Below are 64,697 nucleotides of genomic sequence, written 5' to 3'. Positions count from 1 at the left end.
GCAAAATGTAATAATCGAGGTTTATTACATTTCGCGTTGTTATTACATTTTGCGTTGTAACAGTGCTTTTCTGGGTTGATTTTTTTAATCGAATAAATATTTCTCCTCATAAAACTGCGCTTAACTATGGCAACCAAAATTAAAAAAAGAGAGCTATACATAGTTTCACAGTTGATAAACTAGGCTTGTCGACTGTAAACTATAGTTAACAATTTGTTTTCAATGTAAACTATAGTTAACGCTTGTAAAACAATTATATAATCGCGTAAACTATAGTTTACAGATGTGAAATATATAGATTATCATCGTTTACTGTAGTTCACGGAAAGTTAACTATAGTTTACAGTCGATAAACCTAAGTTATCAACTGTGAAACTATGATTAGCTCCATGTTAGGAATTTGGCTTGCCATAGTAAAGTTATAAACTGAGACGGTAAAAAAATAATTGATTGATTTTAACGAACCCTTATGTATTTTCTCTTTATAACTTTCCTTCCATCCAGTCTCGACTCTTTCCGATCTTGTGCTCTCTATATTTGTCTTGATATCAATTTTTACTGATCCAAGTCTTGATTTTTAATCTGAGGGGGAATTTGTTTCTCAAAAAATGGTTTTAGTTTGGAACCAGTTTTGTTAACTGTTCATTTGTTCCACAAAGTGGTTTTGAACTAGTTTAAACCCAGAACCGGTTTTTCATTTGTTTTTGCTATAACTGAAACCAGTTCGTTAAACCAACCAAACCACCTCCGATGATGGTTTATTCGGTTTACGAAAGAGCGGGAAGTATTCCAGTATGGCGGTGATGAAAGATGGTAACTATTCTAATAAAGAAAAAAGTTGTAAATATTTTTTTTTCGAGGACAAACAGCTATTTTGACTAAAATGTTGCATTCTGATATTTGATGTTTTATATATAAGGCTTCAGAGAATAGATAAATGCTGCATATTGAAACTAACGGTATTTGTTCAATAATAATGAAAAAAATGTGTTAATTTTACTTTTCAAAAATAAGTTGTTTTCGAGGACAAACAACTATTTTGACTAAAATGTTACATTCTGATATTTGATGTTTTATTTATAAGGCTTCAGAGAATAGATAAATGTTGCATATTAAAACTAACGTTATTTGTTCAATAATAATGAAAAAAATGTGATAAATTTTAAATAAGTTGTTTTCGAGGACAAACTTCAACATGTATGGTAAAATGTAGAAATACTGTAAAGACAGCTTAAATATTGAAATTTAAAAAGTAATTATAAATACCCGAGTGTTTATCTTTCCATGTGTTAAAAATGTGGAAATTGTTCATTTGATTAATCTTTGAGGCAATAAAAATAAATATAAATACTGCACTTTAACTATATGTAAGATAATTAAAGAATATGTTCTAATTTCTTGGATTCTTTAATGAAGAAATAGATTTTAACAAATTTATTTGATTGTGTAATTTGGTTAATACATGTATGTTGTTCTGCATCTTTTTGACGCCATATTGTATAAACTGTTCATTTGTTTTACCGAGGTAATCCGGAGTGAAATTTAAACCAGTTTGAAAAACTAGTTTTAAACCTTAAACCGAAACTTGAACCAGTTTATGTGCAACAAATTTGTCCACAGTATGACAAAATAAAAGCACTTAATTTTTAGGTCACCTGAGTGACCTACTACTATCCGTTTTCAGCTGTCGCCGTTCGTCGTGCGTTAACAGCTAGTTGAACATTTTCAGCTTCTTCTCTGAAACCGTTTAACCAATTTCAACCAAGTTTGGCATATAGTATCTATGGGTAAAGGGAAACAAAAATTGTGAATTTTATGGTCCCTGCCCCCCCCCCCCCCCCTCGGGGGGGGCCTTTGGGGGTGGGGCCAAAACCACTACAATTAGTGCAATCTTTAAAAATGTTCTTTACTCCTGGACAGTCAAACTGTTGGTATGATTGTATTCAGCATCGAGTCCTTACCAAAATTGTGAAATTCTTGGCACCAGGATCAGGGTTTCTAGTATTAGGGTGGGCCGGCTAAATAGATTATATTGTGAAAATGCATTATTTCGTTGAAATTCTTCCTCTATGCTCATGGACATTAGATAAACTAACCAAGTACATAGTTATGTTGTATAAGGCTTACACTTCCGAAATTTTGAATTTAATTGTCCCAGGATCAGGGGGTTCTAGTGCCTGGGCGGGACTAGAGTGAAAATGTATTATTTCTCTGAAAATCTTTTTTTTTCTGCGCCTGGGTATTAAACCAATGAACTAGGTACATAGTTATGAGGAGGAATGCCTCATTGAGATTTGTGAATTTCAGGGCCCCTGGGTCAGGGCTTCTTGTGTTAGGGCGGGGCCTCTAATATTTATGAATATGAATTCTTTGAAAATAGTTTTCTTTGCTCCTGGGTATTATGCCAATGATCTAAGTACATATGTATGATGAACAAAGCTGCTTCTTCCAAAATAGTTTATTTTCGAGCCCCTGGTTTAGAAGTACTTCGAAGGAGGGAGAGGGTATATTGTCTGAAAATAAATAAATGTTTTAAAATTTGCACTTTGGTAATAATCAACAATTTATGATGAAATAAATTATTTTTAAATTTCCAAAATTTTGAAATATGTGGCCCCAGGTTCAGTGGTTCCTGTGCACAACTGATTACGAAGTGGAAATGCAATTTCCTTTTGTTACTCTGATCTGTCTCTGGGTATTAAGTAACCAAAGTAAGCATGCTAAGTGTATAATTATGATGAGCAATGGTGTTTCTATCAAAATTGTGAATTTCATGGATTCTGGTTTAATCAAATTCAATTGTTGAAAAGTTGAAAAGTTGTTACGGGATACTCGGGTGACCTATAAGGCCTCTTGTTAATATTTGCAAGTTTCTAATCATTTTCAGAAGTTAACTTACATATTATCCATATTCCAAAATTATGAAAAGTGTTCTAAAATCGACGTCATTTCGCTTTTTATACGTCATAATGTAATCGTTAATTTTGTTACACCTTAACACACCTGCACTGGAGAGTTTCCACTACAAGATGAATCGGAGGAGGGAGAAGAGCTAGACAGCTCAATTAAGCCAACCACAACACAGGAAATAAGGACTGCATTGAAGACGCTTTGGAATGCCCTTGGAGCAGATCAAATAACATCAGAAATATTATCAGGTAGGCCTGAATCAGACCAGCCAGGATCTGAAACAGATTTTGATTAGATAAGGAAGGAGGAGAATGTGCCCAAAGAATGGACCAAAGGAATGATCTGGAAAATTCCCCCAAAAGGCAACTTACAGGACTGAAACAAGTGAAGGGGTGACAGTGTTGGCCCTAGCCAGCAAAGCACTAAGCAGAAATCCTAAGCAATGACCCATCTTCAGCCCAAGACAACAAAACTATTTTGTAGAAGAAAACTCAGTATATGTTTGAATAAAGCTGAATGTAAGAAGTGCAAAATGATGATTGATTGATGAACTGTATTTTTTAAAGTCGCTCTCGAGAATTTTTTTTTAAATCATACGGAGAGCTGCAAATTGATTTTTTTTTTGGTCCTATACTCGGCACTCAGAGCCATTGAGCATTGAGGAGTCTTTTGCGTGTCAGCATCTACTGCAACACGGGACCTCGGTTTATACGATATCATCCAAAGGACTGGTCTCCACGTCCCACAGGCGGATTCGAACCCTCGACGTAAGGATAGACTCTTTACTTCGCCACTCTAGAGCAGACGATCTTACCACTGCGCCATGCAGGCGACGTAAAGTGATGAAAATGAAAAGCGGAAATGAAGTCACCCTGACAGTCGGAGACTGCGAACATTGGTCCGCCGTGAACAATGATGATTTCACAGAATACGTTTAAATGAACTTTACCTCAAAGCTTGTAAATTAATATATTTTGAGTTCTTACTGTGAAAATAGCAGAATTCATTTTCTCAAATTAAAATCTCTAAAAAATGATTAAAGTAATCTTTTTCCATGATCCGTATTACTGTTAAAAAGTGCCCGAAATATACACAACACATGTTTCACAGATTTTTACAGATTAATTCTTAAGCTTTAAAAACGAAATCAACGGATTGTTGTAACATTAGCTCACAAATCAAACATAAAAGGATAACTTAAAGTAAAGATATAGGTAAAAACGCATGAAGAAAATTAATCGTCAGTGCATCATTTTTGGAAGAAAATTTTACATCTAAGTAGTTTTAAAAGGTAGATCAAAGTTACAGTTTTTGGTGACTTGTTTTGTTTTATAATACATGTATATCTAAGTATAAAAAGTTTTCTAATTAACAGTCTTAACAGTCATTTTAATTCAGTTACGAGGGCTGTTCAATAAATAATATCCTCGAGGTGCTCGGAAAGAAATAAAAAACGCTTTTCAATGATCTAGTCCTCATGATTTCAGCCTCGAGTGATAAAACAAAAGTCATGCATATACAGGCACGTAGCCAGGCGTACGTTTGTACGCACAAACGTCCACATCATTTTTCAAAAAAAAAAAAAAAAAAAAAAAAAAAAAAAGAGAGAGAGAGAGAGAGAAGAGAGCGAGATGGGCGCAATATTGTAAAGTGTACTCATCATTTTTGCAAAATATTAGTAAATAATTTTTTTAAAAAATAGAAGCAATTTAGAATTAAACAAAGGATAATCTTTTTTAATGCCAAAAATGTCAATTTCTATTACTTGAAATATTATTTCCAACCGTAATGTTTAACTTCTGTAACGATAACACCCCCCCCCCCCCCCAATAACTTAATATCGGATACATGCAAGACTTCAAAAAATCACAATTCAGGTTTATACATATGAACATCAAGAATCGAAAAATTATTAAAATTCAGTTTAACCTTTAAAAAGCAGAATGATAAAGCCTGTTCAAGTATTGACATCCATAACACTACCTTAAAACCAATAGTATATTTAACATGTTATTATAATTGTTGAAAAAGGTTAAAGATACTAGATTTGTAAATATTCACATATTAACATTCATTATAAAATGTATATAATGTACATAGGTAATGTGCAAGAAAATGAGTGAAAAGAATTTTTCTGTCTTTGTTATTTTCAATCTTTATACACCGTGTATATCCCAACATGTGGGGTGTATACTATGTTGTGCGCGGGGTGTATACTTCCGAAGCGAGAAAAATGGGGTCAATGTACGTTCTTTGTCCATTTTCTCAACTTACGGATATTTTTCGCCAGTAAGCATATGCCTACGGAAGGAAGCATTGTTTAAGGAGTATATGAATACCTGTGAATCCACTGGACACCTTTTCGTTTTATCAAACACTTCAACACAATTCCGAGGATCGGAGCAAGATTGACGCTACTCTGTGTTTATGATCAAATATCAGAACAAAGCTTTGCTTTATCGTCACTTTAATATTATTGTTAAATATATGTTTACAAAATAAACGTTTGTACAAATTGTCTGTAAATAAACAGTTCGTATATAAAGATATTGACGAAAAATCAATGTTGTGTCCGGGGTGTATGCAACATGTTGTACGCGGGGTGTATACCCCATATTTTTTTAGGATTGTGTAGTGCAAAGTATAAATGGAAATATTATATTCACACAAGCGACAGATAGTATTGATAAAAGACCTTAATACTAATGCCGAACCAAAGAGTTATTTCCATAAATGAAATAAAAAACAAATCTACTAAATTCAAAAATGAATAAAATACAAATTAACTATGATATTCAAACATAAAACGCGCTAGATGTGCAAGGAGCGATTGTCATCTGACTAAATGCTACAATGAGATGGTGCAATGATCTAAATCTGCGTAATCACCAATCCGTGCATTGAGGACACTTTGCCCTTTCTTTGGCTCGTTTTAATCTAAATATTTCGCCTGTTAAAAATAATAGAAACTCGACATAAATGGTGTATTATGAATAAATGTTTTTTTGTTTCTGCAACATTTATGTTATCAATACATGTATTTTTAAGCATTTAAGACAGTAAATGTAGAATCTTTTTTGAAGGGGGGATACCTGAAAAAAAAAAAACCCTTCACATATGTTGACTAGCTAAAAAAAAAGGGGGGGGGGCTTATCGAAACTCCTATTTCAGATGGGGTTGTAGGTCCCATCTTTTTTTCAGTACCAGTTCTTCTTTTTTTTTACTTAAACATACTATATAACCATTTTTTGACTATGCTGCAACAAAAAAAAAAGGGGGGGGGCAACCTGACTTTCGATAAACATTTTCTGTAGTGAAAAGTTGTGACGGGAATAAAAAAAGGGGGGTGTATACTACGTGATACATGTATATTAATTTTCCTTTCAATTTTTAGCGATATGTGGACAGTGGACTCATTTTTCCTTATCTGAAAAGATTTCGTATTTTACAATTCACAATTAACATGTAAAGCCGGCTATAAAAATGCATATTTGTAATAAGGGACGACAATTTTCCGAGGGCATTCACGAGTGACAAAAAAACTGCTTTTGGTAATTACAATTTTACGTTGACGTGTTATTAATATCAATTATGTTCACCATCCTCTAATTTATTATTGTATATACCCGTAGTAAAGTTACCCCCCCCCCTCCCAAATGAACTAAGATACAGACACACCCTTCTCGCGCCCATTCCTAGCTAGAAAGTATGTACTAAGTAAAATACAATGCCTCAATATAAACAAATAGTTTACTGCCAAATATGGGCTCCTGGCACAAAGTACACAACATATATATAATACATGAATGAGAATATTTTTTCTGGTGTTTATCACATTACAAAAAGTTAAATATTTTTAAAGGTATTGAAAAAAATTAAACAAATTATGAGGAAATGTTAAATGTTCAAAATGAAGCATGTTTGACGCATTTATTAAGAAAGGTGCCTTTAAATCGAAAGAAGGGATGAATTGTTGGTCATCACATTAAACAGTTAAACAAAGTACCCTGTACATTTACTTCCATGTGCATGCAAAGCCAAAAGTACGACGAACGTGTATCAATTTTATTCCAGTAAATCGAATTTATGAACCTGAAGTTGTGCTATTACAAAACTGTTGAATAATTTAAAAAATAAATAGAAATTTTACAAAAGTCAACTGTTAACAATTTTTCAATAACATTTCAGACAATGATACTATAGAGTAAAAAGAGGGGTATACACCCCGCGTACAACATGTTGCATACACCCCGGACACAACATTGATTTTTCGTCAATATCTTTTTATGAATTGTTTTATTTACAGACAATTTGTACAAACGTTTATTTTGTAAACGTGTTTAACAATAACATTTAAGTGACGATAAAGCAAAGTTTTGTTCTGATATTTGATCATAAACACAGTGTAGAGTCAATCTTGCTCCGATCCTCGGAATTGTGTTGAGGTGTTTTATAAAACTAGAAGGTATCCAGTGGATTCACAGGTATCCATATACTCCTTAAACAATGCTTCCTTCCGTAGGCATATGCTTACTGGCGAAAAATATCCGTAAGTTTAGAAAATGGACAAAGAACGTACATTGACCCCATTTTTCTCGCTTCGGAAGTATACACCCCGCGCACAACATAGTATACACCCCGCATGTTGGGATATACACGGTGTTATAGGTGTATATTTTTATCAGTCAATTACGAGGTCCGTCTAAACCAGTCAACCACTCTAACCAACTACCGTATGTAATCATACGTATTTTGTCGAGATTCAAAAGTCTAAAATTGTTTTAGTTGGTTTCGTCAAACAACGCTTTTGTACAGATCTTTCCTCATTTTTGAGTGACTGTCAGCATTTTGTACAAGGAAAAAACAAACATCAAATGTGACTGCGTATAACAAACTGAAAAGTGTAAGAAAAATGCGATTAGAAGGGTCAAATATGCACATCGAAATCGTCGAAAATTCACCAGCTTCCTATTCAGGCGTCCACATCAAAAGTACCCTGGCTACGCCCCTGATATACTTTGAACACTTCCGATATGTGAACGTGTAATTATTTGGATTTTATTTTTTAGTATTAACAATAATTTTTTCACAGAATTTTTATACGAAATATAGTAACTTCCTTACTAAAATTTAAGAAAAGACGTCAATTTTATATATTATTAAAGAAAGAATAACTGAATATTTATCATCATGCAAGCATATAAATTGAGAAACTAGCATGATTCATGAGAAAAATTAGAAAAATTGTGAACTTAAGTTTGACTTAGTTAAGATTTCCTTAAGTACGTTTTATGTTAAGGTTTAAGGCATACTTTAGTACTTGGACAGGTCCTACGATTATGTTTAACGTACTTATGACCCTACTGAAGTCAAAAACTTTATGTATACGACAGGGTATAAGATTTTTTTATTATCATTTCGTGGTCACGAAATTGAATTCGTGGGAACAAAGTAAAAATTTTCGGGATTGAAATTAAATTCGTGGCCATGAAATATAAATTCGTGGGAACAAAATAAAATTCGTGGCCAAAATGCTATGAACTAGTGAGATCTAGTAGAGATCAGTATTGATAGTCATACTACTTATAGGTGTAATTAATGGTCACCACAATTATTCTTTGCGTTCATCAGCTCTTCATCCAATTAACCGGCAAAAATTAAATTTCAATAACTAATGTTGATTCAGGCACAGTATTCAACACCCATAACGACATTAAACAATTTTGAATCATTTTAAATAAATATCCTGTTAGCTCATTCCAATTGAATGTTAATAATATATAAGTTCGTTCATCATGAATGACATAAAATTAAAGAGGCTAAAAATGACATAATATAGCACTTTATTTTTTTTTTATTTCGTGGCCACGATTTTTTATTTTGTTCCCACGAAATTTATTTCATGGCAATGAATTTTTATTTCGTGGCCATGAATTTTATTTCGTTCCCACGATTTTTTTTCGTGGCCATAAATTTATTTCGTTCCCATGAATTTAATTCCGTGGCTGTGAATTTTATTTTCTTCCCACAAATTAATTTTTTATTTCGTGGCCACGTATTTAATTTGTTCCCAAGAATTTTATTTCGTGGCCACGAATTCATTTCGTTCCCACAAATTTTTTTCGTAACCACGAATTCTATTTCGTTCCTATGAATTTTTATTTCGTACCCACGAATTTTATTTCGTACCCACGAATTTATAAAAAAAAAAAAACATATATCTTACCATGTCCTATAGCAGCCACTGTGAACGACCCCTTGTTATGCATCGCTGAAATTCAGTCTGCGATCGTTAAAGTATCAGTCACATTATCCAGGGACGGGGTATACGATGAGAAACCTATTTTTATAATCAAAGTACTGAAAGTACTGATAGACGAAGGCTTCATGTATGACAGAACACAAAAGAAATATATTAATTTTTTGTTATGCATTGCTGTAAAGTATATTAAGAGGAATAATGTGTATTTTTGTAATTCAACATTTGTTAAAAGGATACTGCAATATTCATGGAGTTTTTGGGATATTATAATTTCATCTTTGAAATTTGAACTTTACCTTTATTAAAGGTCACTGTTATTTAGATCAAATACTTTCAAAAAGAGACACCTTCAACGTAAGAAACAGTACCGGGTAATTGACGAAGCCTGAGTGCCATAAATTAAACTAAGACGGGCTCACTTTAGATCTCAGTCTCACTTCTTTTTAAGGAATATATAGTGAAAAGGGAGACTGAGATCAAAAGTGAGCTTGTCTGAGTTTTATACCCCCAGGCGAGGTTTTATGAATGTAGGTCTAGTCTGTCCTAGACATGAGCCCAATGGCGGATTTCGAAGGGGTCCCGGGTCTTTCGAGTCCAAAAATTATACAAGATTTGATAAATGAATGTTTTTTTATTGTGGCTATGGGCCCCTACCTGACCTCAAACTGGTCCCCCCTTTCAGATTCTCGGCCTTATTGTATAAATGTTATGATATGAGCCAACAGGAAAAAAAGAAGCAGACAGGTAATTGGACTTGAATAACATATAGTACAGACCGATCCTCAGGTTTATAAAATTAGCAGTAAAGGAATCAAAAATACTCATAAAAAGATTTCTGAATCCACAAAGTTAAGTAAATTTATCCACAGTATTTTGTTAAAGATTAAAAGTTAATCATATTATACAGGGAAAATTGTCAAATCTCCAATATTTTTGCAGAAAAAGCGAATTGGAATATCAGCAATGCATTTTCTCATTGCAAACTGATCAACAAATAAATTTTTAGGTTCAAGAACGATAGGTATCCAAGCATTCAGAGAAAATGTCATGATTTTATACGTATTTGGTATTTTTTGTCTTCTATTTTCGTCATGTATTCTATAATAATGTAAAAGGCTTTTACTATCATTGCAAGACACCACAAATCACATCTTATTTCATATCATTCTAATAAGCATTGGTATCTAAGGCTGGTTTCAAGAAAATCTTATTTATCTTAAACTGTATTTTTCCCTTTTAAAGGGTGCAAATATCAACTTTTATAAGACCTTTTCTAATACTGCCTAAAAACTTGGCTCGTATAAAAATGAATAAGATAAAAATTGATGCATGAAAAAAAGGTCGTTTTCAAGCTTCATTTTGATGCATTTCAAATTAAATATTAATTTTTGGAGTTGTCCTTCATGCTTTTTTTTGATAAAAATGGCGTGGTTGTCGGTGTAACGTTGAATATTGACCCGAATTGAAAATTGACCCGGGGTTCATTTTTCAACGTTGAATATTGAACCGGGGGTGTTTTTTTCTCCGTTGAAAATTGAAACAAAAAATTCTCAAGTACATTAAAGTATTTTTTAAATTTCGACATATTCCTCATATTCTACATTATATCTTTACTAATCTGACAAGCAATTCAATGTTGCCTAAATTTCATATTTGTAATAGTTTATTATTTCATAAGCTGAGAAAATTCGGTTCATTGCATTCGAGATTACAAAAATGCATTTTCATGAATATTAAACTGTAACTATTAATCAACAAAGTTGCTATTACTATTTGTTGTTTCAAACAAGGGATTTAAAGCATTTTTTCTACATAGAACATATATTATTCTGGGTATTGCATGCTCTGTCTTTCGCTTTTTTTTTTATATATAACAGCGAAACTATACATTCCAGAGACTTTGTTTCCTGTTTCGCTTTCGTTTTAAAGTAGAGAATTGATTATTTTATTTTAAGGATGACTGCAAAAGAGATATCTCTTTCATATAAAAAGAGACATTTATTTAGCTTGGAACATGTAGAAAGTATTCCTCTTTGAAAATCTAAAGAGATATTTCTCTAACTAATAAAAATATCTCTTTTAACCTTGTTAAAGAGATATCTCTCTTACTTTAACATATATCTTTATCTTTTAAAGAGATATATCTCTCTAGCTTATTTAGATATATCTCTAAGTGAAAGAGATATCTCTCTTACAAAAAGAGCTAGATATCTCTTTTGTTTAAATATATTTAGATATCCATCTAAAGTATAAAGATATCTGTATAGGCCAAAGAGACATCTCTATATTAAGCTAAAGAGATTTCTAAAAGATTTTTTTTTATTTCACGAATAAATAGTAGTTTAAGGTCTTGCCATAGTTTCTGAGGATTACAAGACATGTTTATTTTTTAGATCAGAGGATGTTCCCATATTATTCTTCTTCTCTCAAAGTACTCAAATATACTTGAACTAAGTATGTACTTTATTTTAAGTGTTAGTCACTAAAATGGTACATCTATAGGGCCGTTTTCCGCATAAAGTGAACCGAACTCTTCATACATTTTTTTAAATACAAGAAACATGAGAAGAATTTCTCCCTGATTCCCCAGACAGAATGTCTAGCAGGTTTAGTTTTAAAAACAATTAATATTCACGATTTATCTTTGGATAAGCAGATCTATCCGGTAAAGAATTATATTCAAAGCTCCTAAGTGTACATTTTTGCAGCTCCCATTACAATTTCAAATTAATCTATACCATTTCAGAGAAGCAAAGATTTTTTAACAAAGAAAATTAGAATTCTACGTGTGAAAAGGATCAACCACTATACTAATAGCCTAATCACTGAGTACATGTTTTTGTAAAAGAAAAGAATCTAGACATGGACAGCACAAAAAGACCTCAGATCCCCTACCTAAAAAACAAAAATAAAAGTCGTCTCTTAAGGAGACTAGGGGGTCAACTAATTATTTTGTTTTAATTAACCACCAGATATATCTTAAATTTTCGGATGTGATATTTTAAGCTGTCAACTATCATTTGGCAAAGAAAAATTTTTAATAAATTTTAGCTTTAAAAATTTGATCATTTTAATTATTATATCTTTAAATGGAGCTCTTCTTCTAATGGAGCTCAAAATAGTCCAAAAATGGCCACGACCACCTCTTTAAATAAGAAAAAGAGATAGGTACGGACTTTTCATGTGGTAGTTAGGACAATGTCGATAGTGTTGATGATCATTCTGGTACACTTTGTAGAACGTGAATATGATTTGACTTTTTAAAAACACGAAAGCGAGGTTATAGACACCATTCTTACAATAAATCTATTAAACATGATTTCTCTATTAATTCGCTAATATTGTATACATGCAAATAATCAATTAGATCTTCATCGTGTCGAACTTTAATTTAATCCGTTCCTTCGACATTTTTCAACTGTAATTTGAAAAGGTATTGCTAAGTACATGCACATACTAGTATTACGATTCTTCAACACCAAAATACAGGTCTGATCTGTTATATTTTTGCTTGAATGCTTTTAAAATTTACCTTTTTCACTATATACAATCGCGTGGGTTTTTTTTTCAGAGTAAATTTTTGTTAAAATTGAAATTATTTTTTAAAAGTTTAAAATGTGGTTCAATAATATTCTGTTAAAGTGATATATGGCGTATTTTTTATAAGTTCAGATTAACTAAAATTAAAAAGATCTTTCTATAAGTTTTGTTACTTTATATAAAGATAGGACTTTCCTGTAAATTACACAATTTAATATAAATCAATCGCGTTTCATAGGTATTCGAGATTTAAAACAATAGCTGATTTATTTCCGACTCCGATAAAAATATCAGGCACAGTTTAAAGTTAATTTAACTACAGAAACATGGGAATATTTAAGTTTAAAATCGGTGAAAATTTTAATTTGAATGTAGATATCTACACATAATCTCGTTTTTTTTTTTATTTTTTAGCTCAGATATATAGCCATATATAGCTTTAAAAGGTAATTAAAGCTAATATGAAAGGTTTTATCACTGGGGATACTGTATAGAAATAAGAATTTCTATATTACCCTGGTATTATGATTATTGCACCTGAACAAACATCAGATGAAGAAAAAAAAAAGGTTTCTATGAGGAAGTATATTAACTGAAAAGCCTACTTGAAGGTTTCTTTTAGAAATCCGCTACAAACAGCCAAAGCCTATTCAAAATTATGAAAAGGGTTCTCCCCTTTTAGTATGTTTATTGAAATTAAATTAAAGATATGGAGCCATTTATTTCATCTTTTTATTTCACAAAAATAACCTGAGGTACAATTTAGTGAATACATATTTAGTGCTGTTTTTATTAAAATATAGATTTTTCACATGAAAATTTTACATGAATTAAGAACCATAATCATGGTATAATATATATTATACATTTAATATATTGAAAAAAAAAGATCAATCGTTACATGACCAGTCTAGAGGTGGAATAAAAAATGTCAGGCGCGGATCCAGCAGATAAATAAGAACCCGTTGGTGCCTTTGAAATATATGCACCGATCGCATAGAATGAAGAGTGGTTCCAATTTAAATAATAAAATATTATACTAGCGACAAAGTCCTGCCTGCACAAAATAAATGAAAAAGAAAAAAATATGATAACATTATTAATATATATTAATATAACAATAAAATGCTTTCTTTGGTTGTTAGTAGGGGAATGAATGAAACAGCTGTTGTAGAAAAAATGCATTCCGCGGATTATGTAAATTTTTTCCGCAATGGCTGCGACATTCCTTTCCGTACTAACAACCAAAGAAAGACATTTTATTGTTTATATTTATATCTGTTTAAATAATCACTTAAGATGGGATTAAAAAAATTAATTATTGTATTAATACTGCAGACGTCTTTGTGTGTTTCATTTATGGAACAGCCACTAATCATGGAATCTGTCCAGGTGACGTGTCTAGTGTAGTTCATGCACTGATTAACGCAATGAGTTTTCTTAAACAATAAAATGCTTTCTTTGTTTAATTGTTATAACTGGAATTAACGGAAGCAGCTGTTGCAGATAAAAAACATCACCTGCGTAAGTGGGTTAAGTAATTTTTTTCTTTGTTTGTTATTACTGGAATTAACGGTCGCAGCTATTGCTGCTGCAGCAGAAAAAATTTACATAACCCGCTTACGCTTATGCAGTTCTTTACCAGATTTCCCCTCTTCTTATATCTAGTGTGGCCCCTACCTCCCCCCCCCCCCCTCCCCACCTTTAGTTTTACACTACTTCAGGATGCTTCTGTCAAAGTTTCAGCTTTCCTGGCCCACCGGTTCTTTTGAGAAGAAGATTTTCCTATATATAACTATGTAAAACTTGGATTCCCTATTGTGGTCTGCCCTACCCCCGGGTGTCATGATTTAAATAATTTAGATTCTACACTACCCAAGGATGCTTTCACATAAGTTTCAGCTTTTCTGGCCCAATGATTCTTGAGGAGAAGATTTTTTAAGATTTTTACGTCATTGATTAAAAATATACAATTCACTTACAATTCAAATTATGACAAAATTATAAAAATATAATATTAAATCAATAATTACAAATTACATTTATTTTAGGTTCCTCAGGTTCCATGGCACAGATTTCAGTGGAAAATGTGTGACCATGTACATAGTGTAATTTAATATTTATATACATATATACATGTACCAAGCGGAAAAATGTATTTCTACAGTATATATATATATATATACAGTCATATACAAATAACCAAGAATAACCAATCTCTGGAAAGAAAATTTTTATCAATAACAAGAAATGTTTGTAAAACACTTATGCCCCCCTCCCCCAAAATTGGATATTTTCTAAGTCCAAAAAGGCATAACTCTAACAAAAAGGGTACGATCGTACCCAAAACATAACTTGATCTAGATATTCAGCTGAAAAATCTGTATACTAAATTTCATTTCAAAATGTGCAACCTCTACAAGGAAAATGAACGGAAACTGCAAATATGTGGAATTTTTCTAAGTTGAAGGAACATACAATGTAACTCTAAGAAAAATGGTGCGATCTTAACCAAAACATGCCTTGATCTAGATATTCAGCTCATAATTCTGCATACCAAATTTCATTTCAATATGTGCAACCTCTGCGAAGAAAATGAATGGAAACTGCAAATAAATGGAATTTTTCTAAGTCCAAGGGGCATAACTCTGTCAAAAATGGTGCGATCATACCCAAAACAAAACTTGACCTAGATATTCACCTGATAAACCTGTATACCAAATTTCATTTTAGTATGTGCAAAGGTTGTGAAGAAATTGAATGGAAACTAAATGGACCGACAGACCGACGGACCGACAGACAGTAGCAAAGCAATATGCCCTCTCTTCTTCGAAAGGGGGCATAAAAAATAATTTTATGAATTTTACTACAATTCATATTTTGTTAGTACATAATTTTATGTAATACAAATTTGTCCAGAGATTCCTCTCATTTCAACTGCCTCACTATTTGTCCTCCAAGCTCCAGCAACTAAGGTGGTGCAAAATTTTTGTCGTAGGAACAAGTTCTTCTGGATTGTTCTAGTCGTTTGGAAGACATAGGTTATTTTGTTCTTGTTCTGAGAACAAAGTGGAACATATTTCTTGCTCTCGCCCAAAGACATCCTTAGAGGAGGTTGCAAATCTTTTCTGACTATTCAAATTATTTTATGGTAAAAGAGGGGGAATTTCCAGGGGTCTGTGTTTTTGCATTTTCTATCCCTGCCGCCTTGTTAATGTACACGAATCCACAGAACACAAGCTCTGGAGTCGAGTACCGTCAAGTTTCGGAAAAAACTCCACCCCAATTCTCCTTTGAATTTCCTCTAGTGAAACTTGAAACTCTGTAAGGGAATACTTGTTTTCTATTGGCTGATTGGGTACGATGAAGCAGCCAATGGCTGAAGGAGTTCCATTTGTTTCCACTAAGATTATTTTGTATAGATGAGTCGGTACAGCCACCTCATTTTTTCCAATCACCTGAAAAAAACAAAAAGAATTTCAAAGCATGGAATAGTAGGACAAGCTATTGTTTAATAATAATGTAGAAAAGTAATATTTTCACAATAATTTTGGCATGCAGGTGTCCTATAGTGAGTAGTCTGCATTTCTGTCTTTCAGCTATCACTGGTCCAATTCATTGCATTTTTCTCACAAAATATATAACTGCAAACACATGCATATGCATACATGTAGCACTGCAGATCAATGATATGCCAATATAACATGTCTCTATCAGTACATGTACCTGGTAACCTTCAAGCTGCTTATTAGTGAATTAATTGGCAATCCTTGAACGACACTGCAACATTGAGGTTGGTTTGTGAGGTACATACATTTATACATGTATGTGCCATGGAAGAAGCACTGAATGAAAAAATGCATTTAGTCTCCCTGCCAAACAGACAAGAGAGTTTTGGACCAAAAAATTAGGCCATCTTTAATTAAAGAATTGATTGGGTACCCTTTTAATAGACTGATTTGGCTAAAATTGACCCAACTCAAAAAATTATTTTACAGTCCAAAACACTATATATGTATTATTTTTTTTACTCCTGTTATCCATCAACAAATATGCTGACATTTTCTGGGAAAAGATTTTCCAACCTTAGTACATACCATCTTCGCTAGCCAAGGGTTTCCGATCCGAAATCTAACGTTGTAGAGTAGATTTCGGATTGGAAACCCTTGGCTAGCAAAGATGAGTACATACTGACTTTATAAATTTACCCTGATTTAAGAGAGGGCAAACAAACATTATTTTAAAGATGACCTAACTCCCAATATTTTGAATGCATACACTGTATAGTAGACTGCAGGTACATGTACCTACTACAATATTGGTCTATATAATTTGCCCAAACACCCAGATTACTACTAGATACATATATAAATCAGACTTACAGGATAAACAACCAGCTTTTGACCTTTCTCATCGGTTTCTGTTGGAAGAACCAGTGGTCCACTGAAGATTTGAACACTGTCAAACCGCTTGGTCAGGTGTCTGCAGTACATTTCAAAGCGATTCCAGAAACCTGAATTATTGTCCATGTCTTGTGGTACAATGTTGGACAAGTAAAATGTGTCATCCATTGCTCTCTGTAAGAAGTATGGATAGTAAATAAATTAAATAAGTAAATTTTCAGAACAAATAGAATGCTTTACGAGCACAGGTTTTGTTTGCTATCAGTTCACCAGACCATACTAACTATTATGTGATCTGGTTCATGATTACATGATCGTGTTTATGATTACGTAATTGGGTTTGTGATTACATGATCAGGTTCATGATTAAGTGATAGGTTTGATTACGTGATCTTGTTTATGATTACATAATAGGGTTCATGATTACGTGATCGTGTTTGTTGTTTAACATTCCTGCAAAATTAGCAATATTAATGGTACATTTTTACATAAAGTATATATATTAAATAAGAGTTATCTCGCTTAAACCACTGTAATTTTTTTCAAAGGGCAACAACACAGTTGTAACTGCAAGCTCGCTTACGCTTTTTCATTGTAATCTGAAGGGTCACTGACAACAGTTATCACCCTAAGGATGAGGGAGACATTACAAATTGTCACACCTCATATGACAGGCTTTTAACCAATCAGATTAACTGTATAATTTTGATGGATAAAAATCTTTGTTATTGCCTGACCATGTTTATTATTACCTAACCATGTTTGTTATGACCTGATCATAATTGTATTTACCTGGTCATGTTTGTTATTACCTGGTCATGTTTGTTATTGCCTGCCGGAGCCATGTGACCTCTTGACCACCCACTTCCCAGGTAATCTTGGTTGTCGGCACTGAAGAGGGACAGAATCTGAGAGTCTGGCATAAACTTGGAATACTTCCTGTTTGCATTTCCTGAATAAATTTTTGCAAAAACAATTTATTTACAAGCTTTTTTAAAAACTTTGTCTTCTTGAAAAAAGGTGAAAAAAACAACCTAATTTGCCAAGTACTATTACTTTGTGCCAAGTTTGATTGGAATTGACCCAGTGGTTCTGCAGATTAAAAAATCCAGACAACAGATAAATTTTAATAGAATATAGCCTCTGAATAGGCTACCTCACTCATGCTATTGACTGAGGTGAGCTGCGACGCATTCGATATGAAATACAGCAATTAAACCAGTTCCATGTTATATATGGCAGAATATTGATTTACACACTTTACCTTGTGCATGTTCCTTTGTAATACACTCAGCAACCCATATAGGGATCTTTTTACTCTGATCATAAGAGAGTACATGGTTTGTGAAGACCTTTGCTTCTTCACCTCTGTTTGGTACCCCATATTTCAGGATCCTTCGCTTTATCTGCTCTAAAAAAATTAAATATATAGAATTTATACAAATGCAGAGGTCTATTGCATTAAAAAGTTCAGTAAGTAGAGCATATGATAGAATGTTCTTTCATTAAAATGATACATAATTAATAGACCCAGTTAAACTGTGGTGAAGGTTTGTCCCGAGACACAGTTTGATTTCTAACTTATAAGAAGTAGAGCATCTGACTTGAGAGGCAGTAGCATGCCTGGGGTTCCCGGTTCGATTCCCAGTCCAACCAAACACAAACTAGATGTTGCATTATAACTGTATATATTTATACTGAGTAAACAGTCTGTACTGGGTAGGTCCTTGACATAAATTCCATAGGCGATCCCCATGTAATACTGTCAATGACGTATGATAAGTATATATCTGGGTCTATCCCTCTATACTATATAGTATAAAGGGGTAGAAAATCCTATATATATATATATATATATATATATATATATATATATATATATATATATATATATATATATATATATATATATAATATATATATATCTTTTTTTATAAAATGTACATTTTCTATTTTGAAATTTATTTTAGAAATAGAGTTATCAGTATTACATGTTAGGTCTGGGCGCACTTAATTATCTATATTTTACGGGGCGCATATATTTTGGTCAAGATATATATATGGCAGGATAGTGTACTATATCTAATTATGTAGTAAATGGGATGGGAAAATTGACTTGATTATTGTGTGCCTATGATAAATTCCTGTTCTTCATACAAACCTTTTACATCATCAGACACTTGTTGATCATACTGATGCTGAATAGACTTTGGGGATTGTGCATACTGATAAACTCCAACAGCAAATAAAGTGGTGACTGTTCCTGCAAAAAACCCACGTGTATATGACATTGTTTACATTAAAATGAAAGTGAAAGCAACATGGTCTGACCGGAAGTGATCGGAACAAATAATTAAATTAATTATAAACTTGGGTTTCTTTAAGTTGAAATGTAATTATATATAAGTATTGAAGAGAAATATTTTTAGAAATTTATACACATGAGATAAGAATAATTGTCCAAAAATAATTTTATCCAATGAGATTCCGAGAAAAGGTTTTGACAGTGACGTCAGTACCACATGTGTTTCTCCCGCTTCCGTCATTTTGTCACTGTTGATCAAAAATTTGGTGTAAATAACCAGAAAAAAGACAAAGGAAGACGATCGGAGAAATAAAGGTAATTCAAGAGAACCTTTTCTTTACAGTAATCAATAAATATTGTCGGCTTATTCTTCATTTCATTCATCGATCTCCGTCATCTACGCCGGTAATTGGTAACTAGTGAACTGATGAGTCTGTAAACATGAAATGAAGTCCACAAACACGGATTCTAATGGGGAGGCGAAAGTTTTTGATGGATACAATGTTTAGTTCATTATTTTTAGTAATCAGTTGTACATTCTTAACAAGGATGGTCCAAGTTCTGATAGTACAGTGTATTACCATACCCTAAACTGTATGTGGCGCATATTGTGTGTTTTACAACAATAGAGTAATATCTAGCCATGAGATTTAAATAAAGGCTATGGCAGTTTCGTAACTATTCAATTTAAAAAATAAAAAAAATAATAGAACTTACCAGTAACCAGTTATAATCACAAAATTTTTAATGTTTCATATTATTTCAATTTGGATGTTTTACAAGAGAAAAGTAAAACATTGATGGGAAACTGAACTAAAGATCTAAAACATGAGAAATTTTTTTTTGAATAAAGGGCTTTTGTAAAGATGCCTTCTGATGCCAAGAAGAAGCGAGACCAGAAGAAGAAAGAAGCCGCCAAGAACAAAGGTAAAAAGAGGACCGAGGACTCGCAGCAGAATGGAGGGATGGAAAACGGGATCAGCAATGGGGCAGATAAAGATGACGGTACGCTGGACCATTTGATTTTTAAATGTTACCAGAACAACAATCTACTGTTGTTTTTTTTCACCTTAGTCTTTACATGCTTCAATTTCAATGGCTGTCAATGTAACTGATCCGAAGGAATAAAATTGTCTCACATTCCTATGATAAAGAAGCAGCATCAGGCTCCGGGGCCATAAAAACGCGATGAGCTCACTTTTGGTCTCGGTCTCATTTTTCCGCTATTAATTCATTTAGTTAGAGTGAGAATGAGGTTAAAAGTGAGTTCATCTAAGACTTATGGCCCAGCAACCAGTATAGACAAATTTGCTAGACAGATTAATTCAAAACAATTATAATATACCCCATGGGGGCAGTAACCTGTCTAACAGAATAAACATTTGCAAAGTCTGCTCACCAAAATTCCTTAATTCCTTGAACAGAGTGTTAGTTAATGTTTTCAGATTTTTGCTTTTCCTGAACAGGCCGCTGTTGATACAATTCACAGGCAGAATTGAACCCTTGATTATGATTGGAATATTATCATGCTAATTGCTTAAACTGGACTATTTCTCAAAATTTTACAGAAATGAATGAGCTTGCCAAGGAATTGGAAGCAGTGGACGTGAAGGCCGAGTATCGCTCTGTGACGGGGGTACTGTTGTCTCACCCTGACAGTCGAGATGTTCAGCTAGGGAACGTGACTCTGACGTTCCATGGAGCAGAACTTCTCTCTGACACTAAGATAGAACTCAACGTCGGACGAAGATACGGGTTAATCGGGCTCAACGGCTGTGGTTAGTGATGGTTTTGTACTGAATATTATTTTCTTTTGTTTTCAGTTCATAAATTTTTTAATCAGACAAAAATGTACCCTGCAAATAAGTTAATGCAAAAGAAGGACCATAATCATAAATAGAATTTCAGAGAGAACAAAATACAATGAAAAAAAGTAAAGATTGCTCCAAGATATGATTTTAAAAGTTAAAATGGTATTAATATTTTGAATAAAAAAAAAAAAGTCATTGTACAGTGTCAAAATGCTGCACTACTACTTTTATGCATTTGGTGAGGGAATTCTTTCTGTTGCCTTGATGTTTGTTCACTGAAATTGCTACGCTGAAATTTCATTTTATGTTCTTTCACCGTACACTCCATTTGTTCACTGTTCACAAAGCATGAAAACATTCGAGAGTCTTGAGGAAGAAATGTGATGCTTTTGACCCTATGTCTTTATATTTCTAAATCAATGACGTGTACAATTACAGGTAAATCTTCACTGTTGTGTGCCTTGGAGTGTAGGGAACTTCCTATACCTGAACATGTAGACATTTATCACCTCCGGCGCGAGATCGAGCCCAGCGATAAAACGGCTCTACAGTGTGTGATAGAAGTGGACAAGGAGAAACTGATGCTGGAAAAAGAGGCCGAAATTCTGGCCACGAGAGAGGATCATGGTAAGTTAAAATAAAAAAATTTTAAAGGAAAAAAAAGCAGTTTTAAACGATTCTATGTAAGATCAATACTTTGGCTCAAAGCTTGAATTTATTTTCATCAGTTTTGGTATTTATACTTGAGACATAATTTTCATGAAGTCTGGTCATTGTTCTTTGTGTCACAATCATATTGTTACTCCTTTTACATTAAAAAGTAAACAGCTAAACAGCTTCTGGTTCAGTATTGAAATCATTTGTACTGCAAATACATGTTTATAATATTGGTAAATTGAGATTTTCGTGAGCCGACAGTCTTCTTTAATTTTGTATAAAGCTATTAAGAATAAAAAGTATTTACTATTAGTAATATTTTTTATACAATCAGAATCTCAGGAGCATTTGATGGATATATATGAGCGTCTTGACGACATGGACGCGGACAAAGCCGAGGCCAAAGCCGGGTACATCCTCCACGGACTGGGCTTCTCCAAGGAGATGCAGAACACCGCCGCCAAACACTTCTCTGGAGGGTGGAGAATGAGGATAGCCCTGGCTCGGGCCCTGTACATCAAGCCCTCGCTGTTACTACTGGACGAGCCCACAAATCACCTTGATCTCGACGCGTGTGTCTGGCTGGAAGAGGAACTCAAAACGTAGGTTTAAACTTGTCTCTGACAGTGACCTGGTTATAAATTACTGTAAACCAACTTTTATTCGCGTGCGAGAAATTTTTGCAATGTTCAGAAAATTAATCATCAAGAACTAGTTTACCCCCGGTATCAATAAAGCATTATATGGAAGTGATTTGCATGAAATTTTGCATTTTTTTAAAATGTTGATCATGAGCATGCTTTTGGCTTAATTCAAAGAAAAAATACCCCAACTAGAACAACTGTAGAAAAGCCAATGAAATACATTAAATTTTATGTGACATGTTTCTTTAATTTTTTTTACAGTTACAAAAGAATTTTAGTGATGATTTCTCATTCACAAGATTTTATGAATGGAGTGTGTACAAATATCATCCACATGGTTAATAAGAAACTGAAGTACTATGGAGTAAGTAGTCTAATACATCCAGAGCTCTGTTGTTGTCATGTTAAAAATCTGTAAAGAAACACACACACATAAAATATAACTGTATGGTAATTATAATGTTGATGTACATGTACTTGTTCTGAAATTATAATGCCTATGTACCTACAGGGTAATTTTGATGTCTTTGTACCTACGGGTAATTTTGATGCCTATGTATTTAAAGGGTAATTATGATGCCTATATACTTGTAGGGTAATTACGATACTTATGTACTTGTAGGGTAATTATGATGCCTTTGTATTTGTAGGGTAATTACGATGCCTATATACTTGTAGGGTAATTATGATGACTATGTACTTGTAGGGTAATTATGATGCCTATGTACTTGTAGGGTAATTATGATGCCTATGTACTTGTAGGGTAATTATGATGCCTATGTACTTGTAGGGTAATTATGATGCCTATGTACTTGTAGGGTAATTATGATGCCTATGTACTTGTAGGGTGTTTATGATGCCTATGTACTTGTAGGGTAATTATGATGCCTATGTACAAACAAGGATGGAGTTGGAAGAAAACCAGATGAAGAGGTACAAGTGGGAACAGGATCAGATCTCACACATGAAGGTGAGGAAAATCAAATAATCATAAAAAACAGTAAAGAGAAGTAAAAAGAGCCTTAAATCTCCCCTTTTACAATATTTAAGCCTTAAAATGACAGAGGTAATGATTTTGATTGTTAAGGTCAAGATCTAGTAAATGAAAGGTGCCTACAGATTTATCAAACTTGAGAAATAAATTCCTTTATTGATGCTTTACAACTTTAGCTTGGTCAAATAAGGTGTTTCCTAATAAAAAAAGATGAAAAACATTTTAAACTGTCATTTTCAATGAAAAATTAATGATATGGGAGTTTTTTTCGTATTAAGCAAAGGAAATATATCCAGATTGCCTACAGTCTCTCAGAAAACGGTAATTAGTATGTTCATGGCCTCTTCTTTAAATCAATATCAAATTTAATATAGGTATCCGGTTTACTTTTCATATGATTTCAAATTGAATGACATGAAAATACCCTATTTTCTACATAATTCTGCTAAAGTCGTAAAGTACGGGAAAAAGAAAGTTGAAATTGATTATGACGTCATAATGGATCTAGCACCAAAAATTAGTCTCAAGTTATTTACTAGATCTTGACCTTAAGACCCCCTTCTTTTCCCCCTTTACAAGAGATATCTCCATATGAGGTAGCTTAAGCCTCTTTTTTTTGATATGATTCCCCCTCCCACCCCCACCCCTCTCCATCCTCCAACCCCATCAAGTTTTTAGGTGAAGAATGTAAAGTTTCTGTTTGTCTGTGATATGATCCTTACCTTTCTCACTTTCACAAAATATGCCTGGAATAGGTTCCATCTGAAATGATTTCTTTGCTTTTCCCTTTCTTACAAGACAGCCCTTTATAAGATGAATGTATTGGTTCTGTTTGATATGATGATATGAAAGGCCGAGTTTTAGTGTTAGAACTCTCCCATAGGGTTTGCCCATAGTGGATTGAGTTCAACACGATGTTCAATACTCTGGAAGCGAATTTAATTCAGTCTGATAAAACAGAAATCCCGGTATTATTTTGCAGTATTCATGCATTTTCTTTAAAACAGGTTAATTTTTTTTGTTAATTTGAGATGCTGTATGAAGAGACCCACAAATTCATTTACCCCACACATTGTTAAAACTCTTTATAACAGTATGAAGTATGTCCTTAACCCGAAAATGAAATCTCCTCAAATTGTAAAAATTAGAGCCCACTTAGATGAATGATTTTACATTATTTTATTTTTAATTATTTACTGTTACTAATCGTGTCCGGTCCATATCTTTCTTACAGGGGACATTAGAATCTACTACTCCACACTAAGATTGCTTATAACCTAAGGGTGTGTCATGACCTTGACCCAAGGTCATTTGGTGAAGTTCAAGGTCACTGGAAGAAAAATTTCACAATTCGTGTCCGGTCCATATCTTTCTTATGGATAAACTTGGTAGGTTCTCATTTCACACAAAGATTGCCCATGACCCAAGGGTGTGTCATGACCTTGACCCAAGGTCATTTGGGGAAGTTCAAGGTCACTGGTAGAAAAATTTCAAAATTCATGTTTGACACATATCTTTTATGGATAAACTTGGTAGGTTCTCATTTCACACAAAGATTGCCCATGACCCAAGGGTGTGTAATGACCTTGACCCAAGGTCATTTGGGGAAGTTCAAGGTCACTGGAAGAAAAATTTCAAAATTCGTGTCATATCTTTTTATAAACTTTAGGTTTTCATTTCACATAAAGATTGCCCATGATCATGTGTCATGACCTTGACCCAAGGTCATTTGGAGAAGTTCAAGGTCTATGGTAGAAAAATTTAATAATTTGTGTCCGGTCCATTCTTTCTTACCTTGGTTTTTCATTTCACACAAAGATTGCCCATGACCCAAGGGTGTGTCATGACCTTGACCCAAGGTCATGTAAGTTGAAGGTCACTTGAAGAAAAATTTAATAATTTGTGTCTGGTCCATATCTTTCTTAAGGATAAACTTGGTAGGTTCTCATTTCACACAAAGATTGCCCATGACCCAAATGACCTTGATCATGTGGGGAAGTTCAAGGTCACTGGAAGAAAAATTTCATAATTCGTGTTCTGTCCATATCTTTCTTATTGATAAACTTGGTAGGTTCTTATTTCACTCAAAGATAAAAAACCTTGACCCAAGGTCATTTGGGGAAGTTCAAGGTCACTGGAAGAAAAATTTTATAATTCGTGTTTGATACATATCTTTGTTATGCAAAAACTTACTTCTGAAAAACCCAGCGGGGGGTATTTTGTCCCGATTGGACAGTTCTAGTTTTATTTAATTATTTACTGTTACTAAACTAAAACATTTACAATGATTGATTAATGTTTTTCAGAACTATATAGCAAGGTTTGGACACGGTAGTGCTAAATTGGCTCGCCAGGCTCAAAGTAAAGAGAAGACCCTGAAAAAGATGGTGGACGGAGGTCTAACAGAGAGAGTCAGCAGGGATAAGGTATATACGGGTCGATAAATATGGATATAAAAGAGGATAAATTATTACAGAACAAAAAACTGCTTTATTTGGCAAATTGTATACACAGTAGAATCAAGTGCTGGTGTATCCACAGATGAATCATTCACATAGTAGTCCAATAAATATGAGTGAATCTCTATTAATCACTTTGGTTAAATTTCATGGTTTCTTTGGAATTTGCAATTTCGCGGAATTCAATATTGATCTTTGAGTTGGTGTTTATCATTGATAACAACACAATCCATGTAAATTAGCCTTATGGAATGATTTTACAGATTTACATTCCCCCAGAACTATATAGAAAACTTGCAGAATTTTTTTTAGCATAATCTGTAAGCCTTTACCAATTGTTTTTGAATTTTTAAAGTTGTCACTTGTAAGTTCTTGATAAAAAATGAGTATTTTTAACCTGTTTCTTGTATTATTTTTCAGACATTAACGTTTTACTTCCCTGACTGTGGCAAGTTACCTCCCCCTGTCATCATGGTCCAACACGTCAGCTTCAGATATAATGAGTCCAAGGTTTGTCCATGTTGATTATGTCTTTGTTTTTCGACTACACTGTTTGAAATAATTTTTTTTTGTATAAATCCTTACATCGTCACTCATTTATAGGATACACTGAAGCAAAATTTCCAATTATTCAAATACTGAATAAAAATAATAAAGTGACAAAGTGAAAAAATATTAAATAAAATGTTTTATTTGAATCCGCATTTGAAAATCCAATTTTCTTATTTTTTTTTACGTGTAATCAGCAGAAAAGTATTGTATTACCCTGTTTTCATTTCTTTACCTCAGCCCTGGATTTACAAGGACCTGGACTTTGGTATGGATTTAGACACCCGAGTAGCTTTAGTTGGTCCTAATGGTGCAGGAAAGTCAACACTTCTTAAACTTATCGCTGGAGAGGTTAGTTAAGGGTGTACTCTCAATTTTCATAAGGTAAAATCATACCAACTTCATCTTGTTAAGAGAGATTTCTCATTTCACCAGCATATGTTAACAAAAAAATGTGTTGTGCTATTTCAGTTAATACCTACGGATGGACTAGTAAGAAGGCATTCCCACCTGAAGATAGGCAGATATCACCAGGTACGAGAAGCTGGAATTGGTCAGGTTTTATCCTAAAAAGTGTTAAACTGAAAAAAGTTTTGCCTTTTAACACATTTTGAATACATCGCTAAATGTAATAAGGTTCCTGTGGTAATGGAGCAAAAGGTTTTGATCAATGGCCTTCTTATTTCAGTCAGGTGTGACAAAAATATGATGTACTTGTTCCATAATTTTTCATTTTATAAATGTGCATGCTCATACCTGTCACTTGGTATCATTTGTATCACAACACTGCATGTACAATGTTTTAAAATATTACAATGTATTTACTTGTACCTTATTCTTTTGGCAGCATTTACAAGAACATCTAGACATGAACATGACGGCCTTAAACTGGATGATGAAGTCATTCCCAGAAATCAAGGAGCGGGAGGAGATGAGGAAGATCATTGGTCGATACGGTCTCTCAGGGCAACAACAGGTAAGGGAATTCATTTCACAGGATGATCACTTGAGAAATTAAAGAAATGATTCCCACATTGGAGGAATTGTTTGAGAATGTACCCCGATAGGCTAGAGGTTTTTTTTTTAGCCCTTTAGTCTAAATATTTTCTTGGTCAAATATACACGGAGCCCAAAGGGCAAGATTTTCATTTTCCAGCAATATCTTGAGACTCCAACAATTCTGATGACGAGGGAATTTTTTTTATTTTGGTACAGCAAATGTTTAAGCCTCTATAAAGATATATGTAAGTAAGATTTAGACTGGCTAGTGTCTCGGAAAAGTTTTCGAAAAGACTGTGCTATTGTTATCGCATGTTAGAATTGGTGCCAATATTCTTTATTGCTCCACTTGGCATTGCATTTCTAATTGCTATACTAGTCAACAAATTTAAGATCTTTTGTGAATTATGTAACTTAATAATATTTTAATTAATTTAATTTTTTATTCAGATTGTACCGATGAAGAACTTGTCTGATGGACAGAGATGCCGAGTTATCTTTGCCTGGTTGGCGTGGCAGAACCCCCACATGTTACTACTGGACGAACCGACCAACCATCTGGACATTGAGACCATCGACTCACTCGCTGACGCCATCAACGACTTCGACGGTGGGCTGGTACTCGTTAGTCACGACTTCAGGCTTATATCACAGGTACTGTAAAGGGAGTTGTTTGTTTTGAAAAAAAAAAGAGAACTAAAATACTGTAAATCACGTTTTATTCGCGAGAACTTTATTTTCGTGTAATTAAGTGAGACAATGAGCTCGCGAAAATTTCATTCTCGCGTTTAAAAATATTCCTTACCGTTATATAAAGAAAAAACAACAATTCATGAAAATTATGTCTCGCTAATAAAGAGTTATGACTATCTCGCGAAAATAAGGTGTCGCGAAAATTAAGTGATCTACAGTAGATGGAGGTGAAACTTCTGGTAAAATATGGAGAAGGGGACTTTGTTCATGGGGACTCCTTGGTATTATAGATTATTTGATTTGTTAAAAATCATTGCAACCTGATATCCAAATATTAAATACTGTAGACATACTTTTTTTTCATGGGATCATATTTCCGCGGAATCTCAATTTCAATTTTATCTGTGGGTTGAAAATTATGCGGATTTCTTAGACTGTCAGCATATGCCTTGCATTTATATAAAAGACGCTTGGGCAAATTTCTGTAGAAAATTTGTGACCGTGTACATAGGCCATATAAAATTGAAATCTTGGTTCTCAGGCCCGCGCGCATCCGTTTTGAGGTAGCCGCATTGCGTATTTTTGATAAAATAAAAAGTTGGTATTGCGGAGACCAATTTATATTTCTTTTGTAGTTTAGTATTCAAATATCACTTCCGGTAGCCATTTACAATGAGATTTTGGCTACTTCGTTTGAGAGGACATTATTGTTTACACGTGTTAAGCAATGGATAAAGCGTTTTGACCAGAAATGTATATCTGTGATTAAAAAAATTATCTTTATGTTAAAGAAAATTCAGAATTAATACCACACAGAAAAGATAACAATTACAGTATATGAACTAGAGACAAGTCTATGTTAACTGAAAATTGATTTCAGATTGCGTGTATTTTATCATTATCTTTTTCTCTGTGAAATGTATTTGAATATAAAAATAATTAATGCTATGATGTGCATCTGTTTATTTATAGGTTGTGGATGAGATTTGGATCTGTGAGAAACAGACTGTCACGAAGTGGGAAGGGGACATTTTTGAATACAAAGAAGCACTGGCCAAGAAAGTCCGCAAACAGATCGCCAAAATGAGGGAAGGTTGACAACGTGATTAAACTAGCTTTATTGTTTTTATAATTAAATTATTGCATACTCTTTATTTTCCTCGGTTTAAATTCCTTTTATTTAAATTGGTGCAAGTCTTTCAAAGATGAACATTCTGTATGAATCATGGTATGATGGTTTTGCAAAGAGAGAAAAAAAAGAGTAGATGATGTTTTTTGGTCAGTAATTGCTGTATAGTTTTAAAAAGTTGTGAGAGCCACATAGTGGAAATGGTGGATTTCAAAGAAAGTAAAAAAAAAAAACAATGTTAAAAATAAAATGGTTTGCATGATATTTTTTTAAATTCATGCTTTATACACCTGCTTTATATGACTGTTCTAAGATTGAACAAAATGAATTTTGAGAATATTTGTCTCTGGTTTCTTGTCACTTTTAAAAGTTTACAGTGATAAGGAAAAAAAATGTTACAGTGTAAAATTTCTATCTTGATTACTCTTCATGGTACATGTACTGTTTTGATCCCTTGCTTAAAAAAAAAAACTGGATTTAACCTGTCAATTATTTTAACAAATTAAGACAATTGATCTCTTTGAAATATTTAAAAAAAAAAACTTTACTACACATATTTTACTTACTGTATAAAATTGAAATTTTTTGTTCCTGGGTTTGTTATAAATGCCTGCAACAACATGAATGATTTGTTCAATGTTGCCAACAATAAACAAAAATTAGAAAACTTTTACTCTTGTTATTTTTACGTTACCTTTATATGCATTTCTCAAGACTTGTTAACAGAATTTTTTTAGGAGAAAAGATTAAAAATGCTATTAGAATTTGAATCCATGAATAACTGCACATTATACCCAGCCCCTGCATATAAAGTTGAGAGAAGGAAACAACTACATGTAATTTTCAACTCACCTCGACGAAGTTGAGATGAGCATATGCTATACCCTGGAGTTGGCATCCCAGGTTAAAGTTCATTTCCAAGTAACTAAAAGCCCTACCTGAACCAAACATGCATGGATGATGCATCTGGGGATGGACAAAGTAACTATAAGCCCTACCTGAACCAAACTTGCATGGATGATGCATCTAAAGATGGACAATGGAGACTTGCTTCGGATATTGGATCTGATCTACAGTTGTATATTTTCCAAACGAGTGAACAGGTTAAATCTTTGGAATAGGTCAATCCCCAATGTACATGTACTTTAAGACCTAGTTAATCAGAACACGACATATTGTGACATTGAACCCAAGAGCTTCCGGGGCTTCGCCCTCTGGGCCCCCCTCATTGAAAGTATGATATGATTAGTATTAATAATGTCATACTTTGCATCATAACTAACCAATATCACTATTATTGTGCCTGGTTTTACTCTTAAAATACACGAAAACTCGGGAGCATTCTCATGATTTAGCCCATCCATCTTTTTTCCAGATTTCATGCAATTGCATATACATGTATAACAGCTTGGAAAATCCATTCCTTTGTATTAATGCATTCCATATTTTTTTATTTATTCGTTCTGTATACTTCTGAAATTAAGTCAATATTGATAAATTTATTTAAAAAAATGTTTAATTTTACCAGGGATTTCAATTGTTCTAAAATACAAAAATTAAGACTTAAGTCTAAAATCTAAGATTTAAAAAATATGTAATTTTTCATTTTGGACCGTAATATGATCTAGGGTATATACTACTCCATATTCAATAAACATATATTGTCATATCTTAGATGTGCAGATTATAAGTAATTAATTCATTGGAACGATTTACATTCCGAGGGAACAAATTATTTAATCGGAGAAAATAAATGACAATCCGAGATAACGGTTTGTGTAATTTGAGGGAACGGATTGATATTCTGTGAGAACGAATTGGTAATTCGTTGTATCAGATTGTTAGTTCGAAAAAAAATTGTATGATTCGAAATTTCGTTTTACTTTTACACTTTTTGGAAATCCTCATGTCCCTTCACGGCGTTTACTACGATATTATCAAAATGTTTTACAAGAATGATGTACAGATATTTCCTTTCCTTTTTTTTATACTCTTTTTACAATTTTACGAACACTTAAATGCATTAAAAAAAGTAAAACAACAAAACTAACACTTTGAATAGTCATATCTGTCCAAGTATTTATAAGAACGCAGTTCGTCGGTTTCCAATGATCCTATCCAAAGGAAATGCGTTTTCTTGTCAATGCTTAGGCTGTGTGGATGACCTGTTAGTTGTTCTTTTCTAAGTAGAAAAGACAGGAAATTGCCATCCCTATCAATCATCTGTATTGTATTAGTATTGTTATCACATATTAGAATATGTGACAATGCATCTGTACAATTTTAACTCCCCTTGGTGAAAGTTGCAAATCTGACCTGTGACCTTAATTTGAAGGAAAATCGATTTTGTCCCAAATGGTTGACCACCACTACTGCACCTAGATCAATGTCGGACACAATAATGTCCCTATTGCAGTTCTCTGTGATGCAGAAAGGAGTCCTATAATCTACTTGACTATTTTTGTTGGTCATGCGAGGGATGGTCTGGACTCGTTGACCTTTGCTGTTATACCTGTTCACCTTTCCTGTCCATTTTGTGGTAGATTGGTTTGACATTGTTTGAATTCTCTTCATCCCGACAAGTAGTTCTCCTGTAGATGGGTTGCAGTAGATACAACGTGGCCTCCAAGGTTCTATTTTCTTGACTAGAGTTTTTGTTTTAAGTTCTACTGCAGAAAATGATTTAATGTTGAAATTCTTGTCCATGTAAATCAGTTCCCCAACACCGTTGACTGTATGCACGCCTCTATCATCTTTGTTCTTAATTGTGAAAAGATGCTGTGTTTGATTTGTAGTGTGTACCAAAAAGATCTTGTCTTCATCACTTACAGTGATCATTTCCGATGTCACACAGCAAATGTGATAAGCATTTGAAATATATTCTAATTTGATTGAATTTTTCAATACTGCTATGGGCATCAGTTTCAACAAAAACTGACTTCCAAATTGAATTGTTCCTAATTCTCTGATGGGAAACTCACACAAAGCCTGAATGTTCTCTTTTATGTTGCATTTCCTATCTAAGTAATAGTGATCGAATCGTACAAATTTGGGAATGTCTTTCATTATAGGGACTCCAGTTTTCTTTAGATATACTAGGAATTCTACCGGTCTGTATGCCGATTGTTCAAATTTCTTTTCGCAGTTATGCATGGAAGCAAGATATTTGCTTATTTCTTTCCTCTGTTGTTTTAACAATGAATTAATGCTGCTGACTCCTTTTTCGCATTTTTGGATAATTGTATTCTCCAGTAAAACTTGTACTCTACGACCAATAGTTTTATGCTTTAAAAGTTCTGAGCTGCAACGATTACTAGCAGTTTTGAGGTGAGACAAAACTATACTGCTTTTGTAAAGAGAATTGCTTCTGACGTTGTTTATAAAATCCTTGTGCTTTTGCCGACGTTCATTTCCTACTACTCGGAGATTCATAATTTCATGTTTTTCATGCTTTCTACACCTTTTGCTAGTGGGGAATGCACATTGATGGCAAAACCTTTTATATATCTTTTTTGAAGGTCGCTTCTTAAATTTTGGAGAATTTTCATGCTTCTCAATATAAATGACCACGTCGTGATATGTTGTATCTAGGTCTATACAATGTTTTTCTTTACAATGTTTACACATTTCATTCTTGCAGGTTTTGCAGTAGAATACCGTCTCCCGTTGACAACCATAGCAATTCCGTATCTTATACTCTGTGCTTATTAATGATCCCATATGAAGTGAATCTTATGACTCTTTCAACTGTTAAAAAATAAAAAAAATATATGAATAATAATCTACACATTTTTATTTAATTTATATACATACTTTTAAATCATGCATTGCCAGACCAACTGTGTAAACGAAAAAATATCCGATTCAGAAAAATGAAGAATTTTTTTTTTTAGATTGAGAATTGTATTCTAACTGCATGATCACTGTGTTGAGACAATGAACATTTATTTGTGTTACGCTAATAATGAGGACATGGAAACAAAAACTGAACATGATATCAAGCGGGGTCACAATGGACGATCAAAGTTTTACAAAGTAATTTAAAGGAAAAAATCTTTATAAATTTTTATATTACATATAATTGACATTAATATAATTTTTTCCTCAACAGAAACGTTTCTTTTCATTAATTTTGGGATTTAGCCGACCTCCAACCTTTGAAACTTTCCTTTGTGTACACATTCGAGTGTGTGAAAGTATGAGAATACATGAAAATTCGTGCGAGATTCACTTAATTCGAATTTCATGGTAACGTACATTTCAGTCACGTACATTTCAAATGATCACTTTTCATGTAAAAAATAATTTTTAATTGTGTTAAGCAAAACGTCTTTGCCATTTTACAGGATACAAGGGGTTGCTTATTCAGAGTCGTCTCATATTTTCTACTTAATATATATTCTTAATGGACCCAGAATATAGGTAACGTACATTTTTTCTTATCTCTACGATTGAAAATGTCTTTCATTCCGTAAACATATTTATAAAAGTTGCTCAAATTGTTCAATTTCATGTTACATTATCTAATAAGTAGTAATTAATCCTTTGAAATTTCAAATTTAGCCCATCAATAAATAAAGGAGAACAAAACTATCAGGTGTATAATCTTTGTGTTTGCTTGTAATGTGGTTGAAATAGAATTAAGCGACAGGGACATTGCACAATAAAAATAATTTATTATCACAAAGAAAATGTATTTATTGTTATGAAAAGAAATATATATGATACAAGGTTTAACTAATCAGATAATTTTTACTTGAGAATCAAAACTATATATTACACAGAGGGGATTCAGAATAATATTTGCCTCGGCGACAATTTGTGTACATTTCAAATAGGCTACTATATTTGAATTTGGAACTCCTTAAATACCCTTTCAGATCGATAATTATATGAATTCTCTCTTCATTGTTATATGACTATTTATACTGTTGATTTAAAAATTACATCAGTGGTATTTCTTTTAAATGAAAATGAGGCGACATTATTTGAGCCCTTATATTGAGAATGGGTGTATAGGCACTACATCATCATAAAGCGTTTATTTTATTATATGCTATGGGTATTTCATTGTGGCATTTTTTTCCTGTGATAGATGTTTTTTTCATTTTAATGAGAGATTTTTGCATTATATGAATGGGTATTGAAGTATAATGAAGATTTTAAGTCACCTCAGTCCCGCAGGTGACCCATTATTTGCTATTCATTTTTGTCCATCGCCATGCAAGCATTGTTCGTCGTTCGTTAACAATTTCAACTTCTCTAAAAGCGTTCAACCAATATCAACCAATTTTATCATATAACATCTACGGGTGAGGGGGAACACAATTAGAATTTCATGGTCTCTGTCCCCTTGGGACTGAGAGGTGGGGCAAAAACCCACGAGAATTAATGCATTATTCAAACTCTTCTTTACTTCTTGACTTCATGCATTCAAAATATTGGCATGATTGGAAAAAGCATTGAGCTCTCTAATAAAATTGTGAAATCATAGCCTAAGGGGCAGGGGTTCTGGTGCTAGGTTGAGGCTATGTTGAATATAAAGTGAAATGCATTTCTTCTTTTAAAAAATCCTATGGGTTTGCATTCCGATTATATAGTGGAAATGCATCTTTTCTTTGTTTTTCTGTTCCGCCTCTGCGTATTACGTAACCAAAGTAAGCATGCTAAATGTGTAGTTAAGATAAGCAAGTGCCTCTTTCAAAATTGAGTAATTTTTGGCCTCTGGTTTAAAACAAGAACTAAATTCAATTGTTAAAAAGTTGTTACATGATACATAGGTGACTTCCAAGGCCCGTTGACCTCTTTTTAAAATATAAAAAAAACTAATACTAGTATATGTACCATAAGGAATAAAAATGTACAAAAAGAAACACAACCACAAGCACACAAACGAACAGGGAAAATACAAATTAACGATTTTTAGGGGTTTAGGGTGAAGATCTAGCCGAGTTCCATCATATGCATAATCTTGAAGTGAAACCCTGTTTCCTTTAAGGCATTTTTCATTTGCTATAGATATTAACCTTTGAGGCCCCTCTCAAAAAAGGAGAGTTACGACACTCCACACCCCGTTTCCGGCAGGAATCACCACTGAACGAAATAAGAGTCATTGATTTCGTTAATTACCTTTGACGAACAAGTAAGTTGAAGGTCCTAGAATAAAATAATAAAAAAGGTCTCGGTATTCAATATGAACGTAGTGGATACAAAGTATGCATAAAAACGAACATGCATCAGGTCTCACACATTTAGCATTTCGCGAATACCGTGTACTGAAATTACAAATGTTTGAAACACTTAAAAAATGGATTGTAGTAAGTAAGTCTCTTGAAATTATAAACAAACGTGATCTGCAACTTAATTGTACATTGTGTAAGCATGTTTACTTAGTATTCTAAATAAACATGTAGATATATATTTTTTATATTATAAATGAATATTACATAAAATACATAGCGATTGTACGCGAAACATTTACTAAAAATAAATTACTTGTCCTTGCAGATTTAAGGGTCATTCAAAAAATCCGAATCCTTTTTCTCAAAGTGTTAAATGTTCTGTTCACATTGACCATTTGAAAAATATCTAAAATCGATATCAACATGTATTTCTAAAGAATAAAAATAAATGGAAATAATAAAATTCTAATAATGGATTTTCTCGTCTGTCTAACATTTATTTTCTGGTTTCATTTACTCAAAATGCATCAAACGTATTTTTGAATCAATCCTTTCCTGTATTTAATTAGGAATAAATTCTTTTTCCAGAGGTTTGTATTGAACCATTCATTTGATACCGACGTAATGTATACAATGCACATTCATTGTAGACGGGAACAATTTTGCAGCCAGATATATAAAAAATGAAATAAGAGACATGAATGGCAGCCTTAGTAAATAGAATATACATGTATATAGGGCCAGGGTTATACTGGAAAACAAAAACACTTTACCTTCATTTAAATTAATCCTCAAAAATTAGTACACGCACGAATCTTAAAATATTTCCAACAACGGACAGAAAACTTTAAATTCGGTCGTCTAACAAAGTATTGATCTACCTTGTATACTAGTAAATAAAAACTCTCATGTTTATTTGGCAAGCTGTCCAGGTATAAGAACCAGGTAATATCCTTATCACCTTGAGGTCGGTACGCACGGTTAGATTTGTATTATAATTCATAATCTTCCTGAGTGTGTTTACACTCCTAACTGTGTGTAATAAGATTTTTCATCAAATCTTATAAAACTGTTTCAAGAATAGAGCGCAATATAAATACTCTTTTTCATATAGTCTTAACGCATCACGCTAAACATGCTAAATATAAACATTATTTTTTACCAGGCGCATATTCTAATTTTTATTTAAAAAAAAAAGTAATTGTAGTGAAGTGATATTATATTTTAAAAAGAATATTTCCTTCTGTTTTTATGAAAAAAAAATGAAAATAATGCAATCGCATTACAATTTATCATTATCTTCACGATTATTGAATCAGAATGAACTTTGTCATCTGTTCTTCAAAATTTTCTTTCTTTTGGTCATGTTTTTAAATTGTTATAGTAATTCTGGATCCAACTAGTTTATCTGATAAAATTTGTAAAATATGCTATTCAAATGTTAGCAAGCAAGACTTACAGTAAAGTAAACCCAGGTAATAATTAATTTCAAGAATTTTTACTGTTTCTTTACTTTATTGGTTATAAAATGTAAAAGTGAAAATAAGGAACATTGATCGGCCTCACGATATCTATAAACAATACAAATATTTTAAGAGGGCATAAAACAATCACCCCTCTAAATAACATTCCTTTGCCAAAAGTATAGCAAAATGAATTTATTTATGAAAAAAAATAAAAAGTTTGAAACAATAATTTATTTCAAATTTCAATAAGATTTATTACAATATGAAATTTTTACTTTCCCTTACTTCATGTATTCGTATAAATCAATAGCAAATGTAAATATAAGTAATATATAATGTATCATTATGCCCCCGTAATCGAAGATACAGGGGTATATACTTTAGTTTATAAATTACTTTTATACTGCTACAAAATGACATTATTAATTTTACTTTCGTTTATAAATAGATTTAACCATTTCCCAGTACCCTTTATCACTAAAGAAATAAACAAACGGATCAATAACAGCATTAACGGCCACGATATCCGTAGCATACGTGTAAAAGGCATCCTCTTTAACAGATATAATTCTGAAAACAGAGTCGGATCTCTTAAAAACCATAAAAATGTAAAGGCTTAAAAACAGAATATAACTTAACATAATTGTGATAGAAATCACGAAAATCGTGAGAGTAAATCTAAAATTTCTAGATTCTGACTCTTCATCACCGCTGATCCCATCGTTCTTTTCATCCGCGTGACCACTTTCAACCGAAAGTGTCGAAAGCGTCCTTTTTCCTTCTAGAGAAGTGGAGTTAGTCTTCTCTTCAGCCTTTTCTTCTGTTTTTTGTCTGTTATCTTTGACTCCTTGACTTGTACTAACATCAGTCGAATCCTTTATTTCTTTCTCTTGTGTGCCTTGTTTGTCATTGCCTGACTTTTGATCCCTTTCCGAAGAACTCTCGCCATTATCAATAATAGTATTTAGCACTATAGAAGTTTCAGTTTGTTCCCTTTGACATGAGTCCTTTTGCTTTCCTTCAACTGTTATTGCTATCTTTAGGCGACGTAAAATTTTGGCGATTCTTGAATAGCAAACTCCGATAATTATACATTCCACAATAGATAACACAAATAAAGATATGAAATAAACCTTTGGAAGACTTGCGAAGAATTGCTCCTCTGCAATCCAACATCTATTTATTTGAAAACCCTCAACTTGGAAAGATTGAAAACCGACAATTAAAGGTACAGGGATGCTTAGAAGTGCCGAAATAACACAACATCCAACTAACTTTATTATAATGTTTGGAACAGTTGTCTGTGTGGTTCCTTGGTTGTAAAGACGCTGGTGCCTATATATAGCCAAGACTAACACAAATAATGAAGAAGAAAGCCCGGCAGCAAATCCAAAGTAGTTACTAATTTTACAAACTATTTCAAAGTTATTTTTCATGACATATCTCATTCTTTCATATTCTTTTGCAATAAACAGCACCAATGTGACCAAATCGAACAGCGCCAAAACAAATATGATTAATTCGGAGGGAGTTTTCTTTCGGGCCATTTTCCGGAAAATATGGATCACGTGACTGTTGCCTATGATGCCGATCACGAAACAGATTAGTACAAGAACACCATAAGGAAGTCTGGCGAATCGCTCTCTTTCGACTAAGTCTACGTATGCTTGGTTTAGGGCAATGTTAGAGACATTCATACTTCACTCAATCTGCAAATATAAAGAAATGGTTTATGTTACATATGTATGTTAAAGGTCTGTAAAAACACTATTCATAGGGGCTATCGGGTTACAAAGTTTACGATTCATTGCGATCGTAGAGAGCAGGGTTTTTGTAGTGTACATAAGAATAAACGAGACATTTATTATTATATGTAAATGAGTATGTAAATGTATCCGCTAAAAATGGTTTTCATGGGGTGTCAATTTCAATGCAAGATTTACATATTATCAAATTTATATTTGTTTACTATTTCTTGAATAACAAGTCACAGTATAACCGTCTCTAGTTTTAAAAAAAATATCATACATAATTGCAGTTGTCTAAATAATTAAAATTAACAAAATTATTTGTTTTCTTTGATGAGTACCTATAATTTCTAATCATAACTAAATTCTAGATTTTTTTTGTGAAACACAAATGCACAGGTATTGCAGCTGATGGCGAAGTTTATAGTTTTTCATTTGCAAGTTTAAAGTCAAGAGATCAAAATTGATGGTATCCAAAGAAAATTTTCACAAACAAATAATCCTGTGAAATATGGAAGCTCTAGCCTAAACTGTTCAAAAGTTACGGCCAACGTTTCAGTTTTTCAAATGAAGAACAATTTCTGAGAGAAACTAGAGGTACTGTGAGCAATGAGCTCACAAAATGATACCCCCACCTCCCATATAATTATAATGGGAGTGTCCATATTTTGTTGTGGGAATATGTATCAGATCAAAAAGTAAAATAAGAGGTGCACAATGACAATATATATGTAGCGCCGTCGAGCGGTAAACGGCTAAATTAATCCATTATTCAAGAAAAATAATATTCCTCTGTCTTAAAATCTCCTCCTTGTTTGAAATAAAACGATTAGTAAGTTTTATACACAATTTATTTACAGGAACAGGTACCCGTAAAACACATCACAATATTAATATTTACACATAATCCACTATCTTCTGAACGGTCTATGTATATGTAACTCCCAAGTAAAACAGTGACTATACTAATAAATCCCCAAGAAAACTGTGGCTGTACTAATAAATTCCCAACGAAACAGTGACTATCCTGACCCAAAATTCCCCCCATATATATACCCTCTGGCCGAAGCTCATAAGGAGCATCGCGTTCAAAACAAAAGAGTTGCGTAATGGTCAAACTAACCGATCCTCGCGAGGAGCATCGAGTAGCCATGTCTAAAAATAGTTATATAAACAATGAGTGACCGTTGAATAATTATGAAAACAAAACAGTTTTTTCTAATTAAACTAAATTACTGCATATAATAAAGATTCTGTGAAAGTTTCATCAAATTTCATTCAGTGATATGAGAGGAGTTGCGAATAAGAGAAGGGTACCCTAAAGCGTAACAGACAGACGGATGGACGGATGGACGTACATAACGGTTACTATATATACCCTCCCGATTTTCAAGCAGGGGTATGATTAAGTCCTAGCTCTAACAAAAAATATGGGCATTGTGATTTTTTTCGGACAAACAGCTTGACAGTACAGCTAAACAGAGAGATAGACGGACAGGCCAAAAAACTAAATAGCCTTAATGTTCAATTACGAAGGCATTCAAATGAAAACTAAAGGTACAGCGAGCTCTGAGCTCACCAAATGATACCTGGCCTCCCATATAATTATAACGTCAATGTTTTGCTCTGGGAGACCAAAAATAAGTGTCAGATAAAAAAGTAAAATAGAAGTTGCACAATGGAATTATATAATGAAGAGTCCCTGAAAGTATCATTAAATTTTATTCAGTGATATAAGAGGAGTTGCGGATAAGAAATGGGTACCCTTCAATATTATAAAAACTAGAGGTACTGTGAGCAATGAGCTCGCTAACTGATACCCCCTGGAGGAATAACTCGTCCTATTAAATGTTATCCAGAAGCTTCTATATGTGACGTCATAGGTAAACATATAATGGCAATGTCCATGTTTTGCTATGGGAAACATAAAATACGTTAAAGTTAAAAGGAGGTGCACAATGGCAATGTGTAATAAAGATTCTGTGAAAGTTTCATTACATTTCACTCAGTAGTATAAGAGTAGTTGCGGATAAGAGATAAAGCGTAACAGACGGACGGTCGGACAAACAGACGGACGGACGGACAGACGGAAATCGCGATTACAATATACCCTCCCACTTTTCAAGCGGGGGTATAATAATGACAGTGTTTTTGTTTTGCTACAAGAGACCCGAAATATATGTCATATCAAAGGGTAAAAGAGGAGGTCACAATGGCACTATGTAACATATTTATACCCCCTGCTTGGAAAGCGGGAGGGTAATATAGTAATCGGTATGTCCGTTTGTCTACACGTGTGTCTTTCTGTACGTCCGTCCGTCTGTCTGTTACGCTTTGGGATACCCATCTCTTATCCGCAACTCCTCCCATACCACTGAATGAAATTTGTTGAAACTTTCACAGAATCTTTATTACATATTGCCATTGTGCACCTCTTATTTTACTTTTTGATCTGACACAAATTTTGGGTTTCCCACAACAAAACATGGACACTCCCATTATATTCATGTGGGAGGCGAGGGTATCATTTTGTGAGCTCATTGCTCACAGTACCTCTAGTTTCTTGAACGTATTATTAAATTTCACTCACTGGTATAAGAGGAGTTGCAGATAAGAGATGGGTACCGCAAAGCGTAACATACAGGCGGACATCCCGATCACTGTATACACTCCCACTTTTCAAGCGGGGGTATAATTTTAAACTTTTTATACTTTTATATAATCTTTTGTTATACCAAAGGCACATTCTTTTGGGTTGAGCATTAATTAACACATGTCTAGATCTAAAATACATAAAGATATATCAACCTATAAAATTATAATTGTGTTACCGAGAAAAGGAATTGAATCAATTGACATGTTTTTCAATAATTTGCAATTAGCAAAGCAAGTGAAATTAATCAATGTCTGCCCATTAATTAAACTACTATATCGAAATATTATCCATTATTTTAATTTCTAAAAGTTAGAAATAGGAAATTTCCTATTTCTGTCTAAAAGACTTTTCACAATATCCCTATAATAGTTCGAATGGCGCTAAACAATGTCTTACCTGAGGTATGCAGGGGAAGAAAATAATTATCGATGGACGTCTGATCAAAATGCCATTCCTCTATAGAAATGCAACATAACAAGCTTAAGGGTGTTGACCTTACGCATGTTGAACTTCACAACAAAACGCTATTTAATTACATTCAAAATACGTTGAACTCACTTCATATAGACTAATGTAAGATTTACTCCGGGTATTTAAAAAGCTAACAGGTGTTCGATATGATGTAAAGGCTTTGTTAGAAGAAGACTAAACTAAAATGAAAAAAGAATATTCTCACAAATTGTGCGACTAGAGTATATTTAGAGTTTTGCAGACAATATCTTCCTTTAACAAGATAAAAAAATCATATTCTAAACTGCCATTTCCAAATAAAAATTAAGAAATCCAGTCAAGAATATAGGAGTCTAATTTGAAAAAAATGCTGCCACGTAAACGTCATTAATTAAAAAAAATATATATATATTTTTAAATATATATATATATATATATATATATATATATATATATATATATATATATATATATATATATATATATATATATATATATATATATATATATATATATATATTTTTAAATATTGGCTGAGATTACGAGTTGTGAGTAAAATATATCGTATATTCTGGAAAAGTATCTTTAGTAGTTATATGTGAATGTCTTGATTTATTCATGGTTTTGCAAACATTATACTTATGAAACATAAATGAAAACAAGTACATGTACATGTATCCTTGTTTAAATAACTGCATGACACACAGATCACTATTTAACTTATAGCGTGATATGTATTGCTTCCTTCAATAGTTCCACACGGCAAATGAAAGTCAAGGCTTTATGACAAAAATGACAGCTTCTTTTTCAATAAAGATGCGAACTCGTAAAGGATGAATGAACTTAACGCTTTGGCTGGGGTCTTTTTCGGTCGTTTCTGCTGCTTTTCAATCTTAACCTATAATTTCACTTTTGTATATTTACTACAGAAGTCTGACAGATACAAATATTCAGTATAAAACAAAGGCCTTAAAAGATATATGACAAATAAGTCAAAATACGATCAAAAGATACATGTAGCTAGGCTCTTCTCTAATTAATAAAAAGGACGTTAAAATGCCCATAGAATTTGGGAAATGCCGACTTCAAATGAGATTGTTAAAATCCATGAAACATCAAATTACCTCTCAGTAGCCCGTTTTGCTTTAAAAAAAATATAATACTCGGATCTTGTTCTATTAGAAGCTAATAAACGTGGAGATGTATGCACCATGTACGGTTGATAGAGGGATCATATAACTTCATAAATAAGGAAAGCTGACGATTGAAAAGTGAAATCATCTTGTTTTCATTTTTTATTTGTTGGCCATTAGTGCCTATCATTAGTTATCATTTGGCCTTTATCGTCTTTAGTCAGTAAAACATCCAAATATGAAACAGTTGTGGTACACTCTGTGGTGTCTTATTCTCAAGTTCACCGGGATATTTTACTAGAAAAATACGTTAGTGATAATTTAACCACAAAGCTTAATGATAAACGGGATGACTTTATTTTTGCAATCGTCCAATTGCCTTACCTTTGCAACAATTTACCTTTAACAGCTGCATACGTGGTTTATATCTCACAGTTTGATACGCAAGTGCATGTTCTACGTAAAGGTTACATGCCGACGTATACGTATTAGGGCCGTTACAGTTCTAAGAACAGTTTGAGGCTTGTATTTAAAACATTTCATTCCATTGTGTTCAGAATGGACTCTCTTAGCAAAGTTTCTCTCTTGCAACGTCAATGAAGTAAACATCCTTTGTATTAAATTTGGCATTGTCTTCTTAGTAGACTGTCTCAGGTAAATTTGTTGATTTAAATACTGTGAATAGGATTCACTTCAATTGTTAACTTAATGGACAGTTACAGGTGAGTTCCTTGGTTTTGTATAAAAAGCATGCACATCCACCACTTCTTAAAATGTCCCTGCGGTTAGGATGTCCTCTTCAGATTGTTTTTAACACAAAACAAGTTTAGAGAAGTTGATTGGCATTCTCAGTGATATTTTGGATTTTCCAAAAAAACAACCGAATTTTGACCTCAAAGTAGATATTTTTTCGTATTTCCATTTTTACACACATAGAAGGAAAAGAAAATATTGAAAGGTTTGCACGGCTCAATCAAGAAGATTTGGATAATTTGGTTAAGAAAGGTTTATCCCAAAAGTCAAAGTGGGCAATGACTCTATTTACGAACTGGCAAAATGAACGAAAGCGTATGTTACCAAACCATGATACATTTATGTACCAGGATATTATGATAACGAGTGATGAGGAAATCAACAAAACAATGAGTTTCTTTGTAGCTGAAGTGAGGAATAAATCTGGAGAGGATTACAGACCCAATAGCTTGTATAAATTGTGTGTGCAATTCAACACAAATTACGACATGAAGGTAGATTCATAAACTTTTTGGATGATGATAAATTTCACGATATGCGCAGTATTCTTGATTCAAAGATGAAAGAACTCTCTGCTTTAAAATTTGTAATGTGTTAATGAAATGTGGTCCAAGGGAGTTTTAGGAAGAGATACACCTCAAAAACTCTTAGATACTCTACTGTTTCAACTAGGACTACATTTTGCACTACGAGCAGGACAGGAACACACAAACTTGAGGGTTGGGACAAACAGTCAGATTTCTCTTTCCATGGATGCATCTGGACTGCGATATCTCGAATATAGAGAGGATGTCTCCAAAACAAATCGCGGTGGGCTCCAGCACAAAAATCTGCAACCTAAAGTTACCAGAGCATACTAGAACAAGAATTTAAGATGTCCTGTGCTCACGTATGAAAAATATCTGCATTTAAGGCAAGTATATTGTTGTTAATTTCCACCAAAATATTGCTGTAACATATATCTAATTTAAAACACTTTATCTATAATATGCAATTTTCTTTTAAAGGCCTGAATGGTAAAACCAATGCTCTCTATTCGACCTCTGCGGTACCCCACAGATTCCACTTGGTACGCCGACTGTTGGAGTACACACTCTTCAACAGAAAAACTGTGTAAAATAGCAGGATTTATACACAAACCATAGCCTCAGAGCAACCACCGCAACACGCCTTTACGATGCTGGCATTGATGAGCAGCTAATAACCAGAAAACTGGACACCGAAGTCATGTATAAAAGAACAAATGAAGAACAACAGCAAAGAGTGAGCAAAATCATTCACGGTGAAAATCAGTGTGATGTAGCTATCAAGAAAGCCAAAACCGCAGCCGAAAGTGATTCTAATGTGTGTGCACCAGCTGGTGCTAATGAAATTGAAATTTCGTCTGGAAGTGTATTTTTCAAATTTAAATTCTAAAGTTGGAATAATTATTACAATGTGTGTAATTCGTTGTTCATGAATAACATGTATATCTTTTGTGTTGGATTTGTTGTTATTTTTTCTTAGTGCTTACCTGTAACTGTTTAATAAGTTGTAAAAAAGTGTCCACTATTTTCCGCGAAGCGGATTATAAAAAAGCGTAAACTGACCCAAACCAGATTATACTCGATAATTTGGTCAGAAAAATTCCTTATAATTTAATTCTAAAATAATCAAACAACTTTTGATGTAAAATTGTGTTGCTTTTTTACCGCGCAATAATACAACCTTAGTAACGGAAGTGAAGTGAAGCGAGGGGAGGTAATAACTGATACATAGATCTAGCAGCCATGATGTGTGTTTACATGAGGTAAGATCGAGTAAGTGTTTGAAGTTAAAGATACAGTTATTAAATCTTGAAATTTCCGTGGATTGCGAGGAGTGGAAATGAGGGGATTGCATGGATAAGTGATTAAGCTGGTCGTCAAGGGGGTGTGTCCCCATACCAAACCAGATTATACAAAATGTTTTGCGTTCCTTTTTGGAAATCAACCAATGAGAGGCGAGAATATAAACAAAATTAAATTGTTAGAAGATAAACAATGTTTTGAAGTTGGATATAAAATTTATTTCACTTGTGAACAGGATTTATTGATATTTTCACTAAGGCGTAGCACCACAAATTGAGAGTTTTGTAGCATATATGATATTTTTCACTCTGTGACAGGATATTATTTGATTACCTTTTACCTTGAGACAGAATTTAACTATTATTCTATAGATGAATGTCCGTCGCTGTTGAAAATGCAATAAATTGAATTGATTCTTGGCGTCTTTTTACACACAATCTTCTTTAATACTTTGCATAGCATGAAAAAGGGCAAAATGATAAATTAATTCATCTTCGCTAGCCAAGGCAAAATGATATCAGATTAATTAAAAAATGGCTAGCGAGTTTAATTAAAAAATGTAAGTTACATAACAAAGCATTTTTATTGATACAGTAGGAAAATCATTGTTTGAAAGGTTAAAGACATATACATGTAAATTACTACAAATCAAAAATCACAAAATTATGCCTTATCTAAGAAAAGATAAAGCTGAAATCTTGACCTGCATATTCCAGTTCAATATTTAAAACATTGTACTAGGTTTCAGATGTTTAAAACTTTTTTACTCTAAATGAACCATCGTAAATTCTTTGTTTCCTTTTATAGATAGATTCAATCATAATTCGATATTTCCGGTCACTGAAGAAATAAACAAAAGGATTGATAACGGCATTGAGACATATTCCAGAAATTATTCTAAAATTTGGATCCGCCCTCTTATAGATCACATACATGTAAAAAAATAATAGTAATCGTGACAAGGAGAATCGTTATAGTGAATGAGATAGCTTTAGAAACATCCTCTCCGCTATCTTCAACGTCTTTGGCAATAGCCTTAGATCCATATTCCAGTTCAATATTTAAAAAAAAGGACATCTAAGATTTGACTTGACCCCCCCCCCCCCCAACAAAAAAAAGCAAAAAAATGATTTAGATACATGTATATTCATAACATAAACATAAATAAAATATATTCGATTGTAAAAGCAACATTGTACTAGGTTTCAGATGTTTAAAACTTTTTTACTCTAAATGAACCATCGTAAATTCTTTGTTTCCTTTTATAGATAGATTTAATCATAATTCGATATTTCCGGTCACTGAAGAAATAAACAAAAGGATTGATAACGGCATTGAGACATACGATGTCCGTAGCATAGGTATTAAAAGCGTCCTCTCTAACAGAAATTATTCTAAAATTTGGATCCGCCCTCTTATAGATCACATACATGTAAAGACTCAGAAACAGTATGTAACTAATCATAATAGTAATCGTGACAAGGAGAATCGTTATAGTGAATGAGATAGCTTTAGAAACATCCTCTCCGCTATCTTCAACGTCTTTGGCAATAGCCTTAGATACATCATCCCCGCTATTAGCTACGTCTTTTGCAATGGCATTTGAAACATCTTCAGTGTCTTTGGCAATAGTTTTAGAAACATCCTCACCGCCATCTTTAACGTCTATGGCGTTTGACCCCTTGGTGCCAGTTGTAGATGGTGATTTTGCAGTTCCATCTTCTTGTTTATTTTTCTTACTAGTTGAATCAGAGGTGACATCATCTACATTTTGCTTACCGTTTTCGCCTTTTGATATTTTTTCCTCGGTGACGTTTTTCATTACATCATGTTCAGTTATGTCTGTTTTGGCCAAGTTACATGTGGTCATTTCTGACGCACCCACTTTATTTTTGATTGTAAGTTTCGACTGATGTAAAACCTTGGCAATCCGTATATTACAAACACATATGATACAACAGTTTATACATGATAATGCAAGTAAGAATATATTATAACCCTCGGGAAGTGACGCAATCACCTGGTCCTCAGCTATCCAGCATCTGTTTACTTGAAAATCTTCCACGTAGAACTTCTGAAAACCAACAACGAAAGGAACAGGAATGCTAAGAATCGCTGAGATAATAAAACAGGCAATCAGCTTTATAATAATCCGTGTAACTGTCGTCTGCGCGCTTCTTGGGTTGTACAGTCGCTGATGCCTATACACGGATAAGACTAGAACATACAATGAGGACGCAAGACCGGTAGTGAAGCCGACATAATTAGTGATTTTACATATAATCTCAAATCTATTGTACAAAACAAATCTCAGTCTTTCATATTCTTTCGCTACAAACAAAACCAAGGTTATCAAATCAAAGAGAGCCAAATTAAAGATGACGGCTTCTGAGGGTGTCATCTTTCTCGGCATTCGCCGGAAGATGTGGATCACGTGACTGTTACCTAGGATACCAATCAAACAACAGAGCAGTACAATCACTCCGTATGGAAGTCTTGCCAATCGCTCTCTTTGAATGAGGTCCATGAAATGGTGGTCGGTGCTGACGTTTGAGGTATTCATACTTCTTACTGCAGTAAAATAATGACCATAATTAAATTAACTGATTAGTAATACAAGCATTAAAGAATAATATGCCATAATGAAAAACAAATCCCGAAACAGAGAAAGTGCTGAAAATATTTGTCATGGTTTAAAGAGGTAAGAATTACGTATAATTTGCATCAGCATAAAATTTAACATTCTGATTAAAATCTAACCTTCACTAGCTCCTTTTTATTTTGTTTGTCATGTGACAAACAAAATAAAAAGGAGCTAGTGAAGGTTTGATTTTAATCAGACTGAAAATCTAAATGATTTACAGTGAGAATTTTTTTTAATTAAATAGGGGAAATGGTTGGGGTTTGCAAAAGAAATGCTTTCAATATGAATTAATATTCCCTGCCTGAGTATGGAATAGCTTGCCCGTTTATCCGTGTCTTATGAAAGCTAGCCTTTCTAACAAAGGCTTTGAAAAATATCAATTTGATATAGGTGTCTAAATGTTTTCACAACAATTCAATATATATGCTTTTGGGTAGTACAAAACACCAATGGAATCAGCTTTAATTGATTTCTTATAATGTACACCATTATAAAAAATCATTTATAGTATATTGTAATTAATCAAGGGGAGAAAAGGGTGTGGCATGTTTTGCCATATTTTTGAAAAAAAAATTAGAGACATTCTATACATTGGTTTTTCGGTAGCCTGCTCGTACATTAGGGATCGTGCTCATGCCATCTACATTCCATATATCTGTCTGTTAGTAATATCAAAGTGACTTTTGATCCATTGATTATAGAGATCTAATATTTGCAAATAATTATCAAGAATTTCAATTCTTTTTAAACAATTCAGGTCAAGGTAAAATTAAGAAGTCAGAAGTAAAATATATTGAACTTATACCCAGAAAACTGAATCTTGCATTAAATTCGTTTTAATTCACCAACATATCTAATACTGTTGGTTTATTTATTCTCATCTTGACACAATTCAATACGGATTTCATTTTCATTATTCTGTTGATTTTTTTATAAAAAAATAAATGATATACCGATATTCTTTTAATAGAACTTAGAGTGAAACAATTTAAATATAAATTGATATTCTGACCTCGGATATACTATGTTCTTTCTTTATCACTTATTATTCCATTATACCTGTTTCATTTTAAATTTTACTAAATTTTAGAAACAAAAAAGGTAAACAGCATCAAAAAAGTATGCAACAGATCAGACATTTGATAAAAAAAAATAGATCAATTGGTAATTTTCAAATAAATGAAACGTATATTGCCAGGTTGACTGTTTGATTTCACAATGTTCTCTAAGGGGCCTATTCTTTTTTTCTCTAATTACTTTTTTGTCTTAGTAATATACTAGCATATTTAGATTTCATTGAAACTTTAGTGTTTAACAAAATATTTACCAGTCGATTACATTGTGATTTAGTATCTTCTTTCTCCAATAAATATTAAATTTATTAAAGAGGCTAGGTGGTCAGCTAATTATTTTTTTTATTAACCACCATATATAACTTAAATTTTGGGATATGATATCTTAAGCTGTCAACTATCATTTGGCAAAGAAAAAAAATCATAAATTTTAGCTTTAAAATTTGACCATTTTATTATATCTTTAAATGGAGCTCTTCTTCTAATGGAGATCAAAATAGCCTAAAAATGGCCACGACCACCCAGCTCCTTTAATGAAGAACGTGTTCGAATAATTAACAGAAAAAAATCAAGAATTACAATGGAGTAGATATTCTTACCTTCTTTCAATGATTTTTCTTTGAGGGAATGACCAAACAAGAGACAGAAAAGCGGTATATAAATATATATATATATTAAATTCTAAGATTCTCAATTTTTCAATGTATTTTACAGCAATATATATACAAATGCAGTGAAATGAATAGCACGAATAAGATGAAATATCACGTTATGAAAAGATAATAAGTTCCTAGAATAGCCTGTGTATTCAAAGAGGCGGGGGTCAAAATTCTTTACCCAACTGAGAATTATGGTAACTAATCATGAAGGAAAATAATGTATTTTTCTTTATGAGATTTTTCCTGTATAGAGTATGATATTATTAAGATAGATAAATGAAAATAAATGAGGGAGGGATCATGATGGAAACCATTTAGCGTTTTTCTATATAATTACCAAAAAACAAACAAAGGAATCGATTACGAGAGAGAGAGAGAGAGAGAGAGAGAGAGAGAGAGAGAGAGAGGTGAGTACATGTACATGCTAATTTTTTGTGCTCCCCAAAATTTGAATCCTACGTATGCATGTATTGCTAAAGATTATGTAGATCATGATCAATGACTGAAGTTCGTCGAAAGAGAAATGTGCTTATTACGATTTCAAGCAGAACCAATACCCGTGAAGAATTCAACAGATTCTTGGAAGATTTGGTCCCCAAAGATTAAATCTGAAATAAGACTGTCAGAATGTGGGCGTTCTTTTAAATTTAATCTCAGATTAAATATTCCCCATATGTGTATGCTTGATACATAAGTTTTAAATCCATGTTATAATTATATATAATAAAAGTCAAAATTTCTTTTCTTTTGAGAAAAGGCTTTAATTTGCTATTGTATTTTTCCTTGGTGAATCCTTATGCAATCACGAATCTTGATCAGTAAATCTTGGTTTGAACATTTTATTAATCTAACAATATGTATAATGATATTCATTAATTTAATTCAGTTTACTTGAATAAATAAATGTTTGTTAGAATTTTGAGCATGCACAATAAAGTAAATATCTGCATCTAAGTATTTAGATAGATTTATATTCTTCACAATCGGTAATCGCGTCCTGAAATAGCATCTCCTTGATCATTTACATAATCATTTACATCTGTATGTAACAAGTTTAGAAGAAAAGAGGAACTATAAAATATTTTGAAATCGATAATGAATTATTAATTATCACATATTCATATAAAGATTTGTTTCATTATAAAACATTCTTGAATTCCTTATAAGGAAGTCATATTTTTAAAGATATAGTTAATTTGCTATAACTTGTTCAGAAAATTTGACATTACCGAATGAAACACATATTTTTCCATAATACAGGATACATTTTTAATAAACCACTTTCTTGTCAATTGTCATTTTGTTTCTTGAACTTGACGTCCTTTCCGGTATATAGTCGTATTGGCTGTCGTCAGGAGACGTTTGAACTATTGACCCCTCTTCCGTGCCTTCGTGCATTTCCGGAAGTTCATCATACACGTTTCCGTGATTAATGTGTGAAGTCGTTGGCATTTCGTATTCGTTTTCTGACGGTGATGCTAGGGGCTTTTCATACAGGCTGTCAGAATTGTTTCTGCATCTAAATACAAAAAAATGAATTGTACTTTAGGCCATCTTTAAAATAATGTTTGCTTGCCCTCCCTCGTTTCTGGATAAAATTTTTGGGTCGTTAGGTAGTTGGGTTATTTTTTCCAGAAAATTTCAACATATTTATTGATGTGATAAGAAGAATAAGAAGAAAAACTAGAGCCGAGCTCGTTGCAAAGCAACGAGTAGGTCTTCCGTCCTGTTTGACCGGAAGTAACTTTCTTTTAAGAAAAAAGACAAATGAAGTCCAAAAATGGTTTAATCCTCCAAATTTATGTTAATTATTGCAAAATTAAGTCATTTTTGGCAACTTCCGGTTGGATTTTTTTTTAGCTTCCAGTGACATATGATATCCAAAAACCTGTCAAGAACAGCAAATATATGCAATTTTTGTTTACTTCCGGTTTTACCGGAAGTGACGTCGCCGGACATATTTCGACGACCCCATTAGATAAAGCTTGACATTTTGTACAACTTTGCTTCTTTGACGTATTACAAATTCTCAATACTTTTTGAGATATAAAGGAAATACTTTCGGCCCCTCTAGGTCCTTCATTTTAAGATATCATTTAAAAGATCTTGTAATTCTACACTTTTTTTGTTCTACATGTCTTAACAAAATATATCTAGGTAAAAAGTTATCGTTGAAAAGGTGTCAAAAATTTTTAAATTCTTGATAGGACTATTTTCGGGCCATATCGAGCGTCGGCGCTTCGTACTTCCGGTAAAAATGATATACTGAATTCACTTCTCTAAAGGTTGCTCTATCATCACTGAAAATTTCATACTTCTATCTTCAACGGTTTTTGAGAACATTGCCTGACAAAGTTCTAAAAATGACAAAATCGCGAAAATCTTGACGTCATCAAAATAAAAAATTTTATTTCTAGTTTTTATGATGTTCTATCAGACCTGAAAGTTTTATGAAAATCCATTGAGCCGTTTCCGAGAACTCGCGTGCACAAAATCGGTAAGAAAAAAAATAAGAAGAAAAATAGTGGAAAAGAATCCTAAGAAAAACAATAAGGTCTTCCGCTGAAGACGGAAGACCTTAAATAGAAAGTCTGCTATTGCAAGCAATAGCTTATGTCGCCCCGAACTGGACAAAACTTTCAGTTTTTCTCATCAGTAAAACAATACCCATTAGCTAAGCTTGAAAAAAAAAAACCATCAACTCCTATCAGTACTTTCAGTACTTTGATTAAAAAATCAAAGTTAAATAATTTTCACTTTTTCCCTGTTTCCATGGAAACTATTGACAATTTGCAATTTCTAAATGCAACACGCACAATGACAGATACCAAACAATAAATCAGTAAAGTTTCATGAAGAATGTTCAAGGTACCAGAGAGAACACTCGCGGACAAAATTCGTCGCTTTTTGCAGGTTTCCATGGCAACGGTAGCCATTTTGAAACTAAATGACCACATGGCACAACTACAATCAGTGATCGTCCTTTGAGGAAAGTTTCGGGAAGATTGTCCCAGCCCCGAGAAACCGCCTGGACAACAAAAAAAAAAACAAAAACAAAAACAAAAAAAAAAAACAAAATATGCGTACAATCGCAATATGTCGTCCCCGACTTCGTTCAAGTCGACATAAAAATATCGTATCCTGGTCTGCAAAAAAAAATTGAGTCGGAACATTTTTAGTTAGATGTAGTCAGTCCTAGAGAGCAACCAAAGATGGCCTTACATAAAATGTTTTAGCCATATGCTTGCAAATGTAATGCAAGATAATTTATTCTACAGAGATTCGTATCTCGAGGTATCACTGACCTGTTCTTATGAAAAATTTGATTAACATTTAAAAATGAAAGAAAAAGCAGAGATGAGCTGACGGAAAGCTAGAATACCGGATGACCACATTTACTTGAATACATACTCGTACATGAACATAATTTTCGTATGAGTTGAAACAAGAAACAGAATTATCAATAGTTGTACATACTTGAACCTTTTAACTCGTTATCTCTCATTCCATTCCGGTTTTAAGATTTTTTACTTCTTGAATTTTTATATTTTGCACATGTTGTATATATATTATGATTGTACATATCGGTATATGTACTTAATATAAATATAAATGCAAATAATTTGTATGGTGCATTAGATCTAAATATTTTGGAGAAAAGAGATTGAATTACAATGCACACATTTTTCTATCTGTTTTCTCAAAACCTCAAGTACAATTTCTTTGTTGAAGTGAACAACCCAACATAGATGACAGATAATAGATAAAAACATAAAGGCAATATTGATTTATCGTAGCATCTATCTTTCTGATGAATTATTAGGTATAGTTTCAAAAGTAGATCTGTTTGCTAGTTACTGCACATTAATTGATTAAATGAAGCGTATACTGTATCAGTATATTGGATTTTATTTATCTTAAGACTTAGCAATATTTCTGAGGTCCGTGATTGCTCTTCTCCTGTTTTGCATTGCTTATTGGACTTTTGAGTTTGCACACCGTTCTTATCTCCATATATTTCATATCCAAAGGCTACTCACCGATGAATAAGTTGAACCGTTATTCACGATAGTAGTCAAGAGACAAATAACCGAAATGTACGTTAAACCGTTAATTCTTAATGGCAGCTCTTAGTTTACAATTTGTTGTTTGAACAGTAAAACCAATAAAAGTATTATCAAACAGACAATACACAGTGTGAAAAACACTTTTGGGTAAGAAATAAAATTCAATAAAACAGTTTCATGATCTACTATACCTTTTCATGTAGATGATGACGGACACTATTATTAACAACAAACCGATGACAGTAATTATTGCTATGATGACAATGGAAGTCATTGAAAGAGAATTCTCTGTAATAAATTTATAAATCAAAATTACTATAAAACGGATTATTATTATATCAGCAATACTTATGAAGAAAAAAAATATTCAGTATGCATATGATTTTTACTGTATCGTACCTGTAGAAGTATTCCTTTCCTGCAGTGGAGATTTCGTGGAACATGTTTTTGTATCTAAAAATATTGAAGAAAATTGTTGCATGCTAGCCATACATCTTAAAAATAATTTAGATGTTTAAACGTTACACCATGTCCGCTTTTTCTAAGAGTTTAAAATAAAGAGGTTGCAAAATACACAGCAAATTACGATGGCTCGCTTGAGCTAAACTTTTGTGTCCCGAAATTCAAGATATTGAAGAATAATAACTGCAGATTACAATTTGTTTTATTTTCGCCACTATCACCCTCAAGCGGGTAAAGAAGACAAAACAATGCCTTATGCAGAACTATAACTTTGCGAATTTAAAGCGAAGCACAATTATTTACAAGTATGAAAGGGCGAATACTGTAAAATCATTTTTTAATGGGGGCTCTAATTTTCGTTGTGTTCAAGGAATGGAGAGACACACAAACGCATGAAGACAACAGAACTGAAAAAAATATATATGCCTTACTTCTAAACGTTCTCCAAGAATGAAATCAAATCCGTACAAACTAATATTTTTTCTTCAAACCTCGAAAATTTTACCCCACGAAAATATTTTGTTTACAGTATATCATTGTTAAACAGTAATAATTTAAATACAAGACAGGTTATATCTAAAAAAAAAAGTACACTCTTTGTACTTCATGATACTGACCAAAACAATACCTCTCCTCACACCTTCTGAGCGGCCTCAGACAATACGCTGTGTATAAATTACAGTTGACCACTTTAATTTCCAGCTTCTCTTCACAACAATTATTCGGACCCACCTTACACGCATCACGAGTTACGACGCCATCTCTCACTTCCGGTTCCGTACCTGGAAAAGTGAGATGAAATATGGAGGTAACCAACAATATTCAAGATTAAACGTGCATTCAATCGGGGGCAGAACAAACATGGAGGTGGGTTCAGGTGTCATGGAGAAGAGAGCATTCCGTCGTCCGAAATGCAAGTTTGCATTTTGGAAAATATTTACTCTTATTTGTAAAATCAACATGAAAATCGACAGAGTTGTAACGATATTGTTTTACGTTTATACATGGATACTGTTATATGAAGTAAGCTATCATAAGCTTAAGTATCTGATAAAAAAAAATCTATTTCTTTGAAATATTTAAAATATTCATAATTAAGTTGTGTGTGAAATAGGCTTATAATTCTTTTATTATAAATAATTAAGTTTTATATTAAAAACTACAAACCAATTTAATTTATAAGAAGGTATTAACTACGGGTTACCATTTATCAACAATGGATTATACTTTGTAAAACAAGTAATAACTACCTGATAACTGCATGATAAATAACTAGATAATAACCACTTATTTAATAAGTTATTACCATTCATCCACACTGGATACACCGCTCCGCACGTTAGAAATCTGGGACATCTATCCAGTATCTTAAACCCTTTGTACCATTTCATTTCCAAGTCTCGGTCACATGGCTTTATAATGGATTCATAAATACACTGATTACTGCGATTGACTTGATTAGGTACATTTTCTATCTGATTTCTTGCGTCACATGGATCTACAAGAAACGAAATAGTAAGACATGCTGCATTCAAGAGTTTTCAATTTTAGAGAGAATAAAAATTTGCTTTGAATTTTGTTTAAATTGATAGCTCTGTATTAAATGTTAGGCGTACCTATACCATTTGAACAGTGGTCAAACACTGATGGAGTTGTGAATAAATTTGAGTTTTCTGTTGTCTTCACAGTTAATCTATCAGCAGGATTAGCAGTTGTCAATTTACTGGTTGTACTCACACTGCTAGTTGGATTTGCATTATTGCTAGCACTAGCAGTAAGTCTTGTTGAATGTGTGATAGAGTTCGTAAAGGAAGTTGAGCTGCGAGATGTGGAGGAAAAATCCGTGCTTTTTGGAGAATCTGTCGACAACCGAGCGTGTTCTGTGCTGAGCGTAGTTTGTTGTGACGTCATCTGTGTCGTGGGATATGTGGATGATGAACTCATTGCTGTAGTTTGTTTCGCTGAGTTAGCTGTGCTGATCATTGTCTGTTGTGACGTCATCTGTGTTGTGGGATATGTGGATGAAGAGGACATTACTGTAGTTTGTATCGCAAATGAACTCTTGGTAGTTGACTGCACACTTACTGTAGTCGTTGGTTCACATTCTCCTGACCCATCTATACAAGTTTTTTATTATAAAAAAAAATTAAAATTTTGTTAGCAATATTGCTCTAGTATGCATCATACCCTTACGAAACTTAATGGTGGGGTTATATATCAGTATTGAATCACATTTCAATTTTAAGGTTTCACATTTGGTCCTTTTACTACATAATTTATGTTTATCCTTGATTTAAAAAGACATGTTCGCTGAGAGGGGAAAAGAATTACCGTAGCTGGGCTGTATTCAAGATTATAGCCTTTACATGTACATAACTCTTGGTAATTCTGCACTATTGAATGCATGACATACTAGCAAAACAAGATTACTACAGCAGATAAAGTGCATTCATTTGAACCTTTAAAAATATAGACAAACAGCTCTGTCTGTGTTACAGCTCCTGAGATCTTAAATGCAGCCAGCCCTGACCTTACCAAGACAGTATCGTTCCGAGCAAGCATCAAGCGCTGGAAGGCAATAGGCCATGAATTGTCCGCAGTGACGTATTTTGATTGTTACTTGTTTGTCACAGCAGTTGGAGAACCCAGTTTTACAGACAGTCCTGGTAACTTCTTGGTTAACTGAGGTTGGATGGCTTCCTATGAGGGAAATTTGAAAACTGATGAAATATAAAAACTGTGAAATATATAGATAAAACGAACAATATTCAAGCTCAAAAGTCAACTAAACAATGCAAAATTGGAACAGAGCAAACGAAGACCTCCAAAACATCCGAGTTGTTTAAGTTCTAATTTTTTATGAATCAAAATACCGAACTATTATCAAGCTCTGAAGTTTATTGATACAATGCAGAGCAAACACAGGCCTCCATAAAACGCCAGTGATTAGATACCATAAAGGAGTAAGTATCCTCAATCGATCGGTCAGACCCAGCGAGTACCCAATGTCATAACCGGGCATGCAGAAAAACTCATATTGTACTCTCTGTATAGAAATTTGTTTGTTTGTATGTTGTTTAACGACCCTCTCCAGAATTTTTCACTCATATGGAAACTCAAAATAAAGATAATGTTCATAAACAAGAGCAGCATTCAGAACTTTTAGGAAGCTATATGCAATTAAAAACAAAACCCGTTTTCGTTTCACACTTAAATGATTTAAATGTACTTTGCATCAATTTATGTACCCTGAAAAATTGTTTTTATATTATTTTTGACAAAATAGCATTTTTAACAGGTAAAAAAAATTTAAGTTTAACAGTTGATATAAGATGCAGCGTTATCAAATTCAAAATGATCAAAGTGAAACAGTGGAGACAACGAACAGTATATAAGCTCAAAGTCTAATTATATGTTGCCAAAAAATCGAGAGTAAAGCAAACACGGACCTCCAAAAAAAGAACAGAGTTGCCATAAAGGGATGAGTTTCCCCCGATATTGATCATACCCGCCAAGTGCTCCGTGTCATGATCGAGAAAAACGAAAAAAAAATGTGTACAATTAATTATTTACATGTATGTAAATAATGGCCTGGCAATGTGTATGAAAAAGTCAGTCAACCTTTGACTCAATGATAAGTTGTTGAAAAAAGTCATTTTATTGACTGTAGAACTTACGTGGTATTTTTTTTTAAACGAGACAGCTGATATTCTTGTTTCATCAACTTGTTTAACATCAAACAAATTTGATTTTATGTTGCTTTATGTCCGATTCAATATTTTTTCACTCGTGTAGAGACATAAGCATATACTGGTGAAAGGCTTTAAATTTTGACTTTTACTCGGTACTCAGGGACATTGAGCAGTGAGGGTTCTTTATTGTGCTTACGCCTACCGTGACACGGGACCTCGGTTTTTAAAAGGTCTCATCCGAAGGATCCGTAATTTTCACTTCAAGTGCCCAGCACACGGTGAAGGAACAGTTGCTACCCATTTTTTATCGACTTAGATCAATCACAGCCGAAATTCGAACTCAAGACCTTCCGATCACCATCAAACAGAAAAGACTGTTTCATGATCTACAAAATATACCCTAATATCCACGCTTACTTTTGTGGGCGTGCATAAAAATTCTCTATCTATAATGCATTTACCACATCTATTATAACAATATAAAAGAAACTGAAATAAGATAATGAACTTTACCATTGAGCCAGTAGGGGTATATAGCACCACAAAATCCTAGACTGGGACACACAGTCAGCATTGTTGAACTGTATCTGTACCAGCCCGGGGTGATATAACGGTCGCAGTACGGTCTATCGCCGTTATACGGACAATGCGGGTACCGGGCGTTGGGCTGGAACGGTTGCTTTGTGTTGGCGACCTCACACACATCTAGCGAGATAAAACAAACAGATATATACATATAAAGCTTCCATCATTTATGCATACATCAATCATGCACATATGTATAATAGATAAAAAGTGAGGTACGTATCGAAATAAAAAAAAGTCAACGATGAACAAAATGCAAACTCAATCTGTATAAAAAAAGTTACCACCATGGATCTACGAAATAGAACACCCCTGGAAAATATCTTAAATCTGGTTGTCGTAAGGCAAAAGAACAAGGTTGACTAAGAGCTTTTTCTGACCATGTGAGTTTCTTATAAACCAACACTGTTCAGATGAAATACTAGTTAAATTTATTAAATTTCACTTGTCTGTTTGTTGATTGCATATCTACAAAGAATTATGTATTTTGTTGCATTATGTTACACGATCTTCAAATCCTGAAACATTTTTTATTCAAAACTGTCCAAACCTTTACATTTTTCTTCAGTATTTTTCATAAAGTCAAAGCATAAAGTCAAAAGTGTGCAATCATATCATGAAAAATCTGTTTCGGAAGATTTTAATACAGATTGTAATTTTTATCGCTAGAAGTGGGCTCATATAGAAGTTCTTTGCTGGAGGTACTCAAATAAAACCAACTTATGTAGCAATCAAGAATATTGCAATTTCACAAAGCCTGTTTTAATACTTGGACTTTCTTGAAAATCATTTTTACAGGAAATAAAAGCGAAGAGAAGAAACATTGAAATGGACAATGTATCGGTCAGTTAATTGGTATATGGACGAAGACATTATGAATAAAGGGAACACCAACTTATAATTGCGTTGAACTACTTATCTATCAATAATTCTTGTAGCATGTATTTAAATATTAAATTAAAATCTCCTAAATCAAATGAAGATTCCATTGTTTATAACACTATCATTCATTCTGACCAAAACCAGAAATTTAGTTGAGTTTTTTTTTTCTGATCAACAATCAGGTCTATTCAATTAAACTACACTCCAACACACACCTTTGATGAATGGGTTTTAAAACTTAATAAATAAAAAAAACCCTGACCTCTTTTTTGCAGTGTTGAAAACGTATTGTCAATAAAAGTCGTCTTTTTCAGCACCATTTAGGATAAGTTTGAATAACTTAGTCGGTATAAAATTGTAAAATGAATGAATACCTCGTAAAGGTTTAAATGCACTGTCAGATTTAAAGGGGGGGTCAGCCCCCCTCCCTTTTGTGCCAAAAAAACAGAAGAAATGATAAATCAATATTTTTAGTGTGTCTGTGGACCGATACCCTGACCCAAAAGTAGTCGGTTCCCCTTTTTCTGGATTTCTGGATCCGCCACTGGGATATTTTCTTCCTCAATGAAGTATAACAACGAAGAATAATGAAGAGAAACCAAAAGAGTTAAAACTTCAAATTATAAAAATTATGAATGATTTATAAGTGATTTCCCGATTTGATTTTATTACGATGGCGACGAGGAATCTTCGATCCAGTGTCACATGAGCCATAAAAAGGTTTGAAACTAACACAAAGCATCAATAAATCATTTTAGTGTCTTACAAGCAATGGAAACAGTCTGGAAATTATTTTGTTCTTATGTTACAAATACGTTGGTCAGAATATCAATTAGATTTCAGTAAATTTTACACTACCTCTCTGCCTAAGCAACAATGTATGATAACAAAATTATGTGAAAGAAAAAAAAGTAAATTTAGTGAACATTAAACAATAGTTCACGTTTGTTTCTACTACTTCCAGGCATGTGTCAAAAAGAAATCTGAAACATTGTACCACATCTGCAGTATGTCTACAATTTTGGCTACTTTATTGCTTTTTTATCACTTTTCGTTCTTGAGACAGCGTCGCGTCAATGAAAGAAAACACCAACAATAGACACTTGGGTGTAAATAAGAACTGCCCTTTTTTGACTATCTTTGTAATAAAAGATATATCCCTGTATTAAAAAAAAGAAAGATTATAATTCTTTCACATCAAATTCCCTGTAGTCATGTTACAGGCTTGGGAGGTAATGAAAAATTAGTATGTGTTACATATTAAATTCAGAATTTATCAAATTATACTAATCAAAAACAATCTGTTTTAGATAATTAAAACCTAATAAAGTTGAACCTTTTAATGTAACATATGCAACAGGCCCGTAGCGTGCCTCACTCAGAAAAGAATCTTAATCTTAAATAAGATTGAATGATTGATTGTATGTTATTAAACATGCCTTTCGTCAATTTTGCACTCAAATGGAGACGCCACCACTTGCCGGTGGAGAGCTACAAATTTTGTCCTATATACTTGTCATTCAGGGCCATTGAGCAGTGAATTGAGCAGTGAGGGATATTTTTCATGCCAACACCTACTGCGACACGGAACCTCAGTTTATATCTCATCCGAAGGACCAGTCACCACGTCCCACAGTTGAATTCGAACCCGCGAAGTAAGAACTGACTCCTTACCTCGCGACTCTAGAGCTGAAGCTCCAACCACTGCGCCATGCGATCGACTACTGAGTAATTTAGATAGAAAGATAAATATGACCCTGGGTTGTTTTTTCTTTGTTCAATCATTACGTCAGAATTACTGTTGCAGTTGTATATTATAATCTTTTCCTGAACTTCAAAAGGTTTGTGTATCTTTGCTTTTCTTGAAAAAAAGAAATCTTTTTACCTGTGACCAAAAAAAAAAAAAAAAAAAAAAAAAAAATTCTGGATAAAAAATCTAACAAAACTAGTTTTACATCTTGCACCTACCTTTTCCATTTGTATCACAGAAGTATAAAGACTGGGAATCTGAAACAGAAAAAGAATGGATTTTTTTTCATATTAATTGGATGAAATACATTTAGCTCACCTGATCTCAGGTTACCTGTTCTGATAATCTGTTGTTCAATGACATTCCATCTGTCCATCTGTCTGTCTGTCTGTCTGTCATTCTTTTAATATTCTTAGTTTCTTCTGAAGGAACAACATGATTCAATTGAAATATTACTTGTATTGGAAAAAAGATTCAAGGCATTGATATTGATATTAAATTTGATTCCCCAATCCTTTAAAAAATCGTTTGAAAAACAGAAGTGCTGAAGGTATGCAATTGAGCCAATGAGCGAGAAAAAAGTTCCTCTTTAAACTGAAAGTGAAAAAAGGTATTCTTTTTACCATAAAGTAAATATTTAAATGTAAATTGACATCAAATTGAATTGATACTCGGCTTTCTTTTGTGTAAAAATAATTTACTTCGCTCCTAATGCGGAAGATAAACATGCATACAGTCAACTGCTCTCCCTATGAATTTTTTCAATGTTATATCACAAATTGTATAAAGGTTTCGTGAAAGAAAAAGGGGAAAAGAGAAGAAAAACAGTGTTTGAAAATATTTTTATAATCCGCTTGAACCCTGATATGTCAAGCAAAAAATAAACACGGAAAGTAATAAATTTCAGATGGATTTTTCAAGATTACATTGATTTCTTTCCTTTTCAAAAATTAGAAAATGACAAAGAATTTTGCAAATACAGCCAAAAAAGTTTACACGCTATTTTATTCTGTGTACAGCCAAGAGTATAATATTGTTATATTTAATGGAGGGTTGCCTTCAATTAGGCTTGTGTTAAATTATGAAGCTATCGTGTACTTTATTACACAGGGACTTTGCGACATGTGGTAATTCATAGAATTTCCAGGTTAAAAATTTCAAAAGTTCAATTCAAGTAATATCATATTCAAGGACAATTATCTTGAAATATATTGTCTGAGAAAAGATAACAAGAGTGTATAGCCATGAGATGAACAGAAAAGTCATTGTCTCTTTTAAATCTGTGTCCATACAACATTTTTTTTTACATTAAATACCACTTCTTATAAAATATAACGTGCACGCTCTCTTCCCTTCTCTCTCTCTCTCCCCCTCTCTCTCTCATGATTTACCTCATATTCACCACTGTGGTTTAAAGGAACATGGACACAGTTTCAGCTAAAAATTTTCAAATTTATTTAACCTTTTTTTTTTAAAAAAAATATTTTAAATATTCAACAGAGGCATTTCTAATGATCATCAAAAATTTGAATTTCAGTTGTCGTGATACGAGACAGATTTAGAGCTCCAATATTTTGTTTTGTAAACAGGACCCGTGCCATGATTTAGTTTACATAGGTTAAATATACGTATGTATGTTGGTTCAAAGCAGGTTTTTTTTTCAACAAAGAAGTTAATTCTAAATATGACTAGACAGTTTCCGGTGATTTGCCGAATCTAGTTTTGTTATAAACATGATACTTTCTATATGTAATAAAAATAAGCAAGGCACGAGTCTTGTTTACATTATGAAAAATTAAGTTCGTGTGTAAATCAAGAAATGATGTTCAGATTTTTTCGGATCATCAGGTTTGCCTTAGTTTGGAATTGTAAACATTAAAATTGTTTTTAAAAAATCAGTGTACACTGTGTCCATGTCTCTTTAAATGTGCATGTAGCATTCTTTTGAATTTTAAACAAGGAATAGATTTATAGAATATAATTAGATAAATCAATATTTCTACATTTGTTTTAAAGATTATCAAGATACAATCAATAAACACAAAAAATAAATGTTATAATCGAAAAAAAAAATGAATTTAGAAATCAATAATAACATTGCATGTTCTTATTGAATATTCCCATATAATATGAATTTATATATCCAACGTTTATTGTCCATGATATATAAAGGGATAAAAATACATCAATACAAAGTTTGATGTGATTTTTTTTTTACCTACCTATTGTTTCAAAGACCATGAATAAAACCAGAAATGATATCATTTCGCAGTCCGTCTCCCAAATGTGTTGTTAAGATATCATATTACTTCGCTAGTCGGTTTAAAAAAAACTTTTTTATTCCAAATTCAAAAAGCAATAAAGATTTTAACACTTGTAAAAACCATAGCTCCACATGAATTATCGTCGTAGAACTTAAAACAAATCTGATGTGTAGAATCCGCGCATTTAACTAACCAGGAAGTGTACAATTGCATTAAATGGAAAGAAAGAAAGGTGTTGTTATTTTTGGGTTATTTAAATATTTCCCTGTTCATGTTAAAGAATACATTACATTTTTCTTTTATTCTTATATACATTTATCTTTACATACTGTGTACTTGAAGGAAGAAATGTAGATAATAAAGATTTAGTAAAAAAAAAAGTTTAAAGCGAGTTAAGCCCGAAAAAGCGAACACGCTTATAACAAATTGGCACTTATAACATATAGCATGGGAGTAAAACAAATCGTTAAGTACTGTTTCTGTAATTAAGGACAACTTTAAATTAAGATTAAACTAGAGGTACTGTGAGCAATGAGCTCACTAAATGATACCCCCCGCCTCCCATATGGTTATAACTGGTGAAAAAGTCCATGTTTTCCTGTGGCCGGGAAACCCAAAATATGTGTCGGATCAAAAAGTAAAATAGGAGGTGCACAATGGCAATGTGTAATAAAGATTCTGTGAAAGTTTCATTAAATTTCATTCAGTGGTATGAGAGGAGTTGCGGATAAGAGATGGGTACCCCAAAGCGTAACAGACGGACGGACGGACAGACAGACGGACGGACGGACGGACGTACAGACGGACGGACGGACGGACGGACGGACGGAATTAACGATTACTATATACCCTCCCGCTTTTCAAGCGGGGGGTATAAATACCCTCCCGCTTTTCAAGCGGGGGGTATAATAAAGATTCTGTGAAAGTTTCATTAAATTTCTTTCAGTGGTATGGGAGGAGTTGCGGATAAGAGATGGGTACCACAAAGCGTAACAGACGGACGGACAGACGGACGGACACACATTTGGTTATATATTGGGTACATCA

The 64,697-nt window shown here is 33.1% G+C and overlaps 6 protein-coding genes across 6 annotated transcripts; 1 reads left to right on the top strand and 5 right to left on the bottom strand.

Annotated features, from left to right (window-relative positions):
- Positions 1-14,881: 14,881 nt before the first annotated feature.
- On the bottom strand, positions 14,882-19,409 carry LOC134239815 (nuclease EXOG, mitochondrial-like). The gene is made up of 5 exons (XM_062721954.1): positions 19,277-19,409; positions 18,380-18,526; positions 17,928-18,067; positions 17,095-17,289; positions 14,882-16,170 (listed from the first exon to the last, which is right to left on the bottom strand). Exons 1-5 carry the CDS (start codon positions 19,404-19,406, stop codon positions 15,907-15,909), a joined length of 876 nt encoding a protein of 291 aa, XP_062577938.1. The 5' UTR covers positions 19,407-19,409; the 3' UTR covers positions 14,882-15,906.
- Positions 19,410-19,619: 210 nt separating this feature from the next.
- LOC134239877 (ATP-binding cassette sub-family F member 2-like) lies at positions 19,620-30,026 on the top strand. Its single transcript, XM_062722006.1, has 14 exons — positions 19,620-19,735; positions 20,274-20,425; positions 20,989-21,198; positions 21,670-21,858; positions 22,223-22,490; positions 22,794-22,896; positions 23,407-23,502; positions 25,833-25,952; positions 26,406-26,495; positions 26,775-26,885; positions 27,006-27,068; positions 27,382-27,510; positions 27,984-28,187; positions 29,199-30,026. Exons 2-14 carry the CDS (start codon positions 20,287-20,289, stop codon positions 29,322-29,324), a joined length of 1,848 nt encoding a protein of 615 aa, XP_062577990.1. The 5' UTR covers positions 19,620-19,735; positions 20,274-20,286; the 3' UTR covers positions 29,325-30,026.
- Positions 30,027-31,638: 1,612 nt separating this feature from the next.
- Positions 31,639-32,787, bottom strand: LOC134239846 (uncharacterized). The gene has a single exon (XM_062721979.1). It carries the CDS (start codon positions 32,785-32,787, stop codon positions 31,639-31,641), a length of 1,149 nt encoding a protein of 382 aa, XP_062577963.1.
- Positions 32,788-37,431: 4,644 nt separating this feature from the next.
- Positions 37,432-38,700, bottom strand: LOC134239837 (neuropeptide Y receptor type 2-like). Its single transcript, XM_062721972.1, has one exon. The coding sequence runs from the start codon at positions 38,698-38,700 to the stop codon at positions 37,432-37,434; it is 1,269 nt and encodes a 422-aa protein (XP_062577956.1).
- An 8,085-nt stretch (positions 38,701-46,785) lies between these two features.
- On the bottom strand, positions 46,786-48,236 carry LOC134239826 (uncharacterized). Its single transcript, XM_062721961.1, has one exon. The coding sequence runs from the start codon at positions 48,133-48,135 to the stop codon at positions 46,786-46,788; it is 1,350 nt and encodes a 449-aa protein (XP_062577945.1). The 5' UTR covers positions 48,136-48,236.
- Positions 48,237-51,027: 2,791 nt separating this feature from the next.
- On the bottom strand, positions 51,028-63,789 carry LOC134239866 (uncharacterized). Its single transcript, XM_062721997.1, has 10 exons — positions 63,609-63,789; positions 61,605-61,643; positions 58,683-58,874; positions 57,013-57,177; positions 56,094-56,594; positions 55,784-55,975; positions 55,095-55,259; positions 54,415-54,468; positions 54,207-54,303; positions 51,028-51,467 (listed from the first exon to the last, which is right to left on the bottom strand). Exons 1-10 carry the CDS (start codon positions 63,649-63,651, stop codon positions 51,218-51,220), a joined length of 1,698 nt encoding a protein of 565 aa, XP_062577981.1. The 5' UTR covers positions 63,652-63,789; the 3' UTR covers positions 51,028-51,217.
- Between the last annotated feature and the right edge of the window lie 908 nt (positions 63,790-64,697).

This window comes from Saccostrea cucullata, unplaced genomic scaffold (genome assembly GCF_032062105.1).
Source record: "Saccostrea cucullata isolate Sc308-1 unplaced genomic scaffold, CSIRO_AGI_Scuc_v1 ctg583, whole genome shotgun sequence".
NCBI lineage: Eukaryota > Metazoa > Mollusca > Bivalvia > Ostreida > Ostreidae > Saccostrea > Saccostrea cuccullata.
This window is presented reverse-complemented; position numbering and strand designations above follow the sequence as displayed.

Excerpts from the sequence above, each read along its gene's own strand:
- LOC134239815 (XM_062721954.1), bottom strand. The coding sequence starts at position 19,406 with ATGTCATATACACGTGGGTTTTTTGCAGGAACAGTCACCACTTTATTT. Across the intron at positions 18,527-19,276 it reads AGTGTCTGATGATGTAAAAG|AGCAGATAAAGCGAAGGATC; the intron begins GTTTGTATGAAG and ends TAATTTTTTTAG. Across the intron at positions 18,068-18,379 it reads TACAAAGGAACATGCACAAG|GAAATGCAAACAGGAAGTAT; the intron begins GTAAAGTGTGTA and ends AAATTTATTCAG.
- LOC134239877 (XM_062722006.1), top strand. The coding sequence starts at position 20,287 with ATGCCTTCTGATGCCAAGAAGAAGCGAGACCAGAAGAAGAAAGAAGCC. Across the intron at positions 21,199-21,669 it reads AATCGGGCTCAACGGCTGTG|GTAAATCTTCACTGTTGTGT; the intron begins GTTAGTGATGGT and ends GTACAATTACAG. Across the intron at positions 23,503-25,832 it reads ATCAGATCTCACACATGAAG|AACTATATAGCAAGGTTTGG; the intron begins GTGAGGAAAATC and ends AATGTTTTTCAG.
- LOC134239846 (XM_062721979.1), bottom strand. The coding sequence starts at position 32,787 with ATGAATCTCCGAGTAGTAGGAAATGAACGTCGGCAAAAGCACAAGGAT.
- LOC134239837 (XM_062721972.1), bottom strand. The coding sequence starts at position 38,700 with ATGAATGTCTCTAACATTGCCCTAAACCAAGCATACGTAGACTTAGTC.
- LOC134239826 (XM_062721961.1), bottom strand. The coding sequence starts at position 48,135 with ATGAATACCTCAAACGTCAGCACCGACCACCATTTCATGGACCTCATT.
- LOC134239866 (XM_062721997.1), bottom strand. The coding sequence starts at position 63,651 with ATGATATCATTTCTGGTTTTATTCATGGTCTTTGAAACAATAG. Across the intron at positions 55,976-56,093 it reads CCACTGTTCAAATGGTATAG|ATCCATGTGACGCAAGAAAT; the intron begins GTACGCCTAACA and ends CGTTTCTTGTAG. Across the intron at positions 51,468-54,206 it reads GTCATCATCTACATGAAAAG|ATGCAGAAACAATTCTGACA; the intron begins GTATAGTAGATC and ends TTTTGTATTTAG.